The sequence below is a fragment of the Carex rostrata genome, chromosome 14 (assembly GCF_964058835.1).
Source record: "Carex rostrata chromosome 14, lpCarRost1.2, whole genome shotgun sequence".
In the NCBI taxonomy this organism is placed as follows: domain Eukaryota; kingdom Viridiplantae; phylum Streptophyta; class Magnoliopsida; order Poales; family Cyperaceae; genus Carex; species Carex rostrata.
Genome location: NC_135931.1, coordinates 8593607 through 8665695, shown reverse-complemented (window position 1 = coordinate 8665695; position 72089 = coordinate 8593607). Strand labels below are relative to the sequence as shown.

At 35.0% G+C, this 72089-nt stretch overlaps 4 protein-coding genes across 8 annotated transcripts in view; 1 reads left to right on the top strand and 3 right to left on the bottom strand.

Moving 5' to 3' along the window:
* Window positions 1-501, bottom strand: part of MMH-1 (MUTM homolog-1) — a 4213-nt gene extending 3712 nt beyond the window's left edge. For all 3 annotated transcript variants that reach the window (XM_078315542.1, XM_078315543.1, XM_078315544.1), the window contains exon 1: window positions 173-501. In XM_078315542.1, coding sequence (XP_078171668.1) covers window positions 173-401 — 229 coding nt within the window. In that variant the 5' untranslated portion in view covers window positions 402-501. The remainder of the gene's footprint in view (window positions 1-172) is intronic.
* A 41701-nt stretch (window positions 502-42202) lies between these two features.
* LOC144565016 (serine/threonine-protein phosphatase 7 long form homolog) lies at window positions 42203-43186 on the bottom strand. Its single transcript, XM_078314626.1, has one exon. The coding sequence runs from the start codon at window positions 43184-43186 to the stop codon at window positions 42203-42205; it is 984 nt and encodes a 327-aa protein (XP_078170752.1).
* A 2149-nt stretch (window positions 43187-45335) lies between these two features.
* Window positions 45336-58809, top strand: LOC144565065 (ABC transporter G family member 48-like). Of its 2 annotated transcripts, none has more exons than XM_078314694.1 (20): window positions 45336-45843; window positions 47362-47482; window positions 48110-48192; window positions 48285-48369; window positions 48775-49065; window positions 49353-49443; window positions 49594-50494; window positions 50900-51060; window positions 51195-51298; window positions 51598-51763; window positions 51944-52030; window positions 52892-52989; window positions 53475-53807; window positions 54259-54549; window positions 54632-54715; window positions 55436-55569; window positions 55774-56001; window positions 56340-56511; window positions 57779-58033; window positions 58380-58809. In XM_078314694.1, exons 1-20 carry the CDS (start codon window positions 45482-45484, stop codon window positions 58647-58649), a joined length of 4317 nt encoding a protein of 1438 aa, XP_078170820.1. In that variant the 5' UTR covers window positions 45336-45481; the 3' UTR covers window positions 58650-58809. The 2 variants fall into 2 exon arrangements, with proteins under 2 accessions (XP_078170820.1, XP_078170821.1); XM_078314695.1 differs by having other exon boundaries at window positions 45369-45843; window positions 47367-47482.
* A 457-nt stretch (window positions 58810-59266) lies between these two features.
* Window positions 59267-67532, bottom strand: LOC144565005 (flowering time control protein FCA-like). Of its 2 annotated transcripts, none has more exons than XM_078314616.1 (18): window positions 67015-67532; window positions 66538-66608; window positions 66365-66443; window positions 64796-64878; window positions 64628-64679; window positions 64446-64525; window positions 64049-64115; window positions 63874-63953; window positions 63726-63790; window positions 63418-63480; window positions 63158-63317; window positions 62642-62722; window positions 61830-62327; window positions 61276-61440; window positions 60865-61038; window positions 60333-60359; window positions 60175-60237; window positions 59267-59516 (listed from the first exon to the last, which is right to left on the bottom strand). In XM_078314616.1, the coding sequence occupies exons 1-18, from the start codon at window positions 67313-67315 to the stop codon at window positions 59463-59465; spliced, it is 2163 nt and encodes a 720-aa protein (XP_078170742.1). In that variant the 5' UTR covers window positions 67316-67532; the 3' UTR covers window positions 59267-59462. The 2 variants fall into 2 exon arrangements, with proteins under 2 accessions (XP_078170742.1, XP_078170743.1); XM_078314617.1 differs by having other exon boundaries at window positions 59465-59581.
* Window positions 67533-72089: the final 4557 nt, after the last annotated feature.

Sequence of the window (72089 nt, the reverse complement as noted above, 5' to 3'; positions counted from 1 at the left end):
GTCTCAACTTCATACCCATGCTTAAAATTGACAAATCAAATTTCTCATTTTAAGAAGAGTTACAAATGCAGAATCTAAGTTATGTAGAGATTATAAAATTTAGCTTTCCCTATACTTACACTAGATAATTAACTACATGCATAAAAAATACAAGGGCTAAAAAGAAGCTAACCAAACTGGAATGTGGGGAAAGGAGGGGAGTCGAGGCGGAGCCAGAGGTTCTTGCCCTTGCGCAGAGCGGCGAGGATGGTCTTTCCGACGAGAGCACACTGGAGATCGGAGGGGGAGACGCCATCGATGACCTTGGGGTCATCGTTCACGGAGCACTTGACGATCCTCTTCCCCAAACAGTGCTCTTCCAGGGCCAGCCGCGCCACCTCTACCTCCGGCAGCTCAGGCATTGCTTTCTCCTCCCTTGGTAGCCCTTCGTCACTCTCTTTAACTCTTTTCCTCTCTGGCGGAGAACGGAGAGCGAAAGGAAGGGGTTTGTCTCGCGATTCCCGAATTATACCCGTTTAATTCTCTAATTCTCTGGGGGTGATGCCAACCGAACACCCAATTATTTGGTTGACCGAATTTTGACCGAATTAAAACCGAATAATTTCCGAATTTTACGAACTTTTTCCGGATTTTACGAATTATTCACAAATTTTTCCAAGAACAAGTATATTTTTTATTTTTTATTTTTTTGCTCCCTTGCAGGACTGAGATTTCTGATTCGAATAATTCCGAATCATTCCCGAATTATACCCGAATCACAAATTTTTGATCTCGCCGAACCGAACCCGAATAATTCATTTGTCACTATGCTCGCGACTTGCGTCAAATGTTAGAAGGTGGGTTTTAGCAAAGACCGTACCGGACCGGTATTCGCTTTTAGAAACCGGGTCGAACCGTTTCAACTCATTAAATTTATCAAATAATTTTTTTAAGGATAAATTTCGTCCGAGATCACTATACTTTGCTATTTGTCATAAATTAATCACTCAACTTTAATTTGTCTCTCATTTGTCATTAAACTATATGTTTGTTCCAAGAGGAGGGTTCAAATGCCTCCATTTTTTGTGCCTCCATCATGCCTCCATTTTTAAAAACTTAAATAACTCAAAATTTAAAACTTAAACGTCAAAATAAAACCGTTAGATATAATCTATGTTATTTTCTCTATGTGCCCATAAAAAATTATCACATTTTGATTTTGCTTTTATATGAATAAATAAGTTGAAAAATCAACGTCTAGAAATTATCCACATTTGTATACATTTTTACAAGCTCAAGATGACAATCAAAACAAAGTTGAAATGCCATAATTTTGTACATGTGCATAGATAAAATGATATAGTTCATATCCAACGGTTTTATTTTTAATTTTAAGATTTAAATTTTGAGTTATTAAAGTTTTTAAAAATAGAGGCACAATGGAGACACAAAAAATGGAGGCATTTGAACCCTCCTCTTGTTCCAATTAGATTATTCCGTCACTTTTTTCATTCAAAAAGTTAACGAAATATGACGTGGCAGTCAAACTCATCTTATGTGATAACTTAGGTGCATTTTTTTGGAGACATGAAATAGTTCCATGGACCAACCCTTCCCGAAATTTTTATTAATAGGAAATATAATAAAAAAATATCCAGATTAGAGAACACTTTTGATTTTTTTCGAGATATAGGGAAAACGTTTTGATTTATCACGGCCTCTGGCCGTTATGACTTATCACGGCCAAGATTAGCACTAATTACCGCACTTATTAAAAAAAAAAAAAAAAAAAAAAATTTCATGGCCGTGATTGATAATCACGGTCAGCAATGCCATATTAAAATGGACAAACTCAGATCTCATTCTACACGGTCAGATATTGCACTGGATTTGAATTCTGGCCGTGATTATCAATCACGGCCAGGAACTCTTTTTTTTTTTTTTTTTAATAAGTGCGGTAATTAGTGTTAATCCTGGCCGTGATAAGTCATAACGTTTTCCCTATATCTCGAAAAAAATCAAAAGTGTTCTCTAATCTGAATATTTTTTTATTATATTTCCTATTAATAAAAATTTCGGCCAACCCTTCTCTCTCTTACCTTTTCCTCTCCAGCATCTTTAACATTTTATTTCTACTTCCCTTCGTTTTTTTCTTTTCTTCCAGAAAACTCAGTACTCAACTCTTTCTTTTAGCAAATGCCGCCCCAGCATTGCTCCATTTTCGCTTACCTTCTCAATTTCGCTCCACCTTCAGCTTCATCTCAATCTCAGTTTCTTCCTTGTTGATTATTGCATAATTTTAAATAGTTCAAGCTTAAGTTGATTACTTTCTATATTGGAAAAATTATCCTTGCTTCTCATATGATTGTTAACACTAAATGTATCAGAAAACAACTAAATGACATTGCTCTGACATTGTCCTGATATTGGGAAAGCAACTAAATGTTGTTATGAGCACTGGTACCAGTAGGTACCATTCTCCTATTTGTAATTGCATTAAAAAAGCAACTTCCAGAAAAAAAAAGAGAAAAAAAAATTGGGCTGCAATTATGAAAAACCAATTTAGTATCAAATAACTCAGATTGTGCAAAGATACTCGTCAAACACTTAATTTAAACATTAGAGAAATAAAAGTTAACAAGACATCTAATTCACATTTACACAAATTTATTGATCATATTTCTCAATAAGAGAGAAGTCTAACCCCCAGCTACAAGTAGCTTGCAATAAACTTTCATATTATTTTCAAGTTTTTTTTATATAACCCTATAAGAATTATCAACGCTCAAGAAAAGAAATTACAATCTCAACAAAATTTCTATATATTTACGATCAAGAGTTGAGTACTGGATTTTATGGAAGAAAAGGGAAAAAAAAAAAAACAAACAAAGGGAAGTAGAAATAAAATGTGAAGGTGCTAGAAAGGAAAAAAGCAAGCGAGAGAGAAGGGTTGGTAATGGAATTATTTCATATCTCAAAAAAATTGTACCTAAGTTATCACATAAGATGAGTTGAACTGCCACATCAAATTTTGTTAACATTTGGATGGAAAAAGTGATAGAGTGATCTAATTGGAACAAATACAAAGTTCAATGGCTAGTGATGAGCAAATTAAAATTGAGTGACCAATTCGTGACAAATAGCAAAGTTTAGTGACCTCCGCTGAAATTTACCCTTTTTTAACTTAGTTCTACAATAACATGATATTATATTTATTTTTTCTTAATACATAAGCAATTTACATATGTAAGTAATACATTTATTTAATGAAAAAATAAATTTAAAAATTAAGTTTTTTCAAATACTAATAACATATTATTTGAAATAAATAAAAATTTTCAACATAAAATAACTATATTCAGTTTAGTTTATGATAACAACTTAGTTTTGTAAATTAACATATTGTACTAATTGAAAAAAATAATATTAGTAAGTAAGAAAAATATATAATATATAAATAACAAAAAAATTAATCAATTTCAAAGTAAGTAAAAAAAACTTATATTAAAAATATGGAAGTGTCTAATTGTCCACAGCTTGTTGTCCACAGTTTGTCCACATAAAAATTGTCATTTGACTTGCGCTAATCCTGTAAAATTACTAATTCAATGCTGTAACTTATATAACAAATCTTATAAGAAAAACACTTTAAATTTCTAACATTCACCGGTCTTTGTGTACTTGCAACTTGCACAACTTGCCAAACTAACTATACTTGATGTAGGATCACTTGATGTACTTCCCTAACTTGCAGTTAATGACAGTTTTAAAATCTTCTAGAACATTTTAAAATTGAACCACTTCTCAAACTTGCAGTTTTTTCAAAATAGTCCCGGAAATTATACAAAATTATTTTTTTTTAATCAAAATTTTCTTTTTCAAAACTAATTTTTTTTTTTTTTAAATTCATAATTTTTTTTCTTCAATTATTAATATTTATATATGCATATATATCCTATAAATTAAAACTACATATACTGTAAAACATAAAGATGCAAACTATAGAAGTTCAATACTGTAAAATTTTTAAATGTAAACTATAAAACTAACAGATGCAAACTATAAAACTGTAAATCTGAAACCTAAAACACTATAAAACTTAGATAAACACACTGCAAAATTCAATACTATAAATTTAAAAGATGTACACAGTAAAACTAACAGATGCAAACTATAAATCATCAATACATCAAATATTCATAATCATAGTGTTAAACATTAGTAACTGTTCACAAGATGAATACTGTAAAAATTAACAGGGTGAATATTGTAAAATGACAAGATCAATACTCCATATCACCTCTCTATTATCTCTTTCCTCCAGATTTTCACAAGATGAATACTGTAAATTCACAAGATGAATACTGTAAAATTAACAGGGGGAATACTGTAAAATTAACATATCAATACTCTATATCCACTCTCTATCATATCTTTCCTCCAAATTTCCACAATATGAATACTGTAAAATTACAAGATGAATACTGTAAAATTAACCGGAGAAATACTGTAAAATTAACAGATCAATACTCCATATCGCCCCTCTATCATCTCTTTCCTCCAGATTTCCATAAGATGAATACTGTAAAATCACAAGATGAATACTGTAAAATTAACCGGGAAAATACTATAAAATTAATAAATCAAATAAATTCATCATTGCAAAGGAAAAATGAATGAGAGAATGTAAATACAAAAAAAAACAATTACAACATAACATTTCAATGTGTGATATCATGTAAAACGTGACATATATCTTGTAATTCAAATATATATGTACTTTAAAAAAAATAGAAAAATACAAAATCAAACAAAATTACAACAATCCAATGAAATTCAAAAAAAAATTATGTTAAAATGCTAGATCTGTTACTGCATAAAATGAAAACTACAAATTCAACAGAAAAATTTACTAGATTGGAATTCCGTTGTCTTCTATCTGATCGAGATCCACTCCTGAAGGTTTCGTCGCGATCATGTTTAAAAAACGAGATCGAGAGTAATCTAAAAAAAAATCGTCATTGCAAAGGAAAATTGAATGAGAGAAGAAAAATACAAAAAAAAACAAAAAATACAATTTCGTTTGAATGATAGTCAGTACCGATGAAATGGCGACTAGGAAATCTTGAATCTTCACTTGAGACGAAAGAGGAAGGAAAATCACGCTTGAATCTTCCCTCGAGACGAAAAAGGAAGAAAATCGAGGAGCAGATCTGATCGGAAATGGAAGATTCGGAAATGAAATTCCAAAAAAGAAGGTTATGTGTTGTTTAAATAGAAGAAGACGAGACCCGTTAGAAGGTAGGACCGTCGGAAGTTAAACGACAGTTGAACCTGGGATTTGATAAAGCTGTGGACAGTCAGTGGACCAAGAACATTTCTCTAAAAATATATGGTGTATCTAAGCACAAATAAAACTACAATGCATGATTTATAGAACTTATTATCACATACTATCACTGAAAAACAAAATATATGTGAAATTAAATATTCACTGGAATAAACGAAAATAAAGGGGAATAAACAGTAAAATGGACGATTAATCGGAAAAAAACGGCCGATTAATCGTTTTCACCCGTAGACATGCATCCGTTAAGTGGATTCGTAACGGTTTAACCGCCGTTAACGATTAAACGGCCATTTAATCGACCGTTAAGGCCGTTTTTTACAACACTAGTTGTGACTAAAGGATGTATGCTTTGAGATTCGTGCCAAGTGAAATGAATGGTTCGGATTACTACTTGCACCTCAGTTACCTAGGGTGATACCGCATGCTCTGATATAGTCCAGCACGGATCCATATCCTCCCAGGTACCTGACTCAACACAATTGAAACGAACAACTCAGATTTACTCTCAGCCGGTGCTTGCTTAAGATGGTGCAGGAGACAGTATTACTTGTGCTTTGATTCGTGCCAAGTTAGAATGAACAATTTTGAACCATCCAATTCAATTGTACTCAGTCCGGTAGCACTAGGACTGTGAATTCAGTCCAGCATTTCAGCTTCCAACTAGAATGGTAAAATCTTGGATATCGTGGGTTCTGAACTTCTGGTCAATTTTTGTTCCCATCGTTTTGATTTCACAATGAACCGATCTCAACCCGTAGAAAACTGGAAACACGTACGTATCATTTCATTGAGTGGCATTAGGACTGGCAAAAAAGCGCTCGTGGCCTGCTTGGTATTCGTCCGTGGCTCGATCGGTAACAGCTCGTTCGTTAGTGGATCGAGTTAAAATTAGCTCGCTCGCTATATACTCGAGTCAGAATTAATGAGTTTGAGTTTGGCCTAGCTCGGCACGAGCCAGCTCAGTCGTTAACGAGCTATTTAATATACATAGTTTAATCGGATCCGTTCACTTCAGATTAGAGATATTATGGTCTATGGATATTATAGCCCGTGTTATGACAATTGCACTTTGGATTGTGTTTAAGTTGATTGGTAATTTTGTATGGAATATGTGTGAATTAATTATAACAATTAAGTTAATTTGTATGAATTTGTTTGGTTTGGTATGCATGAATTTATTCTGTGAATATATTTGTATGAATTTAGAATTTTGATATATTTGTATGTATGAATTTAGTTGTAAAGTTAATTTATAGTAGTTGATTTGCTTAATTACAATTGAATTAAGAGTATTCCTCAGTAATTAGTCATATAAATGTTATTTTGTTTTAGCCATAATTGATAAGATGTGTTATAAAAATTTAAGATATAGCAAGAAAATAAATATACAAATTTATAAATCTGCCAAGTTAGTAACGAGCTAGCTCGGCTCGCTCGGACAAACCATGAGTCGGTCTTGAGCAATAGTTTTAGCTCGGGACCTAAAATTCAAACTCGCTCGCTCAGCTTGATATACCAACAAGCCAAGTACGAGTGTGACCTAGCTCGCTCTTTAACAGCTCGTTGCCACCCCTAAGTGGCATCCGCGGATGCATATAGGTTAAATGGGATGAATTTATTTTTTTCTTTCTTTTAAAGTTATATTTATATATGATTTTTTATATATTTTAGAGTAAAATATCATAATTACTGTAAAACTGACAATCATTTTAAGTATAAAATTGTAAGATGATTGGTCACCATTCACGGTTGAATCTCATAGAGCGTCTGCCTCTAATTTCATTTTTTTCATTCACGTGCAAATTTGCTCATGTGTATATATTAGTACAAATATTTGCTTTCTATTTGTGAGAATTTTAAAATTTATATAATTGTGAAGAAATTCTTAAGCATCCATCAATATATAAAGTAAATTTTCGTCATAAATTCGTAGGTGCGATTTGGAATCTTCTTAATTAACTATAATTATATATGATGAGCGTGTTGTCTATTAGAATTAGATAAAACAATAGATGTAAGATTTATAACTCAGAGATACCAACTTTTCAGAAATTAAAGGTGTGCTCCAAAATTATGGACGTAGAGGAAATGAATAAAAAGGAAAGAGGTGACGCAAACCATAGTTTAATTTCTCTGCATTTCAATTTGAGATTGAACAAGTTCGTCAAAAATATACACAGAGTTGAGTTAGGCTGGGTTGCTATGGATAGCATAGTGGCCTCTATGCTACGGCTCAATATTCGAGTTTCCAAAATCCAAACGGTCGATCCGAACCGTTCATCTTATTCTCCATATTAATATCTGTTTGGAGACCAAATTTTATAATTTTCTGAATTTTTTTACTATTTATTAAGCCAATTTGAAAATCGCTAATCCAACGGTTTTACTGTTTTGTGCAGCCACCGTTGGATCAACAATTTTGTAAAATACTTAATAAATAGTAAAAAAAATCAGAAAAATGTAAAATTTTTTCTCCAAGCAGATATTAATATGGAGAATAAGATGAACGGTTCGGATCGACCGTTTGAATTTTGAAAACTCGAATATTGAGCCGTAGCATAGAGGCCACTATGCTATCCATAGCACCCCAGCCTAACTCCACAGAGTTCATTGCCGCTCCCTCTCGTTCTCTCTTGAAATTTCTGATTCTGGAACAGATACCTCGCCTCAATCAGCTACGGTCATGTTGCGATTTATTTGATTTGTTCGGTTTATTTAATTTTTATCACCAAAAAAAATAAAAAGATCCAACTTGCATGTAGTGGAACACTCGTACTTAAAATCAATGAACTGTATTAGCCCAATTTGCATGTAGTGGTGGCCCATTTTGTTAATGAACTGTATTAGCCCAAACGCGAAATTGCGGACGCGAATTCTAAAGCAGATCCTACGGTTACAACAGCCCATCGAACATGATTTGATCCGATGCCCATCGGACAACCCCCTCACCCGCTGTGTACCATCCTTTTTCCCACCTCAAGTAATTTTTTAGAGTAAAAATATGGATCTAGCCCACATTCTATTTGACACCACAAGTATTTAAGCGAGCATAGCATACTATAAATTTGTATCTTTATTTTTAAATTTAAACAGTTAATTTAAAAAATTAAATATAATTTTTGTATGACAATATATTTAAAGACTAAATTTTATATTTTTTAGACAGGTAGAAAATAACTTGATCTGAAAGTTACCAACCATTCGAAAAGAGTGATTTTCTACATGTCTAAAAGAATTCTAAGAAATGTAAACTATAGTCTCCAAATATATTTTTATACGAAAATTATGTTTAGCGGTTCGTATCGACTGTTTGAATCTTAAAATAGAAATATAGATTTATAGCAGGTTCGATCTGTAATATGCATATGACCATAGTCCCTTTTATTTTCCTCTTTTGGATTTGTTCACTCCAGTCCCTTTGTTTATAACTCGTGCAAGTTAGATTTTATTTTCCTCTTGCAAATACCGAGTTGCAACGCGAAGAGTACTGATAAGAAGCTATTATTGTTCATCGTCACTGGAAATTACTATTTGCAATTAAATGGCCTCGTTGATCTGGATGTTTATTGTGAGAACTAAATCTGTAATTATTTACAGAACGATGAAATTCATTACCATCTGTACTGGATTTCAGTTAGCGTTATATTATTTTTAGATGGATGGTCAATTGTCATTTGTTATGATGGAAATACTGGTAATGAATTTTGCATGCCAGAGGTTCTCCTCCACTTCCAGAGGATTTCATCACACGCCAGAAGACAACCTCTGGCATGCATTTATGGAGAATAATAAAAACTGGGATGATGATTTGTGTGATGTTTCACGCTATAATGCAGATATTTCTGATTTTTTTATCCTTTCAGGGTTTGATTGTAAAAAATATTTATCGGTTTAACGGATTTATCAAATTCGATGTTCCATTGTTATGTATAGAAAGTGGTTCAGCTGCAACTCATTTGCATGTAAGAGTACAAATAGTTGAAGGATATCAAAAATATATTTAAATAAAAGATAAATGTTCTGGTACCCCGAGCCATCATACTCGAGCGCGTCCCCCCAAGTAGTTTAACAGAAAAAAATTTCAATGTTGTCTAACTTTCATTTTCAGCGCTAATATTAAAACATTTAAAGCTATGTTTATAACATTTTATAATGCTACTCACAAGCATGTAAACCTCTGTCTGAAAGCTTTAAAATTCTAAATCTGTATAATTTTAACTCCTAACTACTTTTGTCTTCAAGCCAAAAACGGAAAGATTCATTTCACTCACTTTTTATTTTTTTTATTTTTTCTCTAATCATTATAATTTATTTTCTCGATGATCCGTGATGAATATTACGAATCTAAAAATACGAACGTTTTCTATTCGATTTTATCTTTCAAATAAGATCCATGAAGAAATACTTTTGAGTAATTTTAAAGTCATTTGTTTTTTTAAAAGTAAAACTCATGAGCACTTTAAATTTTCAAGTTTTGAAATCTCAGTCTGCAATCATTAAAATTTTCAAGGCTTTGTACATGAGGTTTATATGCTTTGTAAATGAAGTGTTATTGTTGAGATTTATATGCTTTGAAATGTTATTGTTGAGGTTTTAATTCTTTGTACATGAGGTTTATACGCTTTGTAAATGCAGTGTTATTGTTGAGGTTTATGTGCTTTGAAATGTTATTGTTGAGGTTTTAATTCTTTGTACATGAGGTTTATATGCTTTGTAAATGAGCTTTGTAAATGCAGTGTTATTGTTGAGGTTTATATGCTGTGAAATGTTATTGTTAAGGTTTTAATTCTTTCTACATGAGGTTTATATGCTTTGTAAATGCAGTGTTATTGTTGAGGTTAATATGTTTTGAAATGTTATTGTTGAGGTTTTAATTCTTTGTACATGAGGTTTATATGTTTTATTCTAGAGATTTAAAGTGTTATTAATGAGGTTTATGTGCTTGTACATGAGATTTATATGCTTGTAAACATAGGTTTAAATTATTTTGAAACAAAATTAAAAAAAAACTGAAAGTCACAAAGATTTAAAGTAGTAAAAAAAATTACGACACAAATATAACACGAAAGTTATTCTTCATGGATCTCATTTGAAAGAGAAAATTGGATAAAGAACGTTCATATTTTTAGATTCACAAAATTCATCACGGATCGTTGAGAAAATTGATGAGAATGATCAGAGAAAAAATTAAAAAAAATGGATAAAATGAATCATTCCATTTTTGGCTTGAAAACAAAAGTAGTTAGAAGTTAAAACTATACAGATTTAGAATTTTAATGCTTGCAGACAGAGGTTTAAATGCTTGCGAGTAGCATTATAAAATGTTATAAACAGAGCTTTAAATGTTTGGATATTAGCGCTGAAAATGAAAGTTAGATAACATTAAAAGTTTTTTTTTCTGTTAAACTACTTGGGGGATACACTCGGAAATTTTGTTTGGGGGTACAATTATCAGGCTCCTAAAATTATAACTTTAAGATGTTACAAATAAAAGAAATCAGGATTTTTTTTACTCAATGTCGAAATATAAAACAAAAATTATTTTATAAAATAATAATTCTATGTATAACAAAATATGTCTTTAACTTAATTGTGATTTAAAATTTAATTTGATTAAGTGTTTCCAAATCCATAAAATGCCATGGTGTTATGGTTAATATGGGGATGATGCCATCTATTTTATTGAGAAACATATAAAATAGGGAACGACTAACAGTACTTTCATTCAGTCCCCTATCTGTCTTCTGCACTAAAAGACAAAAAAGTATAACGGGGGACCACTAACTGACGCGCAAGTGATAACTACTGCCAATGAGCAGTGTTAACACGATTTTATTCATCGTCAAAACGTATAGTATTCATACCTACGAATTTATAGTATTCATACTTATTATCTATAATATTCATCATATGTAAACACAAATTGGAGTGGACCATTAATCTTGGGGACCAGTAATGACCAGGGGGGCCGCCGACGACGTCTGACAGCCTGAATTAGGGACGGCAATCGTCTGAAAACGACATTTCCTAAGATTAGGGACCACTATAGTGAATCTATACAATGAAGTATTAATATCTAACTAATGAAGTGTTCATATGTTGACAATATAAAGTATTCATATCTAACTAATGAAGTATTCATATCTAATTAATGAAGTATTCAAACATGTACGAAATAATTTATACAATTCAAAATCAGACACCTCTTCTGGAACATCTCTTCCAAGACACCCCTTCCAAGACCTCTTCAATTCACTTAAAGTATTTTTTTTTATAGCAAGTATTCACACTTGACACTAATACTATTTATACTTGAAGATGTAAAGTATTCATATCTAATTAATGTACAAATAAAGCATTTATATCTAACAAATAAAGTATTCATATATAACAAATAAATCATTCATATCTAACTAATGAAGTATTCAAATATTGTACTCTGACAATCTTCGCTGGGCTAGCATGAACCTCCTCCGACGGTGCACCACGCTCTCCCCGCCGGATCTCATCGAAGACGAGGTAAGATTGTGTCGGATCGCACTGAATCTCCTCGCCGGATCTCGACGGTGCAGCATGTGAAGGCGGAGAAGAGACGGAGGCGGAGAAGAGGCGGAGACCGATGGTGTGAAGGTCGTGAAGAGGCAGAGAGATTGAGGTGAGATTGACACTTGATAGAAGGAAAGAAATACATATTGTAAGTGCGAAGTATTATCCAAGGGGCTCTTACTGGTTGACGGGACGAAGAACAAATTGTTCAAAGCTGTGGAGGCAGTTAGTAGAAATGCGGGGTTTGATTGAACTGCATGTGGCATGGTCAATTGGAGATGGGAGTCAGATTGGGGCACTAGCTCAGCCATGGTTCCCCCAATGGCAATCCTTTCAGCCGCTAACCAGAGGACAAAGAGAGTTGACTGTACAGTGCCTCATTGATCCGGAAACACATGGTTGGAATTTTCAGGAGTTGCAAAATCTCTTTGGGTTCTCGGTGGCCCTCTCAATATCAACGAATGATATAATCAGACCAACCCGTCCTCCGGCACGGGACCGCCTTATCTTCACATATGCGAGAGATGGAAATTTCAGTACCAAGAAAGCTTACCAGTTAATCAGGGGTGCTCAACCGTCAATTGGAAATAAACAATTATGGGACTGGGTATGGGGGCATAAGGGATTGTTGCCAAAGCTTAAGTTGTTCATCTGGAAGTGTTCCTTTGATGCAATCCCGGTACAGGCGGTCATTGCGAGACGAATCGTTTCAGTTGCGCCAGTGTGTGTCATATGTCAAAAGGAGAATGAGACAGTTAACCACGCGCTCTTCCATTGCGAATTTGCAAGAGCAGCCTGGCTTGCGTCCCCATTGGATATCAGATCTGATATGCTGGTAGGGGAATTTTCAGAAATCATTCAGGCGGTCGGAAAGGAGATTGGGGATCAGGAGTTCCCGAAATTCATGTCGGTCGCCTGGGCAGTGTGGCGGAGCAGGAACGAGGCCATGTATGCTGGTAAGAAGCAATCTCTTCGCGCGTGTCAGAACTTTTGGAACAGGGCCCTGGAGGATTCAGCGATCCTAGCGTGTGCAACTGGTACTCAACAAAGGGTAAGGGGAAGGGATCAGCCCAGTCTCACAGAGGACAGTAATGATCACTGTGAAAGAGGGTTTTGCTGCTACGTTGATGGCTCCTGGGATCAACAAGGGTGTGCGGGGATAGGAATTCTTACTGTGCATCATGGTACCACTATCAAAAGGGAGTATTGGGCGATCCAAGCCATTAATGCAACCCATGCGGAGTCTCAGGCGATATGCAAAGGTCTGCTAGAGGTGGCAGGTAATGGGGGTCAAGGGGGAAAAGTCTTTTCTGATTCACTGGAGCTTGTTAATGCTCTGGCGAATCCGTTACCTCTGATACCGGATTGGAGAGTAAGCAAAGAACTATGGGAGGCTTGGAGGATTCAAAATCAGGCTACGAGTTCTATTCAAGTGGTGCACAGGTCCAGACAGGATAGAGGTATCAGGGAGGCTCACTGCTTAGCAAATCAGGGTAGAATGTCAGCTTGTAATGGGCAGGGGGGCAATTCTCCAGTTTTGTTATATGACAATCTGTCAGTGTAATAGGCCTACGGGCCTCAAGGAAAGCAAAAAAAAAAAGAAAAAAGTCTGGAGCTTGAAACACTTCTTTATAGATTTGTCTCCGTTAGATTTTTCAGATTTTAATTAGTGAGATATTTTTGAAAGATAGGATAAATAGTAAGGACCACATCAGTGTGTTAGAGGAAAGATGCGCGTTGACTGGAAGCGGGGGAAGATTAGGGGCGGGAACAAAATCTTTACTCTATAAAATATACTCGCGAATTAATTTAACTGTCAAATTCTACGTAGATTACCAAAATATCTTTAAATTTTAAAGTGACCAGATTTTGTAATGATCTGATAAAAAGTCAATGTACTAACGAGAAATACAAAGTTTGACAGAGATGCATTTTTTCGCTTAAATACAAAGTTTAATTTACCATAATTAATTTGTGCATCAAATTAAATTCAACAGATGTGGAAGTACCTCATTGTAAATTTACTTTAGATCTTCTAGAAATAATTTCACTTTTAATTTGAAAATAAATTCAAATTTAAAATGAATTATTTCTGAATTTATTTCTAAATTTTTACCGAAGTACTAGATATATTAAAGTTAAAAAAAAAAATGGACAGAATGAATAGTAGCGGCCTAATTTTTTTTTTAACGGAATGACTCCTCACATCAAATTGACAACAATTATTTATTACAATCGTGCTATTTTTCAACATCTTTTCAGAATGATTCCCAAACGAATGGAGAGGATCCGGATAGTTGTTTTGTTGTGTTGGGTTTTTGTTGTTTAATTAGATATTGTTAATATCATGAGTGGATTTTTTTTCTTATAGCGTGATTAGAGTTTAGATGTCTGCAGAAAGTATTTGTTACATTTAAAAAATGAAATCAAATGGAAGCAATTATAAAAAAGCTATAACATAATGATGAGATTATGAAAAAAGGTATAAGTATAACAGAGAGTTTATGACTTAAATAATGATTTCCATTTTAATATGTATCAGCTTAAGGTATATACTGAGCAAAGTTAGGGTATTGTGCTTAGTAAAGAGTTGGTGAATATAACTCTAACATCTATCGAATTGATTTCAACGAAACAAATTCTAACTGTTAAAACCGATTTATCTAAACCTTTAAAATAAAAAAAATGGACTGGTTTCTGATTTTTAAAGTCAGACGAGGAAAACGCATTGTCTGACCAGACCTTATTTCTTTTGAAAACTTGGTAGTAGCTACCAAGGTCTGGCCAGACCTTATTTCAGACGTAGAAATTCAAGAAGGAAAATCTATATCAATTCAAGGCTTCAACAAACAAAATATATTTGACCAAAACGTTCGTATTCTTTCCCTTTATTAATTAATCAACGATTTGAACTCGTTTGAAATTAATATGATAGATTCTCGAGTTATCCTCACCAAACTTTTTGATGAGCACGACACATCCTAGCTTTGCTCTTTATTTAAATAATAAAATAATTCTACGTTTCTAATACATAACATAAAATTTGCAAAATTAATTTTCACAGATTAATGTGTACCGGTCGGTAATAATTAATTATGGCTTCCACCAAACATAACGACGATCTATGTAAAAATTACGTAAATGGTTTAGATTTATGGAGTTATTTAAATTTATTATTTTTGAAGTCCATTCACACAAATCTCAATACACATCGGTCGGTACACATTATTCTGATAAAAAATAATGCAAATTTTCTGTCATGTATTATAAACATAGAATTATTTTAGCATGTATGATAAAAATTAAGCACATACCACCAATTAATTATGGCTACCGCCAATAAATTAAGCAAATGGCTACCGCCAATAAATTAAGCAAATTTGCATTCTTTTACGTTATGCAATTTTTTTTTTGTCCAAAGACTTGGACAAAACCAAATCCCATTTATTATTGTACCACCAATTAATAAAGCATGCTGACAAGCGAAAATTCAAGCGAGCCGCCTCGTGCGCAGGCGGTCCAACCCTATAGCAGCCCGGCCCACCTCTGGGCGGTCCACTCCTTTTTTTTTTCTTTTTTTCTTTTTTTTTTATACGCGCCCAGAGGTTGGGCGGTCCACCCTTTTTTTTTTAGATCTTAGTATTTTGATTTAAATAATTTTGTGAAGAAAAAGTTGTTTAGAGTGTATGCCAAAAAATAAAACATTTGATATATTTATTAAGTGATGTCGCAATTCTTTATAACTTTGATTTTTTTTTGTGAACTTTAATTTTATTTGTCAGTTGGATATCACAAGTCTAAATATAACACTAATTAAGGACTTGGCCTTTATTCAAAAATTTCCAAGCTCTGACAGCTTGTTGATCTTCTTCTCTTTGTTTATGGTACTAAAACAGTAGTTTATAGCTACTAAAATATGTTCAAACATCAAATTAGATCTCTATCCATGCACAAAGTATCCTAGACTGACCTCTGGTATGGTATCAAGTCCAAACTCAGCAACCAAGCACCAGGCAAAGGCCACCGGTATAGTGCATGTACTAAAAACATCAAATTTGACCTTTGCTGGTAAATCAGCAAGTCTGGACTGATACAGGGACCAAACTGCAAAAGTGATTGCACCAGTATGTAGAGCATTAAAAAATACACATAATTGATATAAATTTCAACTTATTTGGATTTTTCTACAGTCAGTTATGAATTTTCAAACTTTAATCTTCGAAAAAACTTTAAACAGCCATAACTTTGGCTAGGAAACTCGGATTTACGCGTATGAGCACTTTTCGGAAACGGGAGGACGAGACGGATCCGTTTTGTCCGATGAAACACCGAGCATCGTCGTATCGAAAGCATCAAAATTTCAAAAAAAATATCGTTTGGAGCCTCAAAAATCCAATTTAAGTTTTTGTTCGACGGTAGGCATTAAAAAACAGCGATTTTCAAACCATCTTAATAAATAGTAAAAAAATTCAAAAAAAATATAAAATTTAGTTTCCAAGCACATTTTAATATAGATTAAACATCTAATAGTTTGGATCGGCTATTTGGACTTCAAAACTAGAGATATGAGCGCGAATTAAAACGCCCCGTTTAATTCACGAAGTAGCGTAGCCTTACTCTACATGTATATATATATGTATATGTATATATTTATAGAGGAGGTGTCAAGTTACAACAAGCATTTCCTACATTTTCAAAGTCCAAATCGTCAATCCAAACTGTTAGATGTGATCTCTAAAATAAAATGTGCTTGGAGACCAAATTTTACATTTTTTTTGAATTTTTTTACTATTTATTAAGATGGGTACAAAATTCAATGGTTTAAATTTTACTAGTTTTTGTACTCATCTTAATAAATAGTAAAAAAAATTCAAAAAATGTAAAATTTGGTCTCCAAGCACATTTTATAGTAGAGATCACATCTAATGGTTTGGATCGACGATTTGGACTCTTGAAAATGTAGAAAATGCTTGTTGTAACTTGTTGTAACTCAAAAATTGTTGTAACTTGATCCCTCCTCATATTTATAATATATACATATATTATAAATAAATGAGTTTATAAAAAAAATTGTATATATGTATATGTGTATGTGTATAAATGTATATGTATATATGTATATAAAAAAAAGGTATATATAAAAAAAAAATCTGAGGTTATTTTTATAATTTTTTTTTTTGGGTATTAAAAAAAAAAGGCCGGCTGACAAGTGACAACTCTCAGGTACTATTAATTAAAGTATGAAGTGTTGAAAGAGTAGCGATGGAATTGTGGACAAATCAAAATAGAAATAAGAGTATACCGTGTACGGGACAAATATAGAAACGAGTCATGCATGATGCAAGAAAGAAGTCAACAACAACAAATAATTAGAAATATTTGTTGTATTTATTGTCAACCTCGTTGGATTTAATGTTAATATTGAGCATATATGTAATCTAATTATGGATTGTTTACTGTCATATATGATTGTCAATTAAAGTGATCAAATAAGGTAATAGACAATTAATATATTCATTAGGATGTGGTCCATAAATGTGTAGAACAATTTAGTCATAGATCAAATCATTGATGGACTGATTCTGAAATTTGCAATTAAGGAAACCGATTCTCCAGCTGCTGCACTGATTTTGATGCACATTTTTTTAAGTTAGCATGTGACCAGAAAATCAGTTTAGGGTTAGGGTTTGGCAATATGTCGACTCTACATCTCTATATATAAGGATTGGTCCCCAAGGCACAAGGTAATCAAGAAAAACACAGAAATTGAACATATATTTTTCTCTTAAGAAAAATACAGTTCTGTGTGTCTTCTCTTTTTCTTCCACCATCAAAGAATAGAGAAGAGAAATCCATTAGGAAATATGGAGATGATTTCTCAAGGGCCACACCTTGCTGTCTTAGAAGACTTATTTATCGACCCGACGACAAAAGGCGAGGACTTCTTGCCATTGAAGACTTGTCTCGTGCTCACGGAGACGGCTTGCTTTACAAGGCTTTGGTTATTCCATGGCAAACGACATGGAATCAGATATTATGTTCCGCACTTATGATTTATATTTTGGGTATCTTTGGCATATGACAGTCTTTAGGTTAAGGTGGGGAACCGTTTCTCCTTCCCCGGGGTGTAAGTGTTTGACTCCTAGATGAGATGTAATTGTTTAATCTCTAGATAAGACGTAATTGTTTGACATTTATGATTCTCCAACAATATTTTCACGCTTAATTAATTTACACTTTTGTTTCAAATCTAAAATATATAAATTTTAGAAGACCTATATACCTAGAAGCTAGATAACCAAAAGTCTAAAACGCTAGCTAATTACGATGTATACCTCCACAACAATTAGAGCTGCTTTATATAATTGAATAAATATTTTTTTCTCCATCTTCTATCTCCCATTTATCCCCCATCTAACTACATTTCTATAACTAATTCATTAATCACTAAAAACAAAGACTTAACTGTTTTTTTTTTTTTTAATTCCCAACCCTTTTCTTTCTCTCTTCCAACAAATGTCACTGAACCAGTTTTGTAACAAACCCAGTTCAAAATATATTAACATAATTCTCCAAAATATTTATTCTCTCTCTAGAGATCTGACCCCACCAGCGACATCAGAGAAACAGGTTCATCATTCTCTCTCATCTCTGAGCACGGATATTCATCTTATCTCCTTTTCGCACAGAAAATTCAAGTTGTGCACCCATGATTAATCTCTTCGAAGCAAAATCTTTAAACTTGCGAAACTTCAGTTGTCACGCTTTTGATTTGGTTGTACTCCATAAGTGATCTATTAGTTTTAGTCAAACTCTAGATCATCTAAGAAAGAAGTTTTGTATACATGACATCATATGATTTGATAACCCTTCTTACATTTTGCTATTTTGTCTTTTATTGTTCGTTTGTATTTGTGCTCACATACAAAAAAAAAAATAGTGTTTAAATAATAAATACCATGCATTAAGACAAATATGTAACAGGCCCACTGGAGTGATCCAATCCGAATTTAATCTGATGTTTAATCACAACTGTTCGATCCATATTAAGATTCAAGCAGATAGTTTTAAAATTTGTTCAAATCAAGTCCTCACTAATTTTGACGCAAACTAAACCGTTCCAATCAAATATCAAACCGAATTAATCTGATGTGCATTAGACATCCCCGGTTCCCTTCTCAACCCGGAAATAAAATTTGAAAGATACGAGTTTGTTCAGTCAGAAGATGTGTGGATATAATATCATAATATCAATAATGTATGTCACCAATTCACCATACACGAAGTATCATTAATTAGCTAGCTTCACATGTCTAGCGACACTATTTTTAATTTTTTATGAATAAATGCTCATTGGGTTCCTGTCGCGGTGCAGTGGGCCAGTAGTACAGCAGGCAGGATTTTTCATTCCTTCTAATCGGTCTAATAATTGATTGAGTCTCGTAAAAGCCATTTGTTAATGGAATTGACAGCTGTGGTGTGTTTGGATCATGCAAAAATTAGTACAAAAAATAATGATTTTTAGGTTAATAGTTGAAAATAATGCTAATTCGAATAGTTTGAAAATAATATTAACTTTAAACTATTTGAATTAATAAAAATATTGTTTAAATTATATATTAATCTAATATTTTATTTAATACTATTATATTTTAATCTGATATTTTTTAATACTAATCTAATATTGTATTGCATTTAATATTAAACTAATATTATATTATATTTAATATTAATTTAATCTAATATGATATTATAGTTATTTAATAATAATCTAATATTTAAACTAATATTATATTATATTCAACACTTAACATTTACACTAATATTATATTACATTAAAATTTTAAATTAATATTATAATATATATAATCTAACATTTTATTAATACTAATTTAATTTAATATTATATTTTTTTAATACTAATCTACTATTTAAATTAATATTATATTACATTTAATATTTAAACTAATCTCTTATTTAATGCTAATCCAATATGATATTATATTAAATATAATATAATATTTAAATTAATATTATAATAGATTTAATATTTAAACTTATATTATATTTAATCTAATATTTTATTTAATACTAATCTAATATTTAAACTAATATTATATTATATTTAATATTTAAATTATTACAATATGATATTTAATCTAACAGTTTATTTAATATTAATTTACTTTGATATTATATTTATTTATACTAATCTAAATTTCATTTAATACTAATCTAATCTTAATGCTAATAAAATATTTTATTTAATACTAATTTAATATTTAAACTAACTCTAATTGAGAGGAATCAATATCACTAACTCCACTAGCTCTGTATGTTTGGTTGCAATCAAATTTGTAGAGAAAAATAGTTAAATACTATATTTATCTACAAGATAACACATGTGAACTCTAGTGTAGTGGTAAGAATTTAGGCACCAACAGAACCCAACTGGGTTTGAATTCCGCCTTTAGCAGAAAAAAAAGGGTGCGCGGTGCACAGGCTCGGTCCGCAGGTGCCGTGCGTGATTCAGAGGTGCGTTCCACGGGTGCGGCGCGCGGTCTACGGACACTGGGATCATATGCGGCGCGACCAGTGCATACTTAAGTGTTGAAGCTCATAATTTGAAAAATTCATCTATGTGCGATCTAAAAATTCAACGACTGAGCATCATTCTGAAAAAAAAAAACAGTAAATCAGGACCCTTGCAAGATCTAGACATTAAGCTCCTTAATAAAGAGGAGATATATATATATATATATATACAACGTACACTTCCGTCTTGGGAAAAAAAAATTGATTGGAAGGAAAGATGAGAACATTGAGAAGTAATACAATCTCATTTCATAGAAAATTGTCATCCGAACTGTTCATCAAAATATCAGTTATCCCAATTAGATCAAATTTTCATTGCTTCCCGTTGAAAAATTTGTCATCCGAATGGGGCCTAATTAAGTAAAATAACTATTGTGTGCCTTTTTCATGTGTGTGTAAATATCATGTATAGAATTTCATTCAGGACCGTAAATAGAAAATTTAATGCATATACATAACCAGGACTTAAATTTACTATTTCCACAATAACAAAATAGAAGTATAACTACTATATTACAAATACACGTGTGATAATTAATGAAATTTTAAGAAAAATTTTATCATAATATTGAATTTGCCCCCAAGATAGTACTGGTGAGGGGTCACTAGTTGGAGGATTTTATCAAATATTGAATCCAAGGAGCACGAAGTCAGATTTGGTGGTGATTCAGTGCATGATACCGAAACATTTCAGGAAACGACGACTAAATATTATATTGAAAGTCTAGTACAGTACCGTATATTTTCTCCACTTAATTACTTTATAAATTAAACACATTTTGACTTTCCCCATACGCTCATGCAAAGTCGCAAATGAAGATAATGGAGATAGGATTGACTCCTATTAAAATCTCAATTAAATATCGATCGGAAATCCTAGGAGATCCTATATAAGATCGATCGTTGGTTTTTTATGTATTGAAAGGATATCTTGATGGATTCGAATTTGAATATATAAATAATAACAACTTTATATGTCGGTATCATTAAATGCATTTGTCAACTGTCAACCATATGCTAGCTAGGATCATAGTTTTCAATAAACAGCTCATCAACACATGATAATCTGTATCATTCCATAAAAAATATGAATTCAGTGATGCATCAAGGATATTTGAGCGTGTCATGGTCTTCCAACGCTGAGAAAGTGACTTGAAAGAAAAGTAGCGTGGTGGAGAATGTATATCTATTGTCGCATGCATCTCAAGGATCTTAATTCGTAGCTAGCTAGGGTCCCTTTATTAGTTCATTTAAGTGTGATATTAGACAGGTAACAACTAGAGCTCAACAAGAGAACTGATCATCACAACTAAAACATAATTCAGATTAAAATATGCCTAAAAAATCCGACTAAATAATATAATATGTATAAAGATTATAAGAAAATTTGAAACTTTAAAAGGTTCTGATGAAAACTAAAAACATAAAATGAAAAATCAAAATAGAATCAATTTAAGCCGAAATTTTTATTTTTACCATTTGAAAAATACAATAAGATAAACAAAAAAACCACAAAATCTGATCAATTATATTTTTGACACCGCCGCAACTTCATGTTACAACCACTGAGACCAATCAAAACATGTTGATTCTCTTGATTTGGGTCAAAGTTGTGAAAAAACAAAAAACATTCTGGCTCCCACTCAATTTCTAACCGTAATTTTACCGTGTCATAAATAATATTTTTCAGATTCCGTGATTCTCTGAGCATCGAATGGTAAAATTAAAATTTTCGGCAATTTAAGTAACAACGTGGTCACCAGCTGTCTGCAATTTGGTTTGATTTCCAAAGATTCTAACAGACCTCTCTCCAGATTATGAATTCAGTAATTAAAATGCTTCATATTTCATCACAACTAGTCAAATATTCATTCATTAATTGCTGGTGTGATGGTGTCATCTCTCTCATTTACGACCACACAAGTCATTGCTGTACGTAACATTAACTGAGCATGGCATTTACAAGAAGTGTACTTGGTACTATGCTTACGCAAGGCGAATTAAGATCGCTCATTGTTGCTCCAGCAATTTAGTTTAGCTAAGTATTCTATTTATTGCTGTCAAATGTTGTTTATATCTACAATTATTTTTAAAGGTCAGATGTCGTTGAAGAATTTTAATGCCAAGAAGTAAAAAAAAAAAAAAAAATGTTTAATCGATTTAACCACAGTTTTATTATGCTTTTAAAAATCTTGTGATTTATCAAAATTAATGATTCATATAGTTAGAGTTACCATTTACATGTATTTTCTTTTTGAGTAAGGGAAGGGGTTGCCATCCAATAATTATATGGAAATTCAGATGGATTTAGAACCTGTGACCTCTCACACGAATGAACATCATTGTTTTTAATCACTACACCGTATACTAATTCTCCATTAACAATTTAACATATATTTTTAAAATACACTTTTCCAATATATCACTACATGTTACATAACGTTACAAACAAACGAGCAATAAAGAATGTCCAAATGATAATTAGCAAATATCATGTAAATATTAATTATTCTAATTTTCTTTAATAATGACCAAGTAGATAAGAACTCCGAAAATAATGAGAACATTGGAAAAAATGTACAATATAGGTGGTGCGGAGTGTGCCGAATTTTTTATTAATAGAAAAAAAAGAATTAAAATATCGAAAAATAGTATTACTTTTGAATTTTATCCAAAACTAAGCAGAACGGGTTGTGTAAACCCGTCCCACCGGACGGGCCTATTTAACCCGTCCCGGTTAATCCTAATCCGCCCCATTTTGCCGTAATTAAAAAAAAAAAAAGGACACCCGGACGGGTTTAGAGGACCCGTCCCGAAAAAAAAAAAAAAAAAAAAGGAAAAACACGGATGGGTTGAGGCGTCCCGTCCAGACGCAAAAAAAAGAAGAAGAAAAAACTCATGCTGGACCAGCTTTTTGTGAACAAGTCAGGTTCGCAAAAGGAGGTCGAGAATATTCTCAGGTGGGGGACTGAAGAGCTGTTTAGGGAGACTGAGGGGTCCCCTAGTGATAATAATGGGGAAGGGGTTACCGAGCATCGGCATAAGAGGAGAGTTGGCAGATTAGGTGACGTGTATGAAGACAGGTGTGCTGGGTTGGGCAATACCAAATTGGTTTGGGATGATAATACAATTGCCAAGTTGCTCAACCGCTCAGATGTCCAGTCAGGTATGCAGGAGAGCACTGATGTTGATATGGAGAGTGACATGCTTGGAAGTGTGAAGGTCTCTCTTTGCTATTCTTATTTTACATGACTTTTTGATTGGCTTAGAGTCTATCTTTTCTGCTATTTATTTGCTTATTGATGCCCTTTAATCAGGCAATGGATTGGAGTGAAGAAACAAATGAAGAGCCTACTACAGCTAATTCTACAGCAGACACTGCTGGTGAGGGTTCAAAGGACAAAAACATTACTGAATGTGAAGAAGAAAACGAATGGGACAAGCTCTTACGTGTCAGGTATGTCTAATTACTCTAATACTTCTAATTCTCTGATACTTTAGGATTATTTCATCTTTCAGTTGATGTACATATATGTGTCACTTCTAATTTTTTTTTTTTTTTGCGTCTGGACAGGACGCCTCAACCCGTCCGCGTTTTTCCTTCTTTTTCCTTTTTTTTTTTTTTTTTTTTCTGGACGGGTCCTCTAAACCTGTCCGGGTGTCTTTTTTTTTTTTTTAATTACGGCAAAAGGGGGCGGATTAGGATTAACCGGGACGGGTTAAATAGGCCCGTCCGGTGGGACGGGTTTACACAACTCGTTCTACTTAGTTTTGGATAAAATTCAAAAGTAATACTGTTTTTCGATATTTTAATTATTTTTTTTCTATTAATAAAAAGGGCGGAGTGTGCGGTGGTGGTGCCTGGTGAGTGACACCGTCCGCTTTATTATACACCGTATAGGCAGTTTAAAAAAAATACTAAAAAAGTACAAAAAAATGTACTAAATAAAATATCAGATAATGAAATCGTCTAGGAGCGGTTGAATTGAAAATAAAAAAAATTGATGGCATTTTCGAATGATAACAAGATGGGCGATTAGAAAGGGGAAAAAAATTAAAAAATTAATTAATTAGATTAAATAATAAGCTAGCTTGATTTACGTAGATATGATCTTCACCCAAATGGCCAAATCCCTGTTATTGTGCTAGCACCTATAGATGACAGCTGTAGCCACACAATCGCAGCTTCTGATTGGCAGATGCACACCGCTAATACCAACCCCATTTGTTTATAAGATTAATACTAATGCTTCGGTAAGAAGATACGGTACATCGATCCCATAACGAGCATATTGTCACGTTCAAATATGATCACCTCTCTGTAGCCTTGATTTTGGATTTATCATATGCATATATATACAGGCGGCTCTTGCAAGGACAAACATAATAATTGATCGCTTTCATAAGAGGGATTAATTAATACTTAATAGTGGATGTGACGAAAGAGCTTGCATGTGCGTACAAGTAGAAATTAATTAGTAAAAGATTTCAGGAAGATGTCGATTGATCTTAATGCTATAAATAAATAAAATATTTGATACCTCAGGCGGTCAAGTCTGCGTGATGGTTTACAGGAAAGCCCATCATAGAAAAAAAAAAATGGTTTAAAAACAGTTAGGAGTTGTTGTATAGAGAATTTTTTTTTTTTGTTAAATAAGTTGTTTGAATTAGAAGTTCAACTAAGACTTTTATATGGCATTTTATTTAGGAGCCTGACAATTGTACCTCAAACAAAATTTCCGAGCGTATTCCCCAAGTAGTTTAATAGAAAAAAACTTTCAATGTTATATAACTTTCATTTTCAGCGCTAATATCCAAACATTTAAAGCTCTGTTTATAACATTTTACAATGCTACTCGCAATCATTTAAACCTCTGTGTGCAAGCATTAAAATTCTAAATCTGTATAGTTTTAACTTTTAACTATTTTTGTTTTCAAGCCAAAAATGAAAGGATTCATTTCACCCACTTTTTTTAATTTTTTTCTCTGATCATTCTCATCAATTTTCTTGACGATCCGTGGTGAATTTTGCGAATCTAAAAATATGAACGTTTTTTATCCAATTTTTTCTTTCAAATGAGATCCATGAAGAATAACTTTCGAGTTATATTTGTGTCGTAATTTTTTTTACCACTTTAAATCTTTGTGACTTTTAGTTTTTTTTTTAATTTTGCTTCAAAATAATTTAAACCTCTGTTTACAAGCATATAAACCTCATGTACAAGCACATAAACCTCATTAATAACACTTTAAATCTCTAGAATAAAACATATAAACCTCATTGATGAACCATATATTAACGCATCATTTGACACATAGTTGACCCAAAACTTACCTTAATCATCATATTTTATTGCATTTTATTTATCATTTTGTTTAATTTTAGTTAATGTTAGTCAAGACAAAAGATACTGCGCAAATTGTTAACTATTGCAGGATTGGAGCACGAAACCGCACGATTTGCATGTGCACAAAAGATCCAAGCCGAATGGAGAAACAAATGGAGGAAACAATCTTTTCTACCGAAATTAAATCAATTGATTTGGCTGATTTAGATTGGTTTCCCAATTAGTATTTGAGGTGCATGGCGCAGATTGGTTTCCATAATGGTCAGCCATGGGGCGGATTTGATTTGATTTATTACCAAAATATGAGAGGGGAGGCACCTGATATATGAGCCCCTGGACGAAAAGGAAAAATGATCTTGTCTTTTACTTTGGCATTTTTTTTTATTTTTCGTTACTTTAATTTTTGGAGAGGATTTCATTGAGGGGATTCGGCTAGAAGGAAGAATGGAAGAAAAGGGAATTGATCCAGAGGAAAACCGAAGCAAAGGAGCAACATTGGATTTAAGGGAGTCTTTATTCTCTTTTTCTTATTTCAATGGAAGCGAATATGACTTGTGCTTGTGTTGAAAGTATGCATTTTGTTATGGGAGTAACTTGATATGGGAGTAACTTGATACTTTTGTTATGTTAATTTAATTGTTTGAATTTTATTTGTGGTTGTGATATTGATTTGTTTATGAATTCTTGAATGGTTTGTTTAATTATTTCTTATTTTATTAAGGGATCCGCTAATAATAAATTGAGACCGAAAGGAGAAATTTATATTAGAAGTACTTTTTAAAATAGTCGTAGTTATACAAATAATATTAGGTGAATTTGGTGATGGACCGAAAGGAGAAATTGAATTGCTAGAACAACATAAACAAACTTAAGTACTCGGAGCTACGAAAGTAGTCCAAAAGGCTTTTGGGGGAAAAACACGGGTTATCAAATAGCTTAATGGGTTTAGATTAAAACTGGTAAGCCACGAACGTAGGAGACCTATTTAATCTAGATACGGTGCGAAGTCACGAAAGTGGATAAACATCTACCTTAGGATAATACCCCCTCAATAATTGCAACCCAAATATTATAAAAACAATTAGAAATATACAATCAAAAGTATCATAGTGAAACCATAACCCTAGATATCCATTCTCTCTGGTATTTCTCATCATTTTCTGTTTCTGGAATTTATTTTGCATTCTGTTAATTCAAGTTGCATTCATATAATTCAATCTGCATTCTGTCTGGAATTCAGGCTGAGGTTCTGGAATTTAGTCTGCATTAGTTTATAATTCATTCTGCATTTAGTTAATTCATCCAGCATTTTTATAATTAAGTTTAAAAGAAAACCACTCAATATTTGCTTGTCTAGATTACTGAAAATCGGAAAACCAATACTTACAATACCTCTCTGTGGTTCGATACCCAATTTACTAAGCGATAAGGTCATGCGCTTGTGACCGAATTGTATTAGGATTAGGGATTAAATTGTTAAGCTACCAAAATACCATCACTCATGTACAAGCACATAAACCTCATTAATAACACTTTAAATCTCTAGAATAAAACATATAAACCTCATGTACAAAGAATTAAAACCTCAACAATAACATTTCAAAACATATAAATCTCAACAATAACATTGCATTTACAAAACATATAAACCTCATGTAGAAAAAATTAAAACCTTAACAATAACATTTTACAGCATATAAACCTCAGCAATAACACTGCATTTACAAAGCTTATTTACAAAACATATAAACCTCATGTACAGAGAATTAAAACCTCAACAATAACATTTCAAAGCACATAAACCTCAACAATAACACTGCATTTACAAAAAATATAAACCTCATATACAAATAATTAAAACCTCAACAATAACATTTCAAAGCATATAAATCTCAACAATAACACTTCATTTACAAAGCATATAAACCTCATGCACAAAGCCTTGAAAATTTTAATGGTTGCAGACTGAGATTTCAAAACTTGAAAATTTAAAGTGCTCGTGAGTTTTACTTTTAAAAAAACAAATGACTTTAAAATTACTCAAAAGTATTTCTTCATGGATCTTATTTGAAAGATAAAATCGAATAGAAAATGTTCGTATTTTTAGATTCGTAAAATTCATCACGGATCATCGAAAAAGTAAATTATAATGATCAGAGAAAAAAAAAGTGAGTGAAAGGAATCTTTCCGTTTTTGGCTTGAAGACAAAAGTAGTTAGGAGTTAAAATTATACATATTTAGAATTTTAATGCTTTCAGACAGAGGTTTACATGTTTGTGAGTAGCATTATAAAATGTTATAAACATAGCTTTAAATGTTTTGATATTAGCGCTGAAAATGTAAGTTAGACAACATTTGAAGTTTTTTCTGTTAAACTACTTGGGGGACGCGCTCGAATATGATGGCTCGGGTAACAAAACATTTCTCATAATTTTAAACAATAACATCGTTTAAAGAAAACCTAAAAAAATAGCACGAACTCCATGAAACAATAATGTCCAAAGCTGAAAGTTGTTCACAAAAGACGCCACCAACAAATGCGTCCCGTCTGACGACATTATGTATCCATTATATCTTTATTTTCTTTTGTTTGTCATGGGATTGTGGGTGATGAGATTTTATGAATTCAAAAACACATTAATTAATTAATGAGAACTCATATTCACGAGTTTGTATGAGAATGACTGTGAAAATTTGCTGAAATAAATATTTAGTTGTACTGCGACAAAGTTGTGAAAAAAAATCTAATTTGAAAAAGATATTCATAAAAAATTATATATTTTTTCTTTTTTAAAGACTTGTTGTCAATAATATTTTTTTATTTATAATTATTGATAAATTCTGATCTATTCATAATTGTTAATAATTTAAATTAAAATACGATTATATTTAGAAAAATAAAAAATTATAAAAAATAAAATTATCATGAAAAGAATACAGAATTAATTGTGTGAAATATAGTAAAAATAAAAGTGACGGTGAATATATAATTCATGATTAATGGGTAATAACGAAATCAAACAAAATTCACTAGTCATGAAAAAAAAAAGTTTGATAAGATTTAATGGGTAATAACGAGTTGAAAAGAAATACGGATTTATTTTGTTTTCCTTCTATATTCATGAATTAACAAAGCATGTTAGCGGCGGCAAAGCGGTTTTTCATTTGTACTAATCTGAAAGTACAGAGCGGCAAAGCAAATCAAGAGATCTCAATTCGTTCAGAGTCCGTGTCCCTCCTGTACCTGAGGTGCAATTTAAACCTATATATAACTGTAGGAGTCTGCTTTGAGATTCGTGCCAAGTTAAATGAACGGTCCAGGTTTAATATTTACAACTCAGGTACCTGAGACGATACGGATTCATTCGTTCAGACTTCAGACCAACTCCCCAGGGCCCCACACAAAATATTTCTCTTTTAATATAAAGCAGCAAAACATTGCCAACTACTTTACTGTAACTATGTAAGACATACTATATCTGTTTATCTTCTGGCCGGTAGCAAGTTCTTCTCTCAATTTTTGAAGGCACCTCATGGCTTTCATGAGCAGAATTATTTTTATCAATATATTAAATATTTTATCGGGATATAGAAAACTGGTTTTTTGAAGTCTCTGTATTTCAAATAATTGATGACCAAGGTATATTTCTGAATATTTTTCTAAGAAATCAAATCAATAATTAATTTGGTTTATTTCTTAAAATATGTTTAAAAAATTGAGTCAATAATTTAGTTCTTTTTAGTACATAAAAATATTTTTCTAATTTTCGACGAAGTATTTAATATATGTTTAAAAAAGAAAATACTGTTTCACGTCATGCACGGTAAAATTAAGCTGTCAACTTTCATCAACTAATTATATTATATCCAACAAAATTACAAAACCCATGGATACACGTGCTTTCCTAGGGGAAGGGGACGGACCACTTTTTAGCAGTGTTCGAAATTTCCGATTTTTTATTAATAGAAAATAATTTAATAAAATATCGAGATTCGAGACCGTTTGTGATTTTTATCGATAAATAAGAAGTACGGGTTAAGTAAACCCGTCCCGTGAACAGCACAATTTGTTCCGTCTGGATTAATAACATTTTTAACGCTAAGTAATTGCGGTAAAAAAAAAAAATGGGACGCTTTTCTTTAACCCGTCCAAGTAATCGTGGTAAAAAAAAAAAAAGGGACGCTTTTATTTAACCCGTCCGGCTTGGACGGTATTGCTTAACCCGTCCGGTAAAAAAAAAAAAAAAAAAAAACAGGCCGAGATAAGACACCCCGTCCCACAGCGAAATAACCCACTCCTCCTTCCTTTCCCCTCGGTCCCTCTCGCTTTCGCTCCGTCCTCTGTGTTCCCTCCTTCACTCCTCACGCCTTCACGCGGTGCTGCTGCAGACCGACAAAAAATTAATTTCGGGTCCACATTACGCACACCATCTCCAGGACGGGTCAAGGCAACCCGTCTGAACCGTTAATTTCGGCAAAGCTGCCTCTCTCCCATCAATTAAGGTAATTTTTTTAAAATAAATTAGTGTAAAATTAAGTTAATTAGTAATCATTTCTAATTGAATTTGTTATTGAACTATTGATTATAGTTAATTTTATTAATTTGTAAATTGTATTTTAAAAGAATTAATAAATTAGGGTTTAGTGTTTAGAAGAATTAATTTATTTGTAGACTCATTTGATATGGTATGAATTAATTTTGTTTAATTTATTTATTTAAATTAGTCCATAGCATAGAATTTATAGTATTATTTTGATAATATTTTAGCCTAAAGTTCATGGTTCATTAATTTAAATTTTTGATAATGCAAATAATTTAGGTACCACACGATAGTTATTTTATTAATCTATTATAAAAATGAATTGAATTGAATTAATTAGATTTCATGTTATTAGTTTGTTAAATGTATTTTGCAAGACATGATAAAGTTTGCAAGACATAATTAGTAATTTATTTATTAATGTGAGAGGTGAGAGGTTAGTAAATTTAGATTGTTATTAATTTTTATAAAATGTTATGCATGCAGAATGTCAAGCAGTTGTGATCCGTGTGACCCTTCAGATGCTGTAGCTGCATTTAATGATTCTGGTTTTGATTCGTCATGGTCAGCAAGTAATTTTAGCAATTTATTATGGATGCCGCATGACCAACATAAGGTCTCACGAATCCATGATGATGTAAGTTATTCCATGAATCATTTAATATTTTTTTTATAAAATGATATAACTATTTGAATTACAATATTTTTATTTTAATCAAATTGTATAACATTGACAGGATTACAGAAATGTAGGAGTGGACCCTCGAGGTATCTGGACTGGGATTGAGTACCACGACCTTTGCAAACCATTCTTGCTTAGACTCGATTTGTATCAGGTTTCTCAAATGGGTCACATGAAAATTGACCCATCACTCCTCGCTAGTCTCGTGGAGCGATGGAGACCAGAGACCCACAGTTTTCATCTTCCCGTAGGAGAGATGACAATTACGCTGCAGGATGTTTCTTGTCTCTGGGCGCTACCGATCATGGGGTTACCGGTGACGGGTCCTTCAGACCGTGCTTGGTCTATCTTAGTGGATCAGCTTCTTGGAAATGGGACCGCAAGTGTGGTGCTTAAAAAAAGAAGAGATCGGGGCCGAATGACGCGGAAGAGGTTCGTTCGCAATTTGGGTATGCTATAAATTTGAGAGAATTCCGTGATCGATTTGCTGGAATGCTAAACCCGGAACCGAATGAGCCTACAGAGGAGCAGGTACGCCAGTACACAAGGGCATATGTACTCGATTTATTCGGGTCTATATTTTTTGCTGATTCGTCGGGGGATTCGGTTCCGGCAATGTATTTACAATTTCTAGCAAATCTTGATTCCTCGGAACAGTACAATTGGGGTGGGGCTGTTCTAGCTTATCTCTATAGGAGCCTTTGTGTTGCGGTTCAGCGTAAAACAAAGCTTATGTGGGCCAACTGTGCTTTTACAACATTGGTGTTGGTCTCGATTATCAACCGGCTGTCCTCGTCCCTTAAATGATTGGTGCTTTTCTATTGTGTACTTTTTTCATCAAATTCTCGGCAATGTGTTGTGAGCACAATTTGTGGACGCACTCGCCACCATCCTCGTACCAACCACCGTATCTATCGGTGAATACTTTTTTGATCCCCATGTGCCGATCAGAAACAGCACACATGAACTTATTACCAATTACCTCCAGACGCAACCACCTCATGAACCATCCCCATGTCTGGAAACTCTCTTCCCCGACTAATGCAAAAGCCAGAGAAAGCAACTGGTTCTCAGCATCGTAACCGCACGTTATCAGCAATCTCCCTTGATACCTACCAGAAAGGAAGCATGCATCAATACTAATGATTGGCCTGAGATGAGGCACTGCAGCAATGCACGGACCGTAAGCCCATGCATCAATACTAATTTTTTTTTCGGTTAGTTTAGTTGGTTAATTAGGTGTTTAATTGTTAACCGGACGGGTTTAGTTGGTCCGTCCGCAGGGACGGGTTCACTTACCCTGTTCTTCTTAGTTTTAAAAAAAATTTGCAAACGGTATTGAATCTCGATATTTTAATAATTTATTTTCTATTAATAAAAAATTCGGTTCGAAATTTTCTCAAATGATATTTATTTTTTCAAATTATTTTCTAAATGATACAGAAAAAAATATTGGATAAAAAAGTTGATGCAGAGAAGACGCTGGAGTCTGGAGACCCCCAAACCACATTTGTCCGCATTTTTTATAACTCACCGTAGCCACGTGAAAAAGCAAGTCAAACAACCAAATTTTTTATTAATAGAAATAAAATAAAATAAATATCGAAAAAGGGGAGTACTTGCGGGTTTTTGCGAAAAGTAGGTAGAACGGGTTGTGATAACCCGTCCCACCGGACGGGTCCAATAAACCCGTCCCGGTTACATCCCTAATCCTCCACGCTTAACCAAATTCGTGCAAAAAAAAACACATGGCCGGGTTTAGACAACCCGTCCCGTAAAAAAATAAAAATAAAATCTGGACGGGTTTACAGGACCCGTCCCGAATTTAAAAAAAAAATTATCTGGACGGTTTTGTTAAACCCGTCCCGGCGGAAAAAAAAATAAAAATAAAAATAGGACGGGTTGTTTTACACCATCCAGCTACATTTAATACCCTCCACGCACAATGACCGATCATTTTCAATTATCGGTCACTTAGATAGCAGAAGGCGTTCAGAGAGACAGAAGCTCATTGTTAGTGTAATAATCTAGAAGTCAATAATACGATAATTTATCATAAAGCTTTGTTCATGAATTGGATGATTAATATCATTTTGTTGCATTGAGTATTATTGAATTTATGGATCATTTCGAGTTCATGACTGAAATTGTGAAACTCCATAATATAGATGATATATACTCTTAAAAAGTCACTGACCATGGTAATTAGCAGGAACACTAATTACCGCGATAAGATTAGTATGTGGATTAAAAGATGGTTAAGTTTTACAAACCACCTGACACGAGATGTCATTTTAATCACATAGATACATGTTCTAGGAACATGGTATTTGACAGACCCCGAATGAAACATTAAATAGAATTGTGTTCGTGTCATTAATGTTTTCATTCAGTGTTAAGTTCTAAAGTATGAGGTATTCATCTTTCCTACTAAGAAATGTATATGTGTGATTGTTATCAAACGCTGTCGGTAAAATGCAGTTATAACGGTAGCTCTTCGGTATACATGGCTTAGCTGAGGTAGTGATGGTTTACCAAGAATACTATTTGTCCCTCGTATCTCTATACGAGCTATAGCATCACTGGGCCCCTTGATAGAGTAAGATTATCTGCTAGCGGTATAATTACAAGAGTAATTATATTTGATAATTTGCTCAAGATCAATAAAAGATTCAGTTAGCAAGGATGACACACATCTACCTTGAAACTAATCTGATAGCTATGAGACAGAAGAACAGACACAAGTGAATTGTTTACTGGATCGTGATATTGTACAGTACAGCATCATCTATGTAATTGGATGGTCATGATGTGTTGCCAGATGCCGCTCATGATTATAGAAGTTAAAACAGTTTTAACTCTGTTTACCAACATAACACAGATCCTATTGGGTCACACCATATAGGAGTTAATCGGAGAATCTTATTGTGATTGATTATAAATTGGTTATGATCAATAGTAAGATGGTTATAATTAATTATACGTGTTATAATTAAATTATAAATGTTATGTAAAAATAACAAGCAAAAACATTGGTTAATTTATAAACGTGTGTGACACGTTGTATAAAAGTTAACCGGTTAATTTATAAATGTGCAGGACACATTGTATAAATTACCGAAACAACAACCGCAAGAAAAATATATATAATTGTTCAGAATAATTATACGAATATTATTTGTATTCGGGCCGAGGGCATTCGGGTCTTTTCAGATTCGTCCTTATCCGCATGACATGTCATCAATCCTATCCAGATGACACGTCGTCGATACCGAAACAAACAACCGCAGAAAAATATATATAATTGTTCAGAATAATTATACGAATATTATTTGTATTCGGGCCGAGGGCATTCGGGTCTTTTCAGATTCGTGCTTATCTGCATGACATTGTTAGTTTGTAATAATCTAGAAGTCAATAATACGATAAGTTAATCATAAAACTTTGTTCATGAATTGAATGTTTATTTATATATCATTTTGTTGCCTTGAGTATTATTGAAATTATGGATCATTTCGAGTTCATGACTGAAATTGTGAAACTCCATAATATAGATAATATATATACTCTTAAAAGTCACTGACCAAGGTAATTAGCAGGAACACTAATTACCGCGATAAGGTTAGCATGTGGATTAAAAGATGGTTAAGTTTTACAAACCACCTGACACGAGATGTCATTTTAATCACATGAATACATGTTCTAGGAACATGGTATTTGACAGACCCCGAATGAAACATTAAATAGAATTGTGTTCGTGTCATTTATGTTTTCATTCAGTGTCAAAGTTCTAAAGTATGAGGTATTTATCGTTCCCACTAAGAAATATATATGAGTAAGTGTTATCTAATGCTGTCCGTAAAAAGCAGCCATAACGGTAGCATTTCCATATATATAACTTAGCTGAGGAAGTGATAGTCTACCAAGAATACTACTTGTCCCTCGTATCTCTATACGAGCTATAGCATCACTGGGTCCCTTGATAGAGTTAGATTATCTGCATGCGGTATAATTACAAGAGTAATTATATTTGATAATCTACTCAAGATCAAGAAAAGATACAGTTACCAAAGATGACACACAGCTACCTTGAAACTGATCTGATAGCTATGAGGCAGAAGAACTGACACAAGTAAATTGTTTACTGGATCATGATATTGTACAGTACAGCATCATCTGTGTAATTGGATGGTCATGATGTGTTGCCAGATGCCACCCATGACTAACAGAAGTTAAAACAGTTTTAACTCTGTTTACCAACATAACACAGATCCTATTGGGTCACACCATATAGGAGCTACTCGGAGAATCTTACTGATTAATTATAAATTGATTATAATTAATATTAAGATGGTTATAATTAATTATACGTGATATAATTAAATTATAAATGTCATTTAGAATGACAAGCAGAAACAACGGTTAATTTATAAACGTACACGTTACGTTGTATAAAAGTTACCGAACAATAACCGAAAAGAAATATAATTGTATATGACAATTATATATATTTGATTTGGAATTTTAATTGTTAATTATGGATTTGAATTATGGATTTAAAAGCCCAAAATAATCAAAGCCTTAATTAAAATTAAAAGCCCAAAGGCAAAAGCCCAAAATCAAAGCCTTACACTATTCATGCCTTAATGGGCCAAGGGTATTTTGGTCATTTCCACCCTATGCCGACTTCCCTTGTGTTGACATGTGTCATGTGAGGTGGCAAGGGTATTTTGGTCATTTCACATGATAAAAGGGTGAGGTGTCAAGGGCTTTTGGTAAATAGATTTGTTTTGAGGGGTATTTTGGTCTTTTGCAAACCTTCTCAAAAGTCTATAAATAGAGGGGTAGGGGTAGAGAGAAAGACTTACTAATTCACGTGTTAATCTGATTACTTCGTTAATCGGTTTTCCCTCTCTTCCCTGATTTCGGTTATTACGAGATTCGGAAAAATATATTTTTAGATTCTGCGGTATTTCATGTTTTGCTTTATTAGTAAAACAGAATAACTTGCATTCTTAAATATATTTAATCTGTCTCTTTTTCGGTGAATAGTGTTTCTGCAGAATTCTGCGATTTACGGTATTTCTGGCAGAAGAAGTAAATCGCTTTCCGGTTAGTCCTGGTGGATAACCAATAGAGGTATCACACGTGTGATACTGCGAGTCGATTCCATCCCTGGTGAGGCTCTACTCGCTCGGTCTGCATTCCAACTGAGATTTGGAATCAAGGTATAAATTGTTATATTAATCTATTTAATTTGTAAATAGATTTAATGCTTTAGAAAATCAATTATGGAGTAGATCTGTAAATAGGATTAAACGGATCTTCTTGATTCATTTAATCCGTAGCTTAAGGTAGATGTAAAAATTTTTGTTTTACTCTTTCCTCACCTTAAGCTAAATCAATGGGTTTGAACCGTTCACGAAAACCCAACAGACATGTCATCGATCCTATCCAGATGACACGTCATCGATCTTATCCACATGACATGTCATCCTTATCCATTCAATGGCATATCTTGTAAATAGGCCGAACTTGGAGGCATTTTGGTCTTTTGGCAACCGACCCTAAACCCTATAAATAGGGGTGGAGGGGTAGAGAGAAATTTGCTAATTCACTCATACCGTTTCGTGTCGAAACGGATCGGTATTTTCTCTCTTTCTCGGTTTCTCTCCCAAATAGTGTTTCGGTTGAGAAAAGAAAGTTATACGTAGTTGACGTATAATCTTGCGAGTTGTTGTGAGGTATATTTACGGGATCGATGAATAGTGTTTTACCGAATTTCGCGGTATGTCAGTTTTGCATATTGATGAAACTAAGCAACCGAAAATTCGTGTTTACGGGTTTTCGTCTTTTTCCCTGTGAATAGTGTTTTTGCATAATTCCGCGGTTTACGGTATTTCTGGCAGAAGAAATAAACCGCTCTCCGGTTAGTCCTGGTGGATAACCGATAGAGGTATCACACGTGTGATACTCCGAGTCGATTCCTTCCCTGGTGAGGCTCTACTCGCTCGGTCTGCATTCCAACTGTGATTTGGAAACAAGGTATAAATATGCTATATTAATCTATTTAATTGGTAAGTAGATTAAAGTTTTAGAAATCAATCATGGAGTAGATCTGTAAAATGATTAAATTGGGTTTTGATGCCAAAGGAATACTGAAGGTGGACCGCCTTGGAAAGTTTTCTGACATACCCCATTTAATCCTGAGCTTAAGTTGGCCGTAGAAATTTTTGTTCTACGGTCATTCCGCAACTTAAGCCTAAACGGGTTTTGGTTACAGTACCGTGAAACCCCAACACTCATCACACTCAGACAGAGAGAAGTAATTGTTGTAGATAGCGAAATCAAATTTTAAATAGGTAACTCCTTAATTATATTTTATGCTATATCATTCAGTAATTTTTATAAAATAATTTAATTAATATTATTTTTTATTAATGTAATAATAATAATATGTAATTTATTCATTATTGTGTAAGTTAATAATATGTAATTTTTATTTAATTAATATTAGTTACGAATATATTTCAATAGGTAAATTTTGTAAGGTATCACTAAAATGTTATCAAATTTAATTTGTTTTTACGTAATTTTGAACTTTATATTTGTTCAATTAAATGATTTTGTTATTTTCTGCTATGTCATTTAGTAACTCTTGTAGAATAATTTAATTAATATTAGTTTTTATTATTATAATAATAATAATATGTGATTTATTCATTGTTGTTCAGGTTAATTTATAAAAATAATTAATCATGTTGATGCTGAGGATTTATTTTGGTGGTGAAATACGACAGGGTCGTAAAGGAGTAGAGTATAGTATTAGTCCTCAATTCTCATTGAGTGTGACTGATGAACACGGTTGGTATGATGTGAAAGGTGAAATTTATCGCCAACTTGGATATTCCGAGAATGAGTATAACCTAAAAGCACATGCACGGGTTAATGTTGGTACAACAACCCGACGTTATTATGAGAAAATTGAAATCGTGTGCGATCAGAGTTGGAGAGGTATTTATATCCAAAGTATGCGTGCCCAAACCCAGTATACTTTTCTTGATTTATACATTGAGTTGGTTCCAATCATCGGTGAAATACAACCGCAGTTATTCATTAATAGTATGGTACCAGAACCAAATCCAGAACCTCGACAGACCCAATATAGTGATAACTATGCAGGTCCCAGTTTCTTCGAACCCTATCAGACACAACAAACACCGAGGCAAGACCCTCAACAGACCCAATATAGTGGTAACTATGGGAGTCCCAGTTTCTTTGAACCCTATCCGACACAAAAAACACCGAGGCGAGACCTTTATCTGCATCCTTATCCCAATCTGAACGAGTTGTCACCGTCTGTTCAGACATAATACAATAATCAGAATAGCCCATGGATCGATCCACCGGAGGCAGCTGATCCTAATACTGATTTTGATGATGTGCCGCAAAGTGATGATGAAGAGGACGCTAACTCATGTGAGGATGACGCTGACTAGGATAATGAAACTGATTCAGAAGGGGATGTCCGGGATGATACCTCAACATAATCACACCAAACACCACGCGTTCAGGCTGAACATTTTCCCATAAGTGACCGCGGTGTAAGTCACCCTGTGGCAAGCTTCAATGACACCTCAGCATTTCAACCCACAGATGTCAACTTCTTCAGTAGGCCGAAACATGTTCATGATACACTTGCTTTAGGTAATGAGTTCTCTTCAAAAAAGGCTCTACAATTGAAAATAAATAGTTATTACATCAAAAAGAATATTGAAGTAAAAATTACGGGGAGCAATAGAACTAGCATGGTAGTCAATTGCAAGGACACCAGGTGTGCATGGCGTTTGTATGCTAAGTCTGGATTATTTTCATCTAAGTGGGAAATTAGAACAATTTCAGGACCACATACATGCCATGCCGATGCTTCTCGTACCGATCATGCACAATTAATTGCAAAAATGGTCGTCGGTGTTATACGAGAAGATATTAGGGAGAATGTTGCCTTAACCATTAAAAGCGTTAAATGGCTAGTCCGTAAAAAATACAAGGGAATCATTCCCAAATATAACAAGTTCTGGCGTGGTCGAGAGCTGGCAATCGCACAACTATTCGGTAGTTGGGAAAAATCTTACGACCTTCTCACTCCATTGTTGGAAGCAATTAAAAAAGACAATCCAGGAACAAAATTCGGAGTTGCGCACGAACCCACAGGAGATCCAACAGAAAGGTTGTTTATGTTGGGTTTTGCGGGGTGGTATAACCAAAACCCCTTTTAGGCTTAAGTTGCGGAATGACCGTAGAACAAAAATTTCTACGGCCAACTTAAGCTCAGGATTAAACGGGGTATGTCAGGAAACTTTCCAAGGCGGTCCACCTTCAGTATTCCTTTGGCATCAAAACCCAATTTAATCCTTTTACAGATCTACTCCATGATTGATTTCTAAAACTTTAATCTACTTACAAATTAAATAGATTAATATAACATATTTATACCTTGTTTCCAAATCACAGTTGGAATGCAGACCGAGCGAGTAGAGCCTCACCAGGGAAGGAATCGACTCGGAGTATCACACGTGTGATACCTCTATCGGTTATCCACCAGGACTAACCGGAGAGCGGTTTATTTCTTCTGCCAGAAATACCGTAAACCGCGGAATTCTGCAAAAACACTATTCACAGGGAAAAGACGAAAACCCGTAAACACGAATTTTCGGTTGCTCAGTTTCATCAATATGCAAAACTGACATACCGCTAAATTCGGTAAAACACTATTCATCGATCCCGTAAATATTCTCCACAACAACCCGCAAGATTATACGTCAACTACGTATAACTTTCTTTTCTCAACCGAAACACTATTTGGGAGAGAAACCGAGAAAGAGAGAAAATACCGATTCGTTTCTGCACGAAAAGATACATGTGAATGTGCATATGTATATATGTGAATATATCTTTCTCTCTCTACCCCTCCACCCCTATTTATAGTGTTTAGATTCGGTTGCAAAAGACCAAAATGCCCTCCAAGTTCGGCCTATTTACAAGATATGCCATTGACACCTCATCCTTTTATATGTGAAATGACCAAAATACCCCTTCCACACCCTTCCACATTCTTCTCCATGCTTCTACACATGCAAGGTGGCATAGGTGTGAAATGACCATTTTGCCCTTGTGGATAGGATTGATGACATGTCATCTGGATAGGATCAATGACGTGTCATGCGGATAAGCACGAATCTGAAAAGACCCGAATGCCCTCGGCCCGAACACAAATAATATTCGTATAATTATTCTGAACAATTATATATATATTTTTCTTTCGGTTATTTGTTTCGGTATCGATGACGTGTCATCTGGATAGGATCGATGACGTGTCATGCGGATAAGGACGAATCTGAAAAGACTCGAATGCCCTCGGCCCGAACACAAATAATATTCGTATAATTATTCTGAATAATTATATATATTTTTCTTGCGGTTATTTGTTGTTTCGATAATTTATACAATGTGTCCTGCACATTTATAAATTAACCGGTTAACTTTTATACAACGTGTCATACACGTTTATAAATTAACCAATGTTTTTGCTTGTTATTTTTACATAACATTTATAATTTAATTATAACACGTATAATTAATTATAACCATCTTAATATTAATTATAATCAATTTATAATTAATCAGTAAGATTCTCCGAGTAGCTCCTATATGGTGTGACCCAATAGGATCTGTGTTATGTTGGTAAACAGAGTTAAAACTGTTTTAACTTCTGTTAGTCATGGGTGGCATCTGGCAACACATCATGACCATCCAATTACACAGATGATGCTGTACTGTACAATATCACGATCCAGTAAACAATTTACTTGTGTCTGTTCTTCTGTCTCATAGCTATCAGATTAGTTTCAAGGTAGATGTGTGTCATCCTTGCTAACTTAATCTTTTCTTGATCTTGAGCAGATTATCAAATATAATTACTCTTGTAATTATACCGCTAGCAGATAATCTTACTCTATCAAGGGGCCCAGTGATGCTATAGCTCGTATAGAGATACGAGGGACAAATAGTATTCTTGGTAAACTATCACTTCCTCAGCTAAGCTATACATATGGAAAAGCTACCGTTATGACTGCTCTTTACGGACAGCGGTAGATAGCAATCACACATACATATTTCTTAGTGGGAACGATAAATACCTCATACTTTGGAACGTGACACTGAATGAAAAACATTAATGACACGAACACAATTCTATTTAATGTTTCATTCGGGTCTGTCAAATACCATGTTCCTAGAACATGTATCTATGTGATTAAAATGACATCTCGTGTCAAGTGGTTTGTAAAACTTAACCATCTTTTAATCCACATACTAACCTTATCGCGGTAATTAGTGTTCCTGCTAATTACCTTGGTCAGTGACCTTTTAAGAGTATATATCATCTATATTATGGAGTTTCACAATTTCAGTCATGAACTCGAAATGATCCATAAATTCAATAATACTCAAGGCAACAAAATGATATATAAATAAACATTCAATTCATGAACAAAGCTTTATGATAAATTATCGTATTATTGACTTCTAGATTATTACAAACTAACAGTTTAAGGCAGCTACGTGGGCTTACGGTCCGTGCATTGCTGCAGTGCCTCATCTCAGGCCAATCATTAGTATTGATGCATGCTTCCTTTCTGGTAGGTATCAAGGGAGATTGCTGATAGCGTGCGGTTACGATGCTGAGAACCAGTTGCTTCCTCTGGCTTTTGCATTAGTCGGGGAAGAGAGTTTCCAGACATGGGGATGGTTCATGAGGTGGCTGCGTCTGGAGGTAATTGGTAATAAGTTCATGTGCGTTGTTTCTGATCGGCACATGGGGATCAAGAAAGTATTCACCGATAGATACGGTGGTTGGTACGAGGATGGTGGCGAGTGCGTTCACAGATTGTGCTCACAACATACTTTGCAATTTAGCATCCATACCGTTGTCTCTGAGAAGGCCACAACTTGCTTTCAGAAAAAATTTCCCTATTTTCTTGAGTGCCCTCGATTTCGTCAATCCAATAGCTGCTGATATTATCTTTATCCCTCGTAATGTCTATAAAATAAAAAAAAGTGGTAAGTCCATTGAAAGAATAATAACATCTCATTAATATTTTTAATTTGTAAAACTTACATCACGTGTCGATTTCGGAGCACCGGGAATGTACCATACTTTGCCAATCTCATCTCTGTATTCTGGAATGGGATCATCAAGACTCTCTATGCACCGCTTTCCTAAGAAGATGTTGAACATGCCATTCTCTTGGAACCAACTTCGATATGGCAATATGTCGTAATGACTCCAATACCCGGTTGGAACAACCAAGTGGCCTTCTGGATTAGATGCCTCATTTACGTAATTCTGGTGCACATTAGACCAATTTACTAGTCCCACATTGGCACTGTGAACAAATTTATGTAACCGGCGTACCTCATCCTCGGGAAGCGGCAGTGGTGGCGGGAGCGGCTGTGCATACCCAAATTGCCTCATCACACGATCTGGATAATAGTGCTCAATTATCCAAAAGTGCACAAGTGGCACACGAGCTAGCCATACACCCCTTTCGTCATTAACCCGTGATGGCAGCTTACATGGTATCTGATTTAACAATACGTTGTAGGGCTCCCAATTTATCATGTAATCTTCGAGCTTCTGCAGTTCGTTGCGGAAGTAACTAACTCCACTCCGATTGTGACCTTGGCGATAATCATGGAGACAACACCACTTATCTCCGAATGCTGGACACTCTTCTTCATTTGGACTGCCCCAATTTGGACTCCAATCATTTAAGGGACGAGGACAACCGGTTGGTAAACGAGACCAACACCAATGTTGTAGAAGCACAGTTGGCCCTGACATAAGCTTTGTTTTCCGCTGAACCGCAACACAAAGACTTCTGTAGAGATAAGCTAGAACAGCCCCACCCCAGTTGTACTGTTCCGGGGAATCAAGATTTTCTAGAAATTGTAAATACATTGCCGGAACCGAATCTCCAGACGAATCAGCAAAAAACATAGACCCGAACAAATCAAGTACATACGCCCTTGTGTAATGGCGTATCTGCTCATCTGTCGGCTCACCGGGTTCCGTATTTGGCATTGCAGCAAATTAAATACGCAACTCCTTCAAACTTATAGCATACCCAGAAGTTGTTCGAACCTCTTGCGTTTCGTTTGACCCCGATCTCTTTTTCTTTTTAAGCACCGCACTTGCGGTCCCATTTCCAAGAAGTTGATCCACTAAGATAGACCAAGTACGGTCTGAAGGACCTGTCACCGGTAACCCTACGATCGGCAGCGCCCAGAGACAAGAAACATCCTGTAGCGTAATTGTCATCTCTCCCACGGGAAGATGAAAACTGTGGGTCTCTGGTCTCTATCGCTCCACGAGACCAGCGAGGAGTGCTGGGTCAATTTTTATGTGAGTCATTTGAGAAACCTGATACAAACCGAGTCTAAGCAAGAATGGTTTGCAAAGGTCGTTGTACTTAATCCCAGTCCAGATACCTCGAGGGTCCACTCCTACATTTCTGTAATCCTGTCAATGTTATAAAATTTAATTAAAGTAAAATATTGTAATTCAAATAGTTATATCATTTTACAAAAAAATAAAATTATATGATTCATGGAGTAACTTACATCATCATGGATTCGTGAGATCTTATGTTGGTCATGCGGCATCCATAATAAATTACTAAAATTATTTGCTGACCATGCTGATTCAAAACCAAAATCATCATGTGCAGCTGCAGCATGTCAAGGGCCACCCGAATCACGACTGCTTGACATTCTGCATGCATGATATTTTTAAAAAAAATTAATAACAATCTAAATTTACTAACCACTAATATTATTAAATAAATTACTAAATTAAGAATAGAACCGAACCGAACCGAACTTGGCAAACCACTAATAAAAATTAAGAATATTATTAAATAAATTACTAAAATTACTAACCACTAATAAAAATTAATGACATTCTGCATGCATGATATTCGTGAAACCGAACCGAACTTGGCAAACCAAAGTTATCATTAAGTTTTAAAAATAGAATCGAACCGACCCGAATTAGCATTGCAACCGAACCGAACCAAAGTTTTATTTTGGTTTGCTCGGTTTGTTCGGTTCAAACCGAAATATATTAATTTTTTTAATTAAAATAATTGATTATAAACTGGACTATTAAGAAATAAACTAAGATAACAATTGATTAAGAAATAAACCGGAGTATTAACAAATAAAAGGGTGTGGTTCCGATCAAATTCATATTATATGCAAGTTCGGTCGGTTTAGTTATTTTGGTTTTAAATTTTTTTCAAATCGAACCGAACCGAAGTTATAATTCGATTTTGAAAAACCAACCGAATTGATCCAATAAACTGAAATAACCGAACCGATCCAATAAACAGAAATAACCGAACCGATCCAATAAACCAAAATAACCGAACTAATTCGGTTCAGTCTAAAACCGAACCGTTTGAACACTCCTAATCAAATATTTTAAAATGCAATTAATAAATTAATAAAATTCACTATAATCAATAATTTGATAACAAATCAAATTAGAAATGACTATAAATTAACATACTTTTATACTAATTGATTTTAATTATATTTAAAAAAAAAAACCTGAAGGAGCGGGTCTGATGGAGAACGGCGAAATTAACCAAGCCGGACGGGTTGCCTCAGTCCGTCCTATAGATCACCCTGGTCCGGATCGGGTTGGGTCGCCTTCGTTCGCCTGTCTCCGTTTTTTACTGAGTGCGGAGGGGAGACGGGAGACACCGACACCGAAAGCGAAAGGAAAGAGGGAGGGCGATAAAACAAATGTGGGACGGGTCCTCTTAACCCGTCCAAGCTTTAATTTTTTTTTTGGGTCGGGACGGGCCCTCTTAACCCGTCCAGAATTTTTTTTTTTTTGGGTCGGGACGGGACCTCTTAACCCGTCCAGGATTTATTTTTTATTTTTTTGGGTCGGGACGGGATTCCTTAACCCGTCCGGCTTTTTTTTTTAATTTCTCCGTCAAGGTGTTTAGTAGGCGGGCGTAATCGGATATTAACGGACGGGTTAATTAAATCTGTCCGGTGGGACGGGTTCTGACGACCCGATCTACATAATTTTCGCAAATATTTAAAAGTAACCCCTTTTTCGATATTTATTTTATTTTATTTCTATTAATAAAAAATTCGGAGTCAAACAAACCTCTACAGCTCTACTAGTCTACTCTCTCTCCCTCTCTCTCTCTCTATTTAACTGATCTAATCTCCGCCTCTCCCTCTTCCTCGACAAACACTCACTGGCGCCTCGATACTTCCCCCTCCCCTCCCCTCCATCCTTTTCCCCCTCCCTTTGTACCCCATCCCACCCCGTCCTCCCCAAAAGCAAAGAGCCACAATGGCAGGAGGGGAGGAGATAATAAGTGGCGTGGGGTCACGGTCAAGCAGCAGGCAGCTGAGCTGGAGGGCCGGCAGCTTCCGTGACCCCTCTGACGTGTTCCACCGGTCATTGAATGCTGATGACGAGGAGAACCTGAAGTGGGCCGCGCTGGAGAAGCTTCCGACTTACGACCGCGTGCGCCGCGCCATCATCCGCCACGTGGTTGATAACGACGGGGAAGGCAGGAAGTTTGTCTCGAACGAGGTCGACATCTCGAAGCTCGGGTTGCACGACAGGAAGGCGCTCCTTGAGCATATTTTTCGGGTGGTGGAGGAGGACAACGAGCGGTTTCTGAACCGCCTTCGCGATCGCATTGACCGGTGAGTGCTGCAGGAATTATATATTTATATATGTATGGTTTTCATTTGTGCGCGCGCGGTTACTTCCTATAATTTTTTTTTTTTTATTAAAACTTGCTATAAGTTAGTTGGGTAGTTAATGTATGTATGGAACTATGGAAGGATGCTCTCTTGTCGTGTGGTGGAATATATTAGATTTTTGGCACTTCCCTCTGCTGCTGCTGATATAATGGACGGTTGTCATATTGTTCAACTTGGGTCCTTGCGACTAAAATTTATTCAATTTCAATCAGACTGAATATTGTTGCCCATCACCATCCTCTCAGGCATGGCCATTGATACCAACTCTGTTTTTTTTTTCAAATAAAAATCAGCCAAATAAACAATTCTAGTTCTAGAGTTATTTTACTTTGATTTTTATATTAAAAAGATTGTAAGTTTAAATTGGGAAATCATGTGAGTGAGTTGTAGACGTGTACAAGTAGGTGTTCCCTTTCAGAATATTTTTACGTCATACATTCCTTATCTGCGTTAACGGGTTTATTAGAACTCAGGTAGGGGACTGTGACCTATAGGCCCCGTTCGGCTAGGGCCTCCTTAAGCCTCCTTAAGGCTAAAGGAGCCTCCTTTAGCTTCCTTAGCCACTTAATCTTGCCGAACACCGGTTCCTTAGCGCGGATTAAGACAACCTCCTTTAGCCTCCTTTTGTCCGGATCTTAATCCCCTGCCCGTTCCTTAAGGTACCTCCCCCTCTTCCTTTAGCTTCCTTTAGCCATCTTAATCCTTCGCCCCTTCCTTTAGCTTACCGAACAACCCCTCCTTAGCACGGATTATTATTTAATCCACCATGCGTTGCCGAACGGGACCATAAGGGTTAAGAGACCGAATCGTCTGCCCCCCTGGGTGCAGGAAATTCCTGCCCCCAGAGTCACTGCAGAGTGGGCCCCTAGTAAACAGTAACTAGTTAACTTTAACCCTTTAACAGTAACCAGTTAACTTTAATCCTTTAACAGTAACTGGGCCCACTCCGCAGTGACTCTGGGGGCAGGAGATCTGAACTCAAGGGTTAAAGGGTATAAGCCCGCTCAACACAGATAAATCTACCACACAAAAAACTATGTAAATGTTTTCTACTGATTTTTTTGAGACAAGTCGTAGCTACTTTCTCAAATAACAAAACGAACTTGAGAAAGATGCCGGACCAAAGCCACAGCATATGACTCCTTATGTCCTCATCTTAAATGATAATTCCAAAATAAAGAAGAAAATTGTAGGAGAAGAATGAACAACATTTACTCAAAGCAGGGAAACCGACAAATACTTTCGTCTACATATTCCAAGTCCTCGAGTATATAATTTATTTAATTTGTGATTATTGATTCCAAAGCTAAATTATTTATTGCACCTCAACAGTGGTGAAATTTCCCTGTTAATTTATATCTTGAACAAAAGTCAAGCCATTTTTTTTCTCTTTTGTTACAATTTTTTTTGTATTATTTATCTATATCTACTTCTTTATTTATTTCTTGGTATAACCAGGGTAGGTCTTGAACTTCCTAAGCTAGAAGTACGTTATGAAAATTTGACCATAAAGGCCAAAGTGCATGCTGGAGGTCGGGCAATCCCTACTCTGTGGACTACAGCTATCAATTCAATAGAGGTAGCAAATTTTGTGACGATTGCCTCTGAAGCCTTCACTAAGCTCTACTTAAGTCAAACTTTAATGTACTGGGAATAATTAAAAAAGTTTCTCTCAATGGTACCCGGTCAACATCAGTACAAGTCTTGTGCCACGAGTTGTAGAGCAGACCAAACTGATACCAAGAATCAAGGAAATGAATATTTTCTCTTGAAATAGGTAGAAATATTTTTAAACTAAAGTAGCCAGCTAGCAATATTAGCCTTTGTCCCTTTGTCAATTTATGAATCAATTTGCCAATTTGCGTTAAACTTTTCAAAAACTTGATTTTTCATTATATTTTCATGAATTTCATATCTACAAGTATTGCTTTTTTATGTTGAACATTGTACATCTTAATAATTTCACATGATATTGGTTGTTTATCCCTACTGTAATCCATCGTGAAACAAAATGTATAGTTTGAACTTGTCTGGGAGACTGGGATGCATCTTAACTGTTTGGCATTGTCAGCAATTTCTAAATTTTAAAATCTCATCCACTTTTTGGCACTGGGAAGGTCATAATTCTGAACTAATCAACCATGGGCAGGCCCTTGTACCAACTTTCTACTCTGATTTTGCATTACTTGTGCTGAATGAATGGCAGGGAATTTTTGGTAGCTTTGCACCTTCAAAGAAGAAGACCATAACAATACTAGAAGATGTAAGTGGAATATTAAAGCCATCAAGGTGGGTTAAACGTTAAGCTTCAGGGTTTGGTTATTGCTTTAGATATTAATTCTACAAAGAAAGACTTTATCTTTTGTAAACATTTATTTTAGGATGACACTTCTTCTAGGACCTCCAGCATCAGGAAAAACAACTCTCATGCTAGCTCTTGCAGGAAAACTTGACAAGAAGCTCAAAGTGCATATCTTGACCTAGCTCTCCAATTTGATATTATTTGCATTTTACTTTTCAGAATCCACTGCAAAATAAAGATGAAAACTTGGCAGTTCTCATGCTCGTTTATATATGTATAAGTGGCTCCTATATTGCTAGCCATAGGATTGCCTCTGTTTCTGTTTAGAAATTTTACGAACATCAATATATTCCTAGTTTAGCAGTAAGCACCCTTATGGGAACACAAATTTGGCCATAATGGAATCCGAAGAAACAACAGTCATAGATATCTTATACTGAACTGAATGGGATTGCACCAACCAATACATGTCCGATGTACCCAATTACAACTAACCCCTGACTCAAACTTTTATGGGTTTATTAACTTCCAAAATTGATTCCTTAAATGATTAATTTTCATATTAGCAGACATCTGGTAGAATCACTTATTGTGGACATGAGCTCTCAGAGTTTGTTCCCCAGAGGACAAGTGCATACATAAGTCAGCATGATCTTCACTATGGTGAAATGACAGTAAGAGAAACGATCGATTTTTCAGCTCGGTGTCTTGGTACTGGAACAAGGTTTGAGTTGCTGTCTGAATTGTCTAGACGGGAGAGGGATGCTGGAATTAAGCCCGACCCAGAAATCGATGCCTTTATGAAGGCGATGGCAGTTGAAGGAAAGATAAACAACATTGCAACTGATTACATCCTCAAGGTCTTTTTATTTTTTTACTTAAAAAAAATTGTCCTGATATTAACAGCTGTATATTTCACTTCATTGCTTATATACAGATTGATGGTATAATACTCACGATAACAATTTTGTTAGTCATCAATATATGTTAAGTTGGTGTCAAATTAGTTTTAGCATATTTTATAGTGTTTTGTAATTGCAAACACCATGAAGTATGCTAGAGTTTCTTGAGTTACAAATAATAATGAACTGAATATGCAAAGAAAATAGCAACTTATTATTTATTTACTTATTAATTGATGAAACAGATCCTTGGTCTTGATATCTGCTCAGACATCATTGTTGGTGATGAGATGAGGCGAGGAATCTCTGGTGGGCAAAGAAAGCGTGTTACCACCGGTAGGTTCTATTACTTTTAGTTATTGTCATATTATAATGAAGGATGCACACGATTACTGAAAATCATAAATAGTCTCACAGAATTCAACTTGGTGTTACTTCTATGTGTATTTCAAATAATCTCACAGCAGCTCCTTTCATATACTGCAGCGGAGATGTTGGCAGGACCTGCAAGGGCACTTTTCATGGATGAAATATCAACTGGGCTTGACAGTGCCACGACATTCCAAATAGTGAAGTTCATACGGCAAATGGTTCACATATTCAATGGAACCGTGATGGTCTCACTTCTCCAGCCGGCTCCAGAGACCTACAATCTCTTTGATGACATTATCCTTCTGTCAGAGGGGCGGATTGTGTACCATGGCCCGCGGGAAAACATCCTTGAATTTTTCCAGTCAGTCGGCTTCAGATGCCCAGAAAGGAAAGCAGTTGCCGACTTCCTCCAAGAGGTAACCTCAAAAAAAGATCAGGAGCAGTACTGGATGGGCGACCGCAAGTCCTACCGCTATATTTCCTCCCAGGATTTCTCACGCCATTTCAAGTCATTTCACATTGGTGAGCGCCTTACTGAGGAAATTAAAATCCCATATGACAAGTCAAAGATGCATCCTGCAGCTTTGACAACCGAGAAGTACGGGATGTCAAACAAAGAGCTCTTTAAGGCGACTCTGTCAAGGGAGTGGCTTCTGATGAAACGCAACTCATTTGTGTACCAGTTTAGGATTTTTCAGATCACCATCCTTGCATTTGTTGCTATTAGCCTGTTTTTCAGGACAACGATGCCCTATGGTAAAATAACTGACTCGACAAAGTTTTTTGGTGCCTTGTTCTTCAGCCTGACAAGTGTAATGTTCAATGGATTTGCCGAGCTGTCAATAACAGTGACAAAGCTGCCAGTGTTTTACAAGCAGAGGGATTACTTTTTTTTCCCAGCCTGGGCTTTTGTGTTGTCAAATTGGATCCTCTCGATTCCTGTCTCTTTCATAGAGTCCGGAATTTGGCTGATTCTCACGTATTATCCAGTTGGTTATGCACCAGCAGCTAGCCGGTTAGTTTTTATTTCCGTCTTTTGGTTCAGTTGAAATTTGTTAGATACTTGATTTAAATTTTGACTTCTAGGCTTCCAACCAAAGATTTTTTATATTTATAAAATCTCAAATTAGCAAAAAAGTAAATCAAAAGGAAAACCAAAAATATAAAGGAATTCACAAGAACAAGGGAGAGGAGCCACAAACTTCGGGTCAAGTCTTCTTGTCTTTACTTTTGCATGACACGCTATATTTACAAAAAGAGAAGGGAAAAGATTAATTAAAATAACAAAAAACTAAAAGATGAACTAAGAAACAAATAAGTAAATAAATAACAAGAACAAACAAACAATGTTTTTATCAATTCATGTAGACTTTACATTTTCACTCATCACCAGGAGTGTTTAAAAGTATGTTTTCTGCAGGTTCTTTCGACAGTTGTTGGTGTTCTTTTTAATAAATCAATTGGCTGGGGGCCTTTTTCGCTTAATTGCTTCAATTGGTAAAACAAGGGTCGTGGCTAATAGCATAGGGACGTGCACATTGCTTATTTTGTTCGTGCTTGGTGGATTCATCATATCTAAAGGTGAAATTAATTCTTTAATCACGACAAGTCCTCTGTAGCATGCTTGTAAATAATATTTGGTTGTTAAGGCCTTCACATTCTTAAATAATTATTTTGGTGTGTGGATGTATTTGAGTTGCTCTATTTTTGGGCAGATGATATTAAACCTTGGTGGATATGGGGCTTCTGGAGTTCTCCACTGATGTACGGCGTGAATGCTGTATTTATAAATGAATTCCTTGATCCCAGATGGGGCGCGGTATTTTTCTTGTCAGGATTTTTTTTTTCTCATTTGAATCATCAGAAAAATATAAATTAATAGTTTAACAAGGAACCAAATGACAGCTTTACGTGTGTTTTCTGCATTTGTGCATTTCTGGAGCTTAACACTGGAAGTCACCTTCAATTTTCATTTAATCTTTTCAAGTATTTCAGACTATAATTGATTGGCCTAATTGCATGCAGCTCAGCCCAAACTGAACTGATAAAAGAAGCATGTGGCTGTTGTGGGAAAATGTATCTTAGTCTGACATTCACTCTTTTTTAATACCACTACAGCCAAACCCAGACAAAAATATTGATGCACCAACAGTAGGAACAGCAATTCTAAAATCTAGAGCTCTCTTCACAAACGGGTATTGGTATTGGATAGCTGTTGGGGCACTTGCAGGGTTTACAGTTGTCTTCAATTTGCTCTTTGTGCTGACAATGACATACTTAAACCGTAAGTAATAACAACTTATGTTTATTAGTTGTTTTCTACCTATCTGCCTTCTCTATACCATTAAAGCACTGGACTAAGAGCTGCATTACATATTTTGTCATTTAAATTTTTTTTTACATGTGTAATACATGCACAGTCATGTCTGCTAAACTACTGTATTGTATTCCTTTTTCTTTCTAGCTGCCAGCAATGTGCAAAATATTATACTTGATGATGCATCATCAAAAACTAAGAAGGGTCCAAAATCAGGCAATGAGCATTCACCAGGTGCCATGTCAATCACCTTTTTCATATTTATATTGTGTAGTGAGTACAGATTTGGCTACAGTCCTTATTTGCAAAAGGAAACAATTATAACTAGGTGCATGTGAAATAGCATTGAACTTAAATGCTTAAAGTGCTCAGTTAAGCATCTGTTGGCCTGCTCTTTTAGTAACTAAACACAAAAACACACACACACACACACATATATATAATATAATAAAAAATTCTAAAAAAATAGTAAAATATTTCAAAAAAATGTAAAATTTGAACTTTGAAAATAGAGATATGAGCGGGAAGTAAAACACCCTCTTTATTTTCCAAAGCATGATAGCCCATGCCCATCTTTCTCTGTACACACACACAGAGGGAGAGATTGGCTAACTTGCTTTGGGAATTAAAGATGGTGTTTTACTTCGCGCTTGTATCTCTATTTTCAAAGTTTAAATAGTCGGTTCGAACCTTCCAACATGATCTTCATATTAAAATGCGTTTGGAGACCAAATTTTACATATTTTGGAAATTTTTTTTTACTACTTTAGAATTTGAAAATCACAACTTTTCATTATATAAAAAATAATAAAAAATGCAGAAAAGCTGTGAATTTCAAAAATTCTAAAAAAATAGTAAAAAATTTCCAAAAAAATGTAAAATTTGGTCTCCAAACACATTTTAATATGAAGATCACACTGAAATGTTTGAATTGACTATTTGAACTTCGAAAATGAAGATATGAGCATGAAGTAAAACACACTCTTAATTCCCAAAGCAAGTTAGCCCATCTCTCTCTCTGTATATATATATATAAAGGCGAGTTTAGCAGGTGCTTGCAAAAAATTTGATCCTAATTCTCAAAAGTTTCCACAGATAATGCAGTTAACTCAGGAAACAAAGGAATGGTTCTTCCCTTCCAGCCTCTTTCACTTGCTTTTAGTCACTTAAACTACTATGTTGATATGCCTCAGGTAAGTTTATTTTTCATGGAACAAAAGAAATAACAATATTTGAAAAGTTTCAGTTATACATGCAGATTGCGTATAAATAATAGAAATGTCTCATAAGCGAACCAAAAAAAAAGTTTCAAGAAAAGCTATAATGGGAACGTGAAAATGATTCAAATAAGTACCTATTCCAAATAATGATGGTAGTTTAAGTTATACAAGCGGATTGCGTATAAATAATAGCAATGTCTAATAAATGAACAAAAAAAAGTTTCAAGAAAAGCTATAATGGGAACGTGAAATGATTCAAATAATTGCCTATTCCAAATGGTACTGGTCCTGGCTAGTAGGACAAGTTAGCTTAGGACAATTGTATGCTTCTCATCAATTGAACTACGAGAAGGCCAAACTATGCTCAATTAAGTGTACACCTAAATATGAATCAAACAAAGGAGAACAGCAACAATCATTTCAAAAGTTGATAAATTTTAATGGTGCTGTTTCTTCAGGAAATGAAGAATCAAGGGTTTGAGGATGATCGGCTTCAACTACTGTCTGATGTTAGTGGAGCATTTAGACCAGGTATCCTGACAGCATTGGTCGGTGTAAGTGGAGCTGGAAAGACTACACTAATGGATGTTCTTGCTGGAAGAAAAACAGGAGGTTATATTGAAGGAGAGATCAGCATTTCAGGGTACCCAAAAAAGCAAGAGACATTTGCACGCATTAGTGGTTACTGTGAGCAGAATGATATTCATTCACCCAATTTAACTGTCTATGAATCTTTAGTTTACTCAGCTTGGCTGCGTCTTTCACCGGAGATAAATGGCAGAACTCGAATGGTAGTTTCTAGTATTTTCTCTGTTTACTTGGATTTTGGGTTTTAATTACTAATTTGAAGAAAAATAGATCAAAGCATCCTTTTGTTTTTCACCCTTGTGTGGAGATAAAATATGAGAGATCAATGGTGTTTTGCCTTTTATTTTTCTTTCACTTGGAATTAATGTTTTGACTTTATCAGTTATTTTTTCTCGTTTCTTAAATCAAGCTTAAATTGGCCAAGTGCTCAAGAAATAATTCAAACTTCCTTTTTAACTCCCTTTTCTTATATTTCATTTGAAGTCATGAATTATGATTCAGTAACCCCATTTTGGCCCTAACTTTTGAAGTAGCAATCAGATAAACAACCCTAACAAAAGAAATATTTGTTTAATATTTCAGATAGGAGAAAAAAAAAAGTTGCAGCTTCTTGAAACTTTTTTCTTAATTAGAGTGTTCTATTATTTGCAATAGATGTTCGTGGAAGAAATTATGGAGTTAGTTGAGCTAAGTGTGCTGAGAGACTGTCTAGTGGGCTTACCAGGCATTGACGGTCTATCAACCGAACAGAGAAAAAGGTTAACCATTGCAGTTGAACTGGTTGCAAATCCTTCAATTGTTTTCATGGATGAACCGACATCTGGTCTCGATGCACGTGCTGCGGCTATTGTCATGCGGACTGTGCGAAACACTGTAAATACTGGACGTACTGTCGTGTGCACAATCCACCAACCGAGCATAGATATATTTGAATCTTTTGATGAGGTCAGTTGTTTCATTTGTTTCTTTTTTTTTCAGAATATATTTCAATGTTCTTTAACAATAGTTCTGCTATTTTTCCATATAGCTTCTATTGATGAAGCTTGGAGGACAAGTTATTTATGCTGGAGAGCTCGGTCGCTACTCCCAGAAACTCATTGAGTATTTTGAGGTCTGTCAATATCTTTTTGTGGTCAGTTTTATCTTGTAACTACTTATTTTTCTAAAGGGATCGTATGGTGTTCATATGTAACATGACCAACTAAAATAAAGAACAGTACAGTGCATAGTAAAGAGGTATTATCAGTTCAGAAAAGGCATGGAAGGAACAGCACAAGGTAAATGACAAGCAGCTTGGGTGAATCTTGGGTGGCATCTGAAATTAGCAGAAGAATTCATTCTTTCATTAATACTAGGAAGAGAAATGATTTTGGCCTCCAAAGTAAACAAAATACATATCACCTGAGGTATCTCACCTTTTGAGTTTGAATCCTGTCATTCATTATATATTAACATAAATCTTAAAGGGTCCCTGTGCATTACAAGCTTGCACCAGATTGGTCCGTTTTCTAATCGGACGGTCTGGATTCAAACTCAAATGATGAGGTGATACAAAGGATCCAGACTCAAAGAAACATCAATTAACAACTAAACTATCTGAAGCGTACCTGTTTGTGTAGTGCACATGTTTCATGGGTTACATCCTTAATTTTACTATCCACCATTATGCCAATTTTTGATATAGCATACCTTGTTTGACTTGTTTAAATATTGGCCATGATTGGCGTAATGATCATTGTGAGTACCCAAGTGGGAGGTGATAATATTGAGCCTAACATTCCTTTTCTATTTGACATTCATCTAAATTTAGAAAAATGCTACAAAAATGTAGGCAATCCCTGGGATCCCAAAAATAAAACCAGACCAGAATCCTGCAACTTGGATGCTGGAGGTTACCACCCCTGCTGTTGAAGCAGAACTTGGTGTCAACTTTGCTGAAGTTTATGCTCATTCTGCACTCTATCAGTGAGTTGATAATTTTTTCCTTAGACAATATAGAAGTCAGATAGTATAAAATAATTATTACATCAGAGCACATGATCATTGGCTGACAACTCATCAGATATAATTATTTTTTGCTTAAATTAACCACACCATGGATGCAATTAAATTTCATACCATGGCAATATATTATAATACCACTGCTAAAATTATGTATTTCCAATACAGGAAAATCCAAGATCTAATAAAAGAACTAAGCATCCCTGTCCCCGGCACAAAGGATCTTTCATTTCCAACAAAATACTCTCAGAACTTCGCAACACAATGCATTGCCAACTTTTGGAAGCAGTATTGGTCATTTTGGAGAAACCCCGGATATAACACAACTCGCATACTCATGACAATTTTGGTTGGTCTTCTATTTGGTACCATGTTTTGGAACAAAGGAGGAAAAACGTAAGAATTTGTTTTTATACTTCCTTTATTTTGGCATTTATATATACCTAACCCACCTTTTATATAATGCAACCAAGTAGAAGCATAGGAGCTTTGAAATTTCACCACATCTTGTCAGTTTTACTGCCACTAGAGTTGTCCGTTTCTCTACCAGACTGGTAGGGTATGGACGTGGTTCCATATCTTCAATTTTCTGTTGAAAATTTCACCCTGATTCATCTAGAGTTTTATAGAAGCTTTACTTCGGCCAAACAAAACAAAAGGAAACGACAAAGTGATCCCTTCATTGATTAAACTTAATTTCGTTGTGTATTTTTTTTCTATTTTGATCTGAACAGGAGCGTAGCACAAGATTTACAGAACTTACTAGGAGCAATTTATGCAGCGATTTTCTTCCTTGGCGCGAGTAATGCCACAGCAGTGCAGCCTGTAGTGAACATCGAGAGGACAGTGTTCTACCGAGAAAAAGCAGCTGGAATGTACTCTCCTTTGTCCTATGCCATTGCTCAAGTAATGATAGTACCATTTTTCTTCCCCTTTTCTGTTTTGGCAAACAAAAGGATGGTACTACACCACATCCACTATAATATTTTAGAATGCTGCTTAGATTCACCAAAAGTATCAAACATCAGGTACTGAAAACAATACCATCTTGAATTTGCTTTGTTCCAGTCATATCTGGTACCTTGTGCCATGTACACATGACTCAAGTGGTGACAGTTTTTATTTTTATTTTTATTTAATTATTAATCCATACTATTCCTTTCAAATAGCATGAGCAGAATTTAGGGGTGTCAACGGGTACGGTAAGGGTCGGGTGGAAGCATTTTCATACCCGTACCCTATCCTTACCTTCTACAAATTATCTTACCCGTATCCTACCTTTACCCGTTATGGTTGTCGGATAACGAAACGGTAGCGGGTAAATAATGGGTATTAATATAATAATAATTTCATTATGAGGTGGGTTCAAATGCCTCCATTTTTGGTGCCTCCATCATGCCTCCATTTTTAGAAACTTTAATAACTAAAAATTTGAAACTTAAAAATCAAAATAAAACCGTTGGATATGATCTACATCATTTTATCTATGCACATGTAAAATATTACGACATTTCAACTTTGTTTTGGTTGTCATCAAGAGATTGTAAAATATATACTAATGTGGATAATTTCTAGACGTTGATTTTTCAACTTATTAATTCACATAAAAACAAAATTGAAATGTGATAATATTTTATGAGAATATAGAGGAAATAACATAGATCACATCTAACGGTTTTATTTTGACATTTATAATTTAAATTTTGAGTTATTTAAGTTTTAAAAAATGGAGGTATTTGAACCCTCATCTTTTATTATTTATTAAATAAAATATTAAAACATATACATTCATTTCACACATGACACATGTATAGTACTTTATTGAAAAAAAATTTTGATCATGCTAAGCGCAAGTAAACCAATTGAAGTACTCTTTTCAATGCTTATTAATATATATTATGTATATATAATGTTTTTTATAATTACCCGATCGGGTAACGGATATGAAATAGGCTTTACCCGTACCCTTACCCGCTTAGATAACGAAAAAAAATCTTACTCGTACCCATCTTATCAGATACGGTTCGGGTCGGGTAAATGGATAAAAGGGCGCCATTGACACCCCTAGCAGAATTGCAGTCTTAACCATTTATAATTATATTCATCAAATGATTGAATGTGCACTCAAAACTCGAGAGCCATACATTAATTCCTCTTCCCTCTCTGATTGCAGTTAGGCATTGAGATTGTATACAACCTGGTACAGGGGACAATATACACACTTCTGCTTTTCTCAATGATTGGTTTCAAGTGGGAAGTCTCCAGGTTCTTCTACTTTCTCTTCTTCATTGCAATGTCCTTCAACATATTCACTCTATATGGAATGATGGCTGTATCCTTCACCCCAAATCATCACATTGCTGCCATTGTCTCGTCCTTTTTCTACGTTTTCTGGAATGCGTTCACTGGCTACATCATCCCCAGACCGGTAAGTGGTCACAACTCAGGTTTAATCTTACCTTAAAAGCGTTTGGTGGTTAAGGATTCACCAAAACAGGAATTCAGCTTCAAGGTCCATGTCAATACAGAAACTATTCATGCAAGAGCATATGCACTCTGTTGGAATTTAGGCAATGATTGTTTGGTACTCTGATGGACCCAAAGCCCAGAATAAAATCTAAGTCATACTTTTCAAACCCTGTTGGATTTATTCTAGAATGAAGCTCCAAGTTATCATGCCTGTATTCTAATCCCATTGCACATTACCAAGGTTATCGGCTATGCTGAAATTATAGGTCCGTCTGTTTCATTAACAAAATAACTATCTTTTGCAGAGCATTCCTGTATGGTGGAGGTGGTACTACTGGGCTGATCCTGTTTCATGGTCCATTTATGGTGTAATAGCATCACAGCTAGGCGACAAGGAGAACATGGTTGAGATTCCTGGAGCACAAAGTTTAACAGTCAAAGAGTACTTGAGTGAGAACCTAGGTTACCGGCACGACTTCCTGGGATACGTAGTCCTTGCTCACTTTGCTTTCATGATTGTGTTTTTGTTTGTGTTTGCTTATTCCATAAAATCCTTTAACTTCCAGAAGAGGTAGATATGATTTTCAATACTTTTGGCTGTCAAATGGAAGTTCATAAATCTTTGCCTGGGTCTTAATGTGTATCGATTTATTGTGTACAGTGATCACTTGTATAATTTTGTAATTCTTCATTCATGCTATTATACTAGTTCAACAGAATAAATTTCTTTATAAAGCCGGGTGCCATCTCTCCTTCTATTCCCAAAGTTCCACGCTAAAGAGGCCGTGTGGATCGTAAACTGGTAAGGGAATCCGCTCTAGCTTAGTTTGGTGCCATGACTTCATATATCGAACGGAGGCAAATTGAGGGGGCATTAAGCCAATACTGGACCGTGAATATAGTTTCCATGTGAATCGGGCTAACATTGATCTATTTTGTGAGCAGCGCGTTGAATTCGACGCATTACATTAACGGGCATTCAGACAATAGATGCTTCAGAGGTTTCCGCGTGTGAATCTCTGTTTATTGGGGTACATTTCAGTGTTCTAGGAACGTCAAATATGTTCTCTGTTTGCTTGGAAGGTTTTAACGGCCATGTTTCGTTCAGATCCCAATAAAATGAAAGAAACGTACGCACTCACTTCACTATGTTGACGTGTTAACAGCGAGCAATAAATTCAAAAAGATCTACAAAATAAAATGCTCCTAGAAACGAGTAAGGCATCTAATAACTTTTCTAGTCGCCAAATAAAAGAACGTCATGTTACATAAACTAACGAGATGAGTAGCTACAACTACCCCCTAGCAGATTACAGCTGTGTCAATTCACAATGAGTGGACAAATTAGCATAAATAAGTTTTACCCTCTTGCTTCTAGAGCTCTACATTTACCGTCCTGTCGGCTTATTTTTCCATGCCCAGTCTTGTGCAGCCTGAATCCCCTGGTAGTAATATAAAATACTTCAGATTAGAATATTTTCTGCAAAATGCCAATTACACCAAATCTCTGCAGCACATGAACACATGATATCAAAATTTAAGTTATAGGAGGAAAAAGTCAACATTCAACCCAACTTATCAAGCAACAGCTGACCAAATTGTTCCTACTTCTCAGTATGAACTTGTTCAAGCTTAATAGTTTGTAAATACAGCACTTGGAGCCCAACGACACAATCTGCCTTGCTCGTGCTAGCTTAACTCTTCACTTCCGTGGAAAAGGAATCATCGGAGTTTGGAGCACAATTGTCGGAATCGAGAATTAACAAACAGTAGATTCTCATGGAAAACATCTCAAAAACCATCGGTTTACTTACAGATACAACAAATATTGGTATTTTGTGAATAAACCCAAAAAGTTTAAAGGCAATGTCACGGCCTTGTTGTTAATATATGAAGCCTCAGACAGCTTCGTATCAGGGCTCGGAAAGGCTGTCATAGATACGTGATCAAAACCCCACCAAAAAAAGACTTGGTCTATCCCAACCAGCATGTTGAAGTTTTTTATGTATTCAAAGCCCTATAACATACCAGGCTTTGCTGAATTCGACAATGCTTAAGGCTCTACATAGTATGTGAATAAGTTACATGCGTTATGTCTACCTGCTGAATTCTGTTAGGGTCAACTGCAGGTCCAGCTGCTTGAAACTGGGCAAAGTTCATATCCTGTTGAGGAAGAGAACAATCATTGTAAGTGTGATTATCAAATGCATTTGATTAAATGTAGCAATACCAAAATCCATTGTCTTTTTAAAAATTACCTGTAAGCCTTGCTGGCCAGCTTGAAACTGAAAATAGAGACCAAGAAACAAGTTAGATAAAGATGAGAATACTTGTACATCAACCAGAAATGCTTTAAAATGGCAATTTCCTGTGAAGTCCCGTGTACTACAACAAGAAAATTTTCATATACCCTGCTTTCTTTTTATATATATATATCCCCGCTAAAGCAGACAATCCCATGCTCGAAAACTGCCTTTTTCTCACGCACTCGTGGCAAGGAACCATTAAAGAAGAGTAGTAGGTCAAGCAGCTTCCAAATCTAACATTGGACAGACATGATACTAATTTCTCTTGCTCTATGGTTACATGATATTTCCCTGCTATTTAAGATTTGCAAGGGTGGCAGAAAATTCACAAGGGGAATGGCACTTGGTGAACCCAAAGTTGTTCCATAAAACTTGAGTACCATTCTCAAAAATTAAATGGTCCGAACCCTACTCGCCATTGCCTCAGGAAGAATTCATAAAAACACCTAATTGGTAACAACAACTTGGGATTAAGATAGAAGACCTGAAGAGGAGGCTGCATGAGCTGCTGCTGCTTCATTTGCATTTGTGGTGGCCCCTGCTGCACTTGGGGCTGAGAAGGCGGCTGGAGCTGCTGCATTGCCAGTTTTTGCTGCTGTTGCTGTAGCAAGATCAGTTTCTGCTGCTCATACAGCACAAATTCCTCTGGCTTCTCCCACTTACAAAATAAAAACATTGATCGTCAGTTTATTGTATATTGTGTGCTAATACCGATAAGGTCTATTTTAGTTTGGGCTATTTCAGAAAACCATAATCAAATACAAGCAAATAAAAACTGAAAGAACCCTAAAAGAAAAGGCATTAAGCTGTGATAGATTTCGTGAGAAAATATGGCAGAATATAAACAAGATCAAACATGCAAAACAAGATATAAAATCCGTAATCCTTGGTTTACCTTGCTTTCTTTTGTGATGTTGTTATAATAGTACTTAAACCCTTCAGGAGAAGTGTGCTCTGTCCAGTTGCAGGTCAATGGGAGTGAAGGTGCAGTTGCTGGTAGCGGTGGTCCAGACATGACTGAAGCTTGGGAGCCAGCTGGAGTACTTGTTCCAGTCATTGCCTAAACGGTAAAAAAAAAAACAGATTAAATTAAAATGCACAACAAAAATATTGGAACTGCTATTAAAGGGCAAAGTCTATTAAGTACTATCACAGTCACAAAAGGCACTTTTCTTAGCAATCTTACAGCCAAATTAGCAATCAACTAAAACTCCAGTTATAATAGGAGAGTTGGCTTCCTCATTCCATGGTGTGAATTCACAATCTTCTCTCACCAAGAAATGAATAGAGATTTCCAATGATACATAGGTTCCATTTGCAATAATTTGCAAACAAATGACATATAAAGTTTTTGCTAGAGTACATAAAGTTTTCCACAACAAACAAAGAGAATATGTTGTTTCTTGGAGAAAGAAATTGTGATCATAAGTAGAGTAAAACTTCCAATACCTGTTGTTTACCTCCCTGGGTGGCCTGCTGCTGCATCATCTGCAGCTGCTGCTGGAGTTGCATGATGGCCTGTTGAGAGGACTGGAAGCTTGACTGCAGTGCCTGCTGCTGCTGCTGCAGCATTAACTGTGGCACTTGCTGCTGGTGCTGCAGTTGAGGAAACTGCTGTTGCATTCCCAGGGGAGGTTGCAGAGGTGCCCCAGAGGGGGGAGCATTCTGTTGCATAAATGGTTGATTAGGCATCTGATTTCCTAGCCCAGGTATTTGAAGGGATGATGCACTTTGGCCAAATGAGTTAAGGCCGCTCGACTGTGGGACCTGATGTGGGCCTGACATCTGCTGGATCGGTGGCTGGGAAAGGGGCCCCTGCATTTGTTGAGGATTAGGTTGCGGCATAGTTGGGAAGTTTTGTTGAGATGACACAAGGGGCTTCTGCATGGGAGACATTTGAGGGACTGCCATGCCAGGGCGAATCTGTGGCATTGATAAGTTGCCACCCTGTAAATATGCATGAAAAACAGAAATAAATACAAATGTTGTAAATAACCGGACTAGAGTACTGCAGGCTGCCTAGTAGAAATAGAATACATACTGGTTGGTTCACAATTTTCTGATACTCTGAGCTGATCATATGACTTGTGTCTCTTTCTGTGATTCTCTCTTTTTGGCATTACTTGATTAATAAATATTCCTTTCTCTGTTAAATCTCTCGCATTGTCTAAGCCACAAAGTCACACAAATATAAAATCAGCTCAGGTATCTCACGCTTTACAAATACAAGATGGACTACTTTATCCAATATTTTTCCATACCGATTGTGCAGATGATGGAGCAGCTGAGTGATTTGGTAGAGATCCATTGCTCGGAAACATCGGCGGTGTAAACATATTTGCCTATCAACACGCAGAAGTATTAAAATGTGCAAGGAAAAAAAAGCTGGCTTAAAATTTGAAACCCAAGTCCAATAAAACATGACAACATAAACTTAACATAACTGTTATCAAATAGCTTCTCGTAAATTTCTACAATGTTCGAAGCTGATGATGCAAGACTTAAGAATTCATTATAAAAAAGGAGACTTTATTAAAACTAAGATGTATGAAAATAAATCTGCTGTAATCCCAATCCGAACCGTTGGTCTTTCTTGAGATTTGTGCATGAAAACTTACTTTTTTTCGAGATCTGTGCAGAAAAATATTTGAACGGTTGATATTGGAATTTCAGGGCCCTAGGGATTACAGCAGATTAGGATTCAAGATGTATTTATAGTTTACTACAGTGCCAATACATGCGTGCTATTTTTTATGAAAAAGAAAATTGTTGCATACAGAATCAGTAGATGAGGTCACAGGACCGCCTCTTCCAGCTGCATGATTGTCTGGTCCATAATTATTAAACTGGTTGCCTCCCAGAGCCTGTGGGCTTGGTGGACGCCATGGTTCATGAGGCCCTCGTCGGTCCCTTGGTTCATCAAGATTGGCTGTAGGCCTGATGAGAGATAAGTTGATTAGTTCACAATGAATAAAAAGCAATGTAATATCTTACTCAAGAAATAAGAGATGGGAATCAAAACAAGGTAAGAGTCAACCTGATAACTAAAGCCGTGTCAGAACGAGGACTGAAGCCAGGACCACCAAAAGCAGGTCCACCCCTGTTGGAAAAAATGGACTTTAAGAAATCAATGCTTAAATTGAAGAATGCAAATTTGGAGCTTAATTTTACATCATGTATTCTAGTATGCTACAGTTGCTGTAGAAATTAACATGCTGATACAAATCAGTAGTGTAGACTTGTTACTTTGCTCATTCTTTGGTTTACGTGTCTAAGATGTATGGTGAACCATAGCTCGTATCAATTGAACTGAACTATTTATCGAAGACTAATGCAACCAATTACCTTGATTCTCCTGGCCTTGGTCTCTTTGGATCAGCAAATCGTACAATTAGAGGCTGATCGCAGCCCTGGAATAATAACACAAGAAAAACTGTTAACTACTATTATAAATACAATGCTAGGACGCAGTGAATCAACACAAGTTTCTTACCCGCATAACAAAGTTCCCATTTAGGTCATTCATTGCTGCTGTAGCTTGGTCCCGTGAAGCAAACTTTACAAATCCACAACCTATTAGTTTAACCATTGCAATACACAATAAAGAAAAATTAAACAAAGGACTAATGCAAAAAAAAGTTATTTACAGAAGGTGTAAAGGGGCAAACCTCTACTCTGCTTCATCGCATCCCTCATGATGTAAACATCTTCCACATGACCATAAGGTGCAAATATCTAATAATAATATTACATGTCCTGTTAGTAACTAAACAAGGTTAAAACAAGAATAGTGAACATCTGATGTACAGTTCCTTTTACCCCCCACCCCAAACCCAATTCTCTCTCCCCTTTCATTTTTCTGTGTTCCTTCCTTTTTGGTTTCTCTTGTACTTGTAACTTCTCCTTTAATTAGTGCAACTTCTAGTAGGTTCTTTGCCTACTAGTTCTAAAAGATAAACAAACATACAGACAAATAATACTACATAACAGAACAAAGGATTATCTTATATCAGATCTTCTGAAGGCAAGGTAAGTTAAACCTACAAATATCATAAATGAACTTACTTCATGAATCTCCTGCGGAGTTGCTTGTTTATTCATCGAAGCTACAAACAGCTTATTTTCAGCAGCCCCTTGAAATTGACCTTCAAAATACATAATAAATTGAGTAATTGGGGAAGAAGTGCTTATTTTCAACAACAGAAAAAAAAAAAAACTATCATGAGGCAAAATAGAAAAATTAATACCATGTCGTTCCCTCTCACCATCAGCATATCTAACTTGAACAGGACCATGTTCCTGGCAAAAAAAAAAGAAAGAAAAAACATATAGCTACCTTGAGTAAAATAATACGTATGTAAAGACAGTACAAAGAATATGTTCAAACAAGATAGATATGTAAGCCAAGCACTTACTCCAGGCAATGTATACTGGTTGTGAAGTGCTCTGATGGCTCTCTCAGCTTCCTCATGAGTGGTGTATTTGACAAAACAACATCCTGAAAAGCCATTGTCATACTATACATCACAAAAACTAACTAATTTCCTCTGCACTGATGCCATATTCAGAGGTACAAGCATCATGAACAAGTAAAACTAAATGCATATACAAACTTAACACAATACTCAATATTGAAAATGTATGTCAGAGAAAAAAAACCAGGGATGCTAAATTAGAACAAAAAACTAAAGAACCATGACAACACCCAGACATGCAAATTATACATGTGCAAATGCTCTCACCCAGATAATGCCAAAACAAAACCAGAATAGTTTCCTGTAGCATAAGCGAGAATGGACATCAAATAATTATCAAAAATGTGTGAGCTTGAACTAAAACCTCCAAATAGAAATTTACTTATGCCGGCCTGGGAACCCAACTAAGATCATCAAAAGCTTATATGAACATCCTAATTCCAACCAATAATCCACATTTAACAAAAAAGCAGACACTCAGCAAATAAAAGTTGCAGTTATGCCCATTCCAGGATATATCACCACAGATAAATCATTCTCAGCACAAAATGTAAACATCAGTTAAGAAACCCAGAATATAACAAGATAGATGCCCACAATACATAGGTTTCAGTAACAGATCATGAAGCACCGTATGCACATGAAAATTTTGATATATTGGTCATAACATAACAAGTCGGTTCCAAAACCTGCACTTCTATTTAAATTATTGCAGCACGCTAATACGTTGTTCGAAGAGGAAAGAAAGTGACAGTCCACATATGATTCAGCTCCATGCCAAACCATAACAAAAGGAAATAATATGTGAAACAACAACTGCATGCATTGATAGAGAATAAGAGAAAGACGTTTGAAAGCAAGGATTTCATTCATACAATGACTGGACAAGCAATCAAAAGCTACCATCGCAACAAACGGTGCAACAAAAAAGCATTCATACTGGCAGTCGTTGTGCGTCCTAAAACTATTGCAGTCTAACCCATGAAAGTCGCATGATTATCGTGTCGGATATACAGACATTCAAAAAACAGTAGAGCCAACATAACCACAAAACTATGCATCATATTCCCGTGATAATCACTAATTGCACATTCACATCAAGAAATGGATAAACAACATCAGATGAATCACAATCACATGAATCAAATCACCCCAGTTTATCACCTAAGGTGTTTCATAATTTGAGGTAACGACCAGACAAGCAAAGTTAAATTGAAGCTTAGCAACCAAAAAAAGCATGCATGAGCACATCATTTAGCATTTTTATTACAAGGTCTATAGGACAAGATGTTTAAATTTTAAGTTTTAAACTATACAAATTAGTGGTTTGAGTGAAAATCTATTAAATTTCTCACAATCCTGTCTTGTGTGCTCAAGCACAGAAAGATCAGAAAGGAAGTGTAGGGAACCAAAATCAAGTCCTCCTCTTACCTCTTTAGGAGACCTGTAAAGGGAAGAAAGACGGAAAGGTGTGATGATATTATTGAAATAAAATAAATCTAAGCATACCTCTTTGTTCGCCGGTCTTTTTATCTTTGATGAATGCAACTTCAATCACATTACCATGTTCTTCAAATAATGGACGAATCTGTAATGCCAAAATAAATACAAATTCTAGTGTCAAAATCGCACACATTGGTGCTGGGTCAAATACAACAATCAAGTGTTGATGTAATACTCACATCTTCTTCGGTGGCTGTAGGTGGGACCGATCCAATAAAAAGTTTGACATAGCTGATCCTTCCTTCACGATCTGTGTATATTTAAATAAATAATGAACAGCTTAGCAAAAGTTTCCCGGGGAATACTCGGTGCATGAGAAATTTAAGATGCAAAAGCAGTTTTTTCCTCGGGCAGCGGATAAGGTGTTTCTTGGTTTTGGCTATGAAATCCGCCTTACGTAGCTATTTCAAAAGAAAACGAAAAAGACATCTGAAATACATGGTTCTGAAGCTTTATTAGCTCTACCTTCTCTAAAGGACACAAACCATTAACACCAAATGTAAGGTCTCTTCAGGAATTGTAATCTGTACATCAGAAATATGAAATATAGGGTTTATAGAAATTTTTCCCCAAATCTACGTTAATAGGGTTTACACAAACCACTCATCTTTTGAGGGAGAATAAGGTAAGAACCAAAACCAGGGTTCACGAGTTACCTGGACTATCACCTCTGGAGGAAGAGAACCCGCCACGTCTGGGCGCCGGCATGGGGCCACCACTCATTGGGGGGCCATTAAAGCCTCCACCTGGACCACCACCACCACCAGAACCGCCCCTAAATCCTCCTTCATAATCATTTCCTCCGCGGTACGGATGGTACCGTCCTCCGCCGCCTGAGAACCCCTCGCCTCCGCCACGGGAGTGGCGATGGTTACCGCCCTGTGTGGGGCTCCCCGAAGACCATCGCGACTGCGTCCGGTTCCTGTCGCCGGAGCGCTCACCCCGGTTTCTGTCCATAGGCTTTCTAGGGTTTCTTGTTGTTAGCTCTCAAAGTTCACAGAGAGACGGGAGAAAAGAAAGAGGATTCCGAAGTAGACAAAAAGAGATGACGTCAAATTGAGAGGTAAGAGACAGACGAGAGAGGATGCTGAATGCAGGAAGGAGGCGAAGCTAGGGGTTTGAGGCAGGAGAGATTCTACAAGGTCGTTTTAGAGATTTTAGAATTTTGCGGGGGGTACCTTTGGCAAAATAGGAAATTCAGATGCATGTGTTGTGAAGTGCCACGAAAGCGATGCCGATGCTTGGATAAATAATACGCGTGAACTATTTTGCAAATAAGTTGTCCGGTTTCGGCTTAATGGGCTTTACGACCGTTGGGAATTGGGACGGGAGCCCGATTTTGATCGAGCTAGTTCTTTGATCGTAAGCCCTTAGGCGATTTTATTTAATTTCAGAGCAAATTACAAGCTTGTTTTAGCATAGATATTTATATTACACAAAGATAATATCATATACACTGAACTACTTGTAAAATCTATCACTGCTAAAAATTAAAGAGAAGAGAGAAAGTAAAATAAGTAGTTGCAAAATGTTCAGTTAGCGCCATATTAGCAAGTCAATTGGCATGTTCATTCTCTTCTAAATTAGAGGCAATTCCATGTAAATTTTTCAAAAAAATCTCGAAATTACTTATTTTCCTTCTAAATTCATAAGATCATATTTGTCCATGAAAATTTCAAAAACTCACACATTTATTCAATTTATTGACTTTTGTATTAAAATTCATTTTAAATTTATAAAATATTCATTTGATCATTTATAAAAAAAATAAAAATAGTAAATTATATAAAAGAAATCTTCAGTCTTCTAATTGGTTGGTTGTGATAGCAAATAGTTCATTTTTTACCTCTAACTCATACACAGGTATATACCTAAATGTCATTGTATATGCATCACAAGTAGAGAAATAAACCATATGTCTTAGAAATCTGACAAGTTAGAAGATGAATTATTTTTCATACACAAACTGTGTATTTTTATTTTTTGATAGAGAATAAAATTGGTACTTTATAAATTTAAAATGAGTTTTAATGCAAAAGTTAATTTATTGAGTAAATTTGTGTGTTTTTAAATTTAGAAGGGTAAATATGATATTATGGCTTTTAGAGGGAAAATGTGCAATTTCAAATTATTCGAGGGATATATATGAAATTATCCCTTTGAATTATGTACTGTTAGAGTGACTTTTATCACCTCTTATATAGCTTTTTTTTTTTTTTGGCATCAACTCTGATTTGCCGGACCAGTCTATTTTTTAGATATTTTTACCTTTAAATTTTATTCTTGCATTAGTTTAAATCATAACTAATGCATTGAATATTGATCATGTTAACTTGATTAAAATTAACTCTATCGAATTGAAACATAATTACATCTAAACTAATTATAATGTAATCAGTTTTCTTCACAGTATTACTATGACGTGATAATAACAATAAACTAAATATTTTAGCATTTACATACTATAATATATTTTGTATTCAAATTAAGATTTATTTTGTTTATCCTGCTATTTCACTCAACATGGGTCAAAGATCGAAGTTCTTAATGTTTTTACTCCTTAATCCTCAAACCGTAGACAGAACTAAAAAAAAAATTGTTAGTGGAGGTTGAAATATAAAATGCACAGTATGAGACTGATGAGATTTAAACTCAAGTCTTCACGACTACAAAGTAAAATTCTAACTACTAAATCACAAGTAAACTATTACCATCTTACGAGGAGGAGAGGCAATAATATAAAAACTTAAAAAATTTAACTCGGCTAAATTTCAATATATATAATTACAATGTTAAAATCATGGTGGTAGCTGAGCACTTCTTTAATTAATTAATTGTAGATCTAACTCTATCTTGATTCTCGTCGATGAGCGAGCTCATATCACGTGCTCTTTTAATTAGTGCATTGGAGCATCTTTACAGGAATAACGTGTCACGGCTACAAACAAATTAAATCGAATCAAACTTAACTCAGTTTGAGTTCGAGTTCGAATCAATTTCGAACCGAATTGGTTTGAAATTGATTCAGGATTTTGAACTGAAAAGAAGAGTTCAAGTTTGATTAGGTACGATTCGAACCAATTTCGAACTGAACTAGTTTGAAATTGAAGCAAGGTTTAGAACTAAAAATAAGAGTTTCGAACCAATTCAGATGATGGGTCAAAATCAAAGCTAATAATATTTATAACCCTAATTGTCTATTCTACAATCGATTCACAAACACATGAATCTATCATTCTTACTTGTTTAATCTAGTTTCTGGTAAACAGAGCAAACGTATGCGGTGTTGTCACCAACCGCATGCAAGTGCGTAGACCTGTCAATTATGGTTTCTAACTCCAATCAGAATCGGATGCGGTTTGATAAAAACCGTGTGCGCCCTGTACTGGTATGAAATGCAATATGAGAGTTGTTAATCATATTCTAGTGCTAATCACAGGTATGCTATAGCACCCTAAATGAGAATGACTGGTAAGGGGATGGTACCCTAGCCTCGCCCTAATTAATCGCATAAAGATCAATGATAAGTCTCAATTACCAAGACTATAAGGGTTTAAGTTCACAGTTACGTCCTTCATTTATACCTTCCGTAGTTGAAATAATCAAGATTACCCCACTATCAGTTTGTAGAACGCCACATTCGTCTACAGGTCTATATTCCAATAGGTCTCTAACTGAGGTTGGATTACAAGGGATCAACAGGTACGTCTATTTTCCTTACTGGATTTAAGATAATTGTACCCTATTCCTATCGGTCAACCCTATTTACGCCTACCATGGAGTGTACATATCCATGGTGTCGAGGTTAAATGCACCAAGTTATGTAGTAATACAAAGAATAAAGTGCATAAATAATTCAGATCAAGCACAAATGATAAGCATAAATAAATCTCTAGATTAAACTAATAAGAATTCAATATTACATGCCTTCATCCGAGAAAGGGTTGCTTAGTTGCTCGTGACAGGTTCAACAACAAAATATACAATAGATATGAATAAAAACGACAAAAGAGAGAGATAGAAATAGTACACCTAGATGATCTCTTCTCTCATGCATGATGTCTTCAATTCACATACCTTCTCCCTCTTCTAGTAGAGATTATGCTTATTCTACTTATCTATCATATTCAAAATTGCATAAGCTCTCCCTTAGAGAACCATAGATATATCTATCATATATATAATATTTATTGAGTTCTCTGGTCCGTCCAGACGAAGAGAAGGGTTCTTATTCATCCATTACGTGTTAGTGGGATTAGTGAAGCTTGGCTGGCAAATGTAGCGTTGTAGCTGCTGATCTGCCAGTTATCGTGTGCGGTTGTCTGAGTAGCATGCGGTTGAGATAAATCAGTCGCATGGCCTACCGACTGCGTAATTGCTCTCTGTTGTTGGCGCATCTTGTTGTTTCTAGCAATATTTTTTTCATCTATTTGACTAATTTGCAAAATATACAATTATTGAATTTTACGATTTCTTTTATTGTAGAGTTATGCAGGTTCAAGTCAATTGGAATTGCAATGTAGATTGCTTGAATTGAAGAAATCTTGAAGACATTTATCAAGAATTTAAATTGTATAATTATAAAGTTGGTAAAGTGTTTTTGATGTTGTTTTAACATGATACAAACATTAATAATGTTTGTAAAACGTTATAATGATTATACCTTAAGAAAACGCTGTGAAATAATTTGAACAAAGTCAAAAGAATCAAAAACGCTGCCATAACATTTTAAAAAGTCGGTAACGTTTTAAAAAGTTGGCTCAACGTTTTACAAAAGATAACAACGTTTTAAAAAATTATAACGTTTGTGAAAAAGTTGGTAACGTTTTAAATAAATTCAAACTTCAGAAATTCATGTTTTTGATCAAGTTTTCACATAATGAAATCGTTGGTAACGTTTGACAAAAGTTGGTAACGTTTTACAAAAGTTCACAGAAAAACAAAACTCTAAATTTTAAATGACATCTGCACTATGACCATCCAATTACACAGATGATGATGCACCGTACAATACCACGATCCAGTAAACTATTTTACTCGTGTTAGTTCTTTTGTCTCATAACTATCAGATCAGTTTTAAGGTAGGTGTGTGTCATCCTTACCAACTTAATATTTTCTTGATCTTTGAGCAGATTATCAACTTAATCTTTGGGCTTCTTACCCAAGCCAACTCAGCCGCACCAAACTTCAAAAAGCCAAATCTCTGTGAGCTTGAGTTCCTCCATTGTTGTAAGAGCTTAAAACTTCAATATCCCTCAAACAGCCTCAAATCCATTTCACTAATATTGAGTTAGATTAGGTTAGAGTGAGCTTTTGAGTGTTTCTCTTGCGAACATTGATTTAGAGACTTCGTTCTCTTCTTGAGTTGTCCGTGTTACTTTCCTTGGTTGTAAGGGCTCGCCGGCTCTCATCTCTAGTTAGCCGTGTGACTTTCCTTGATTGTAAGGGCTCATCGGTTCACAAGTTGTAAACCTTTCTCGTTAGGTAATAGAAATGCGCACCTAGAAGAGTTGCGATGCCCCAGAGACGTAGGCATTTGTTTTGCCGAACTCCGTTATCACCCGCGTGTCAAATTTCTCTAAACTCATCTATTTACTTTTAATTGCAATTATTTTTCAATTTTTAGCAATTAGCAGTGAATTTAGTATAACAAAGTGGTATCAGAGCAAGTTACTCAAATTAAGATTTACTTAATTCGAGTTAGATCAACTTGACAAATAGCACCCTATAG

Bases quoted from the DNA above. Each gene is read 5' to 3' on its own strand.
- LOC144565065 (XM_078314694.1), top strand. From the start codon at position 45,482: ATGGCAGGAGGGGAGGAGATAATAAGTGGCGTGGGGTCACGGTCAAGC. The intron at 49,444-49,593 runs GTAGGTTCTATT...CATATACTGCAG, and splicing joins AAGAAAGCGTGTTACCACCG to CGGAGATGTTGGCAGGACCT. The intron at 54,716-55,435 runs GTCTGTCAATAT...ACAAAAATGTAG, and splicing joins AACTCATTGAGTATTTTGAG to GCAATCCCTGGGATCCCAAA.
- LOC144565016 (XM_078314626.1), bottom strand. From the start codon at position 43,186: ATGCCAAATACGGAACCCGGTGAGCCGACAGATGAGCAGATACGCCAT.
- LOC144565005 (XM_078314616.1), bottom strand. From the start codon at position 67,315: ATGGACAGAAACCGGGGTGAGCGCTCCGGCGACAGGAACCGGACGCAG. The intron at 63,791-63,873 runs GTAAGAAACTTG...TTATTATTCCAG, and splicing joins ATGGGAACTTTGTTATGCGG to GGCTGCGATCAGCCTCTAAT. The intron at 63,481-63,725 runs GTAATTGGTTGC...TTTTTCCAACAG, and splicing joins CCAAGGCCAGGAGAATCAAG to GGGTGGACCTGCTTTTGGTG.